We start from the raw sequence: 71461 nt of genomic DNA on the forward strand, positions 1-71461 counted from the left end.
TTTTAAGAACAATCACAATGGCACCCTAACCTAGTCAAAACCTGTATGTACTACTTTTAATCTTGATGTTTTTATGACTGCCTGGTGGCCAGGGCTTATTACTAGGGACCTACTTAATTCATGGAGGCTGCCTCTGTATTTCATGGTCTTGGCATGGCATCAGGTGCCATTTTCACAGCCGTGTATGACAGGCCCTGCCACACCTTCAATCAAGGGATCCCAGAAGTCCTGCCTCTTCTCCAAAACTGACAGATGGCTACCTGTCAATCTCCAGGGAGAGGTGGGACTTCCAGGGGAGCCCTCTGTCAATATTCCCCTCTCTCCCTTGTTCCCTCCCTACCCTGCCACCAACGCTGTGCTCCAAAACACCAGGGTTTCCTGCCCTTTTCTGTTTGCAGCCTGGGCACAGGCATGGGGAGCAGAACAGCAAGGGCTGGCGCTGCTTAGAGCCACGAAGCAGTAGGTGGGACAGCTGCAGCTGGACTCACGTCTTGGTGCTGGTACAGAGCTGCTGCCAGAAATGGAGCTAGTGGAGGCCGGCAGGGGCTGTGGTTTGGGAGTGAGGGGTAGGGGCAGGGAACTGGCATATCAGCGCTGCTCAGTGTCCCACATCCTGGTGAGCAAAGGGGGCAGGGGCAGCTCTAACTTTTCTATGACAAAAAAAACTAAAAGCAGATGCCAAAGTGTGTAGATACTTAGAATTTGTTTATTATAATGATAGAGGCACTGGGTAGGCTTCTGAATTCCTTTAAAATTGTAAATATATCAATAAAACATTGCCCAACTGATCTCTCTATATATAGTGGTATTTAATTTTAATCGTGGAGGAACATGGATTTTCGGTATTTTAATGAGAGAATTTGAGGGTTTTTTATCAGAGAATTTGCGATTTTTAGACGAGGAACACCAGGATCTCTATTGGTGAAGCAAGGGGCAGGAACTGGGCAGAGGAGCCTGCCCAGGGACAGCACTGAGGACCCAGCTGGAGGGCAGATGAGTTGGCTGACTTCCTGGCCATTTGGGGCCAGGAAGGGAAACGTTGACAGTAGGGCCACTGCAAGGACCACATCTTCTAGGTGATAGCTGTCCAAATGGCAGAGCCAGGGCACCAGAAAACATGAAAGCAGTACTGCCTAAAGGCCATATCCATGGCCCACTGGCAGCTGGCCCAGAGGTGAAGGTGGCTTTGCTGCAGTGCCCATACCATAGCCCCGGTGGCCATGCAGCTTCCGTCTAGGTCTAGCAGATGTGCCGCCATGGGGCTGCAGGTCCAAGAGGGTGGATGCTGTCGCAGGTGGCAGCAGGTCACAGCCAGGCACCAGCCCCCACTGCCAGACTGCTGCAGTGGGTAGAGGGTGCAGGGGCCACTAGGTTAGGGCTGCTTCATCACAAGGGGCTAGTGTCCTCAGGTACCAACTGGCCCCAGCCTCAGAAGCTCCTGTCTTATTTGTATCTTCCATATTAACATGGGCCTTAAGGCCCACCCAGCTAACTAATAGCCTTTGTGGAGCCAAAGGGTGAAAGATGCAACTAATTTCTTGGATAGAAATGATGTGGGGGTCAAAGGATCAAAATGTGAAAATAAGTTCTCTAGAGGGGGACCTCAGAAGCCCCTGAGGGCATGTAGCCATGAGCTGCTAGCCAGGGCCACTGCAAGCACTTGGCCTACAAGAGATGAAATGCAAAAATCTAGACCTCTTGGTTTCAAAACGATACCTTTCATTAGACCAACTGGGGACTCGCAAAAAAATATCCTTTTCTCCAACCTTTGGGCTCAAAGGCCGTTCATCAGGCTCTGGAAAAAGTATAGATCGTACATTTTGAACACTTCTACTACACATTGTACAAAAGTTGACATTATCCGAGAAATACGGTAATTATCCTACATAAGGTAACACAGCACCCCTCCCAGCCCCGCTCTGCGCATGCGCCACAGCTAACTGCGCGCCTCAAGCCTAGCCCCTACAAGCCGGCGGCCGCACACCAAGCCCCTCCCCTCCCCTCCCCTCCCCTCCCGCCCGCAGTGGTGGAACAGAAGCCCCGCCTCCTCTGGGTGGGATGCCCTGTCAGGTTGGCTATTAACGGCTCTGGAAGGGGCGTGGCTGGGCGTGATGTGAGAGCAGTGCGCGGCGCAGAGAGTGACGGCGGAAGCCCCGGCGAGTTTGGAGGCAAGCGGGTCGGAGCGCGCGCGCCCGCCCGCCCTTCCCCCGCTTATCCTAACTGCCCCCTCTGCCCACCATGTTCGCTGCTCCCCCCGCCTCTCCGCGCACACCGAGTGGCTCGGCCCGTCGGGCCCTGGGGGCCGCTGGGGGCTCCGTGTCCCGGCCGGGCGGCAGGAGAAGCCTGGCCCTGGGGACGCCGGTCGGCTCTCCCGCGCTCTTCTCCCCGGCGGGCAGGAGGAGCGGCTCCCTGTCAGCACGGTGAGTGCCCCACCCCACTCGCTGCGCGGAAACCCTTGCGCCGCCTGGGCCCCGCCCCCTGCTGCTGCCGCCGCCTCGCTTTGGCTTTGTTGCCCCTGACGCGCATGCGTGGGGTGGGCGCTTGGCTACCCGCACGTGCCGCGCCGCGAGGTCTAGAATGGCGTGAGGTAGGGGGCGTTGTGTGAGGGGAGACCTGAGAGGCCGGTCCTTGCCCGAGTCCGAAGTCAGTCAGGAGGTGGGTATCAGAGTGCCTTTGGAGAGCGACACAGGAGGGAGTGTGTTTTGTGTGTCAAGTCTTTTTTTGATGCATGTCTGTATCCCTGCCAGTGTGATAACTTTTGCTGATGCTTTAAGTGTGAAATCGGTGAAGTTTCTTTGTGGAGATACATTTTTTTTCCCCCTTATTAAAAGTGCCAAAAATGTACAACATGAGCTTGTGTGAGCCCCAGTTCCCTTCATCAGATGCTGGGAGAGGATGTGCAGAAGGCAGAGTCTTCGGGGGGAGGGGAGAAGAAACTGGGATGCAAAAGCTTTTCCTTTCTGTTCTTACACTCTGCCTCATGTGTATCCTTTCCCAGCATCTGTTGGAGGGATCTGGGGTTCACAAAACACGCACTCTCTCCCACACACCTCTCTCTGGATAGGTGTCTATATCTACCTGCATCTAGAGCAGCGTTTCTCAACCCAGGTCGCAACCCAAAAGTGGATCTCAAGAATATACAAAAGGGTTGCAAACAAACTTGAACAGTGGATCAACAAACTTTTAAAATGGATTCTTCTTTAAAAGGGAAAAACTTGGCAAACTGTGGCTTTTCCCTTGCAGGCTGGTAGAGCTCCAGCTTGCCAGGGGCTGCTTGGGCCCCCCCCCTTGCCCCACATACCCACCCCCTGACCTACACACTGTGGGGACAGGGCAGTGGGTCAGGAGTGAGAGGCACTGGGTTGGCACTGGCTATTGATGTTGACAAATGGGTCCTGGTACAAAAAAGGTTAAGAACCTCCAGAGGCCAGTTGGGAAGTGGGGGCAATCAAAGCGTGCAAAAGCAAAACCAGAAGTCTGTGGGAGCAGAAAGCCTAACTACTTTTAAGAAGTGAAGTCATTAATGTATGTATGTTGGCCTGTAAGAGTAAGGGAGTGGATTTGATGATCTAGGGCGATGGTGTTCAACTCATCTGGCCGTCTGAGTTAGGGCCTGTCTGCAGAGGCTGGATCCAGCATGTGGGACCATGTTATGGAGCTACCCATGGGCCCAGAAATTTACTGGCACGGGAGCTGCAACAGTGTTAATTGTCATGGCTCTGGGAGCTGTGGTAATTAATGCTGCTATACCACTCCCTTGTCAAATTTCCAGACCCATGAGTAGCCCCGTAGGCTGAATGACATGGCTCTGTGGGCCATATCTTGGTCACCCCTGACCTGGGGGATCCTTTTAGAGGAACAACAAATCTACTTCCCCTAATCAAAAAAAAGTTCAACTTTAATATTTATGGACTTGGGCATTGTTGATTTGTTTGCTACATAAAGGAACTAAGGTTGTATGAAAGAGGCCTATCCCTAAATTGGGGAATTTAAATAGGATAGCCTTGTTTTATATTTTCTTAAGCTTTTTAATGTTTTCTGGTGGGAGATATTTCAAGATTCTGGGGCAATAGTTTTTTAGTTGGTTCCTGAGTTTATAGCAAAGTGGGGGGAACTTTGATTCCCAGGCCAAATCTGGCCCACAGGATCTATCGCAGGGTGGGCAAAATATGGCCCACAGCCTGGATCAGGCCCGCCAGTTGATTGCATCTGGCCTGTGGCACTTGGATGGGAGACGGTGCCAAGGCATCCTGTGCCACACTCCTACTGTACTCCTGCCTGTCACATCCCCAGCCAGTGTGCACAGCTTCTTTTCAGGGCTGCTCTGGTTGTGGCTACAGCCGCCTGGGTACTGCTCAGCTCTCCCCACTTCCAGAAGCTCCTCCTCCAGCCCCTACTACACTGGTATGGGTGGCAGGCAGTCACGGGGAAGGAGTGGTGGCTGTGGGAACATGTTCCAGGCACCACACACCCAGCCAGGTAGGTGGGGAGGTGTGAGGAAGCTACAGCTGGACAACTTCTGCCTCAGCACGCAGGGCTCCAGCTCCTGGCCAGTGTTCCCTTTAAGGTGTAGCAGTCCATGAGCGCGCCGTTTCGATCCGTTCCCGAATTGGTCCCACCTCCCCCTTTCAGCACGCGCCACTTTGGTCTGCCTCAGTATAACAAAAAAAGATGATACTATAACCTTTATTTACCAAAGTGACTCCTGTCTACCTTTTTCTGTTTTCCAAACAGAATATACAGTGTCCAGGTTAACAGTCTTTCCTGATGCTAAATGAAGTTTACTTTGCATCAGCTTGTCCAGATTATCAGCTTCTAAACGATTTCTAGACTTTGTTTTTATTGTGTTCATGAGGCTAAACCCTCTCTCACAATCTGCACTAGATGCCTGGAAAGTGGCACAGATGTCAACAAGTAATGACAGTTCACTAAATTGTTCCTGTTGTAGTATGTAGGTGACCATGTCTTCAATGGTCTTTATTGCCCCAGTTTTCATCTTCTCACTAACAGTTAATTTAAAGTCCACATATTTTTTGCATAGTTTCTTCTTCAGAGTTTCTACAGATTTGTTTAGCAAGGTGCTATCTATGTCTTGTTGCCAATGCTTTCAGCACCTCGTGCCCAAAAGAGAAATCATTCCTGTTTGATGAAGAGGAAAAAGAATCCTTATAAAAAAATTGACCATTCTTTCAACTCGCCTTCTGGAAATCTGTTGTCTGTGTGGTCACATGTATGCTCAATGATTTGAATAACTGATGTAGTGTCAACAGGTGATTCAAATGATGACAGCAAGGTTTGAACGTTTTCAGAAAAATATACAGTCTCACCAAGATACTGAAAAGCAAAATTTGGCAATTCTAGCTTTAGCAAACTGAAATGCTTCTACTGTTGTTAGTGAACTTCGTTGAAGCATTCTGCACAGCTCAGCCACTTCACCTAAGACATCATTTAGTATGACCAGTGCAACATGATACTCTGGTTTCCGCAGTTTGTCCAAGCAATATTTGTGAATTGGGTCATCGTCTTCAGCCATTTGTTGTGTGCAGTAGTTCATCAAGGTGCTAACAGTAAAATGTCTAGAGAGCCATCTGGCCTTATTCAGTGGTCTAAATGATGTTTCACACTCAGCAGCCTTAGGTAGTTCTTCAAACTTAGATTTTTTTACAGAAGACCTACTAAAAAGTGTGTATATGGTCTGTAGTAGAGTTTCAGTGCACCCCATCATCAATGCATCATCAATCCCCAAGTTTTCCCAGTGTGCCACGCAGTGCTGCTTGAGCAGATGTGGAATAGACTGGCGAAGTACTGCAGCCACACCATTGCACTTTCCAAGCATTACTGAAACACCATCAGAGGTAAACACTATCTTTTGCATATCTAAGTTGCTGTCAACATAAAATTGCCTAATAGTGGAGCTATCACAAGCTGTCAGCTTTAAAATTCCAGCAAACCTGTTCAGATGTGTGAAACCATCCATAGTTCAGAATTTTACTTACAGTATTAACGTTTTGCTAATAGAGATACCTGTGCTCTCGTCAACTATCAAAGTGTGGAATGCGATGTACACATTTCATTCAGTACTCCCTGATGAATTACAGAATTTATGCAGTCAATAAATTGAAATGCATAATTCTTACTTCTCCAGCTTTCGGGAATTTTAACATATTTACCAACGTGACTCTGGATTTCCTGCACTGATAACATTGATAAGTTTAACTTCACTGTGAGGAGAACATTATCAATTAAGACTTTTACCTCATCGGCATTTGATCACTTCCTTTCAGACAGTTCTATCCTATTTTCCCGTGTCTCGCATGTTTCAGAAAATGAACTTTTCAGGATTCCTCTGCTTTGGTTGCATAGTTTCATCACAGAATCTGTGTGAATCTGTCAGTTTCGAACATCTCCTTCAACCAGTCTTCTTTGAATCTTGAGCAGCTCTTCTTCTTAGCTCGTCCACTGCATTCATCCTCTTCACACTTATGCTTGGACATTGTAAAATGAATATAAAGATGATCCTTGCTGCAGGGAAGATATTGGCCTTTCTAGAATGATAGAAAAAGCAGTTAACTTACCCAAAGCACCTTGTCTGCATATGCCCTTAGACCAACACAGCTGTAGCTAGCACTTTAATACTTTAAAATTTAAATGCATAAATTAATGACAATAAAGACAAACCACTAAATGGCTAAAAAACTGGTGCCAGCCCCCACCTCGCCTCCGGGAACACAGCTTGGAGGGAACCTTGGCCCTAAACACTGGCCTTTCTTTGATTTGAAATCTGCTTTTATTTCTGCAGTGATGCATTTTAGGGAGTAGAGGATTGGGTATTCATTTGGAATTCATTTATTTTTATTTTTCACTTATTAACATGACTGTTTTTGATGGTGGAAAGATAACAACCAAAGGTCAAATCTCACTTGGATACAGCTCCTCTTTATTTAAATAGGCATGTGAATTTCAATAGGAACTTGCTGTATTTTCCTAAACTTATTTTATAATCATTAACTTGTACCATTTTGAGCTTTTATGTGTCATATATTGGCAGTATAAAATAGCAAAGGCCCTCAAAGCCAGGAACCTCAGCCCCCGTTCCTGCATTGCCTGTAAGAGTGGAGCAGTTTCCTGGCCCTGGCCCTGGCCCCAGCCCCCACCTTGCCATGCCTCTGGGAGTAAGGAGGCACATGGCGCCAGGGCTGGGAAGCAGAGTAGTTCCCCGGCGCCAGCCCCCGCCTTGTCCCCGGGAGTGGAGCAGTTTCCTGGCCCCAGCCCCCACCTTGCCATGCCTCTGGGAGCAAGGAGGCACACGGCACCAGGGCTGGGAAGCGGAGCAGTTCCCCGTCGCCAGCCCTTGACCCCTGCCTCGCCAGCGGGGGCATGCCTGCACGCTCAGCCCCCCAAATGGGGCATGGGAGCTGTGAGTGGCTTGTCTGGAAGGTGCCCGGTACAAGGAGGGGATGATGGCTCCTACTGCTGCAGGTACCCTCGGAGGGCATGGGGGGCATGTGCCTCTGGATCTGTGTGGGGGGAGGTGGGCTGCAGCTGTGGGCTGGGGCTAAGCTTGGCTCTTCCCGGCAGGGTCTTTCCGGCAGGGGGGAGCTGGGCCAGGCTGCACTCAGGGCAAGCAGTGCTGAGAGGTGGGACTTGGGAGTGTTACAGCAAATTTTGGGATGGCTGCAGCCCCCCCGCCAGCTGCCCTATAGCGCCGCCCCCCCCCCCCCCCCCCAGTGCTGCCACCTGCCTCGAGCCCAGCCCAGCCCAGCCCAGCCCAGGCTCCTCCCTCTGAGAAGAGCCCAGCTTAGCCCTGGCCCCAGCCTGTAGCTGCAGCCTGCCTCCCTGAGCGCAGATGCAGGGGCACACGTCCCCCCCCCATGCATGACCTCTTGGGATAAGCACAGCAGCGAGAGCCGCCACTCCCTCCCCATGCTGGGTGCCCCCCAGATGAACCACTCACGGCTCCATCCCGCGCCCCGGCCCCACTCCTACTCACTTTCCAGCCCTGCTGCAGTGCCGGAAGCCCATGGCCAGGCTGCCGTGTGGCCCTACTGCTGCCCTGTGTTTGGGGGGGGCTAAGCCCCATTGGCCGCCCCCTTCCACTGCCTACGGCCTCTGGTATATATAAGAAAAAAAGCATCATGCAGAAAACCTTACAAATTAACTCTTCCCCACTGTACATTAATGAGAACTATTATAAATCCCAGAACAACCTTCAAAATTCATTCTCAAATGGAATCCTTTACACTTAAGATTGGTAAAGATTGTTCAGGTGGCATTTTTGCTTCTGAGGAATTGGTAGCTGGAACTTCTGATCTGTTTAATATGGCAGCCCACCCTTCCTTTCTGATTTAACTCCAGGTTTGGGTTTTAGAGGCATTATTTTTCCGTCTTCCTGGAAGATGCCACTATAATGTTTTGCTTGTAGGAAAGGTGTTATCTGTTAAATGGAGGTAAACTACATAAAAACTCAATTTGTAAATAAAGGAATCTGATAACAATCAAACAACTTTCCAGAGGAAGAACTAAGGTTATGACTTGCTGCCTGCAATGGCAGTTCTCAGAGATACGCACTACTGTCATTTTTTCAAAAGCCATTCTTTTACCAATTAGCAGTGAAATGTGTCTGATGTTTTAAAACAACTGTAGAAATAGTGGGAAAAATTACAGTTGTTTGTTTGTTTGTTTCTTTGTTTGTTTGTTTGTTAGAGCTACACCAACAAGAGTCATACAGCACCCTTCAGCAAGCGAGACCATCAACTATGATGTTAAGCCTTTTGGATCCTCTCTCCCTGTTAAGGTTATGGAGGCCCTAAGAAGGGCTGATGGTATGAACTTCATTTCTGTATTATCTTTGTGGGAAAAGGAGCAACTAAAAGAAAGATCTTACTTTCTGGATACCATTAATCAATTGATATAGGGTGAAGAAAAGGAAAGAATATAGCCCCACTTTAATTGTATACTGTAAGCAACTTGTTTGAGTATAAACCTCCCTTTAGTATTAAAAATGCAACTAATTCTGCATGACCAAGCTACTGAACTTTCTTTCAGTAGTCAGTCACTGCAGTCAGGAAATTCAGAAACAGACTTATGGTTTAAAACAAAATTATTTTACTGCACTTATGCCAGTTTTGTTTTGTTTGTAAGATTACAGTGTTATTCAGATCAAGCAAAACAAGTAATTTGATATAGTTGCTGCAATTATGTTTAAATATTACCACTCGTGCTTGAATAGGTTTGGAAGGCAATAGCCTGGGACAAAGTCGGCAGCAGGGGTCCGGGTTTTTAGTTTGCCGTGGAAAAACTTGGTAAAACCCAAATTTTTTCCTTTTAAGGAAAAAAAACCTTTTTTTTTCCTTCTAAGTTAGGAAACGGTGAGTTCCTCTTTGTAAACTGGCAGAGTTCCAGCCTGAAAGAGACTGGGGGAGCAGGAGGAGGGCAATCAGGCAGGGCATGCCATGTGCATGTGCATGTACGCACATGCACATGACCACCAGGCAGCCTGGAGAGCAGCTCCAGCAGGTAAGTCTGGTGATGGGGTGGGGAATTAAGGCCCCCATAGTGAGGAAGGGAGGGGGTTGGACAGGGCTGGGGCTGGTGCTGCTGCCCAGGTGGGGTGGTGCATAGAGCTTGGGGCCTGGGACCAGGATACACAGCTGCAGAGCCCGGGGTGGGAAGCGGGACAGAGCCACGGGCAGCTTGTCTTGGGCGGGGCAGGGTGAGCTCTGATTTTCCTTGATAAAAAACCCAAAATCAAACACCAACATTTATAGATATTTAGAATTTATTTTATTGTAGTGTTTGAAGCTCTGGTAGGCTTTAAATTTCAAATTGTAAATATTTCAATAAAATACTGTGTTCAACTGATACCTATAGATAGATAGATATAGCGGTGTTTCATTTTAACTGTGGAAAAACACGGATTTGGGGGTTTTAATTGGAGAATTTGGGATTTTTATCAGAGAATGTGCCATTTTTAAACAGAGAAAATCAGGATCCCTTGTCATCAGTTTAAAATGGAATGCCATTCTGAATATGTAGTTCCCTTTTTTTGTTCTTGTTGGCTAATGCTGTAAAGTAATTGCTGATTAAGTGCGTTTCATCAATGTACTCAGTGCTGTGTTCTCCATACGTTATTGGAATTGTTCAAATATCTTTCACTCAAAAATTACATATGTTAGTGGCTTCTAATATTCAAGGTATGGAACCACAGTGTTGGAAGGTGATTAGAATGAGCTAATATTCTGAGAGCATACAGCAATATTTTTATGTATAAAAGTCTTTTCTTCCTAACAGAGGTTGAACTCAATTAAAAGCAAACAAGCTATATAAACAGTTGAACTTTAGAATGGTGAAGAAGCAAGGCTGTTTATGGTTGAAATCTTGTGTCCCAATTTTGAATTTACCCCCTGGATACCATGATTAGAGGGGCATTAGAAAGGCTTACAACAATGACATGGGTTATTCTCAGGGGTTGAGTAAACAAATATATTTCTCTATTCTTTTGCATATGCTTTTCTCTTTCTCTTTTTCATCTAAAAGAATCTACTATGAACTGCTAATACTTTAATAATTCTTCAAGGACACATTGCCTAAGCTGTTAATGTAAATATAACATCTTGATATGTTCTCTATAAAATATAAAACTAGCAGATAATTGTAAGAGAGATATGATGTGTCCTTATCGTTTTCAAAAAGCCCATGAAAATAGGGTTTGCCTTGAAACCAAGAAGCTACCTGGTATGACAGGCTTAGTCTCAAAGATGATATTCTACCCCATCTTTTGCCTGATGTGAAACTAACATAGTTCACTATGTATCTTGTCTCTTCAAAGATTATATCCTATATTCAGCCTTGCCCTTCTTGATAATGGTTCCCATAGATTAGATTTTTTCATACAGCTGGAATAAATTTAGATTTTTTTCGGTTTGTTCTGCTCTTGTCTAATAAGATGTCAGTTTCATGGAACTGGTCATTTTTAAATTTCTAGCAGGGACTAATATTTTTCTCATACATGTTGAGTTGCATCAAATTTTAGACACTACTTGGTAAAAGGATGCCTTTAATTATCCGAAGAGATTGAATTTCTAACATGAAATAGCTTTAAAAAAATCATGTACCCTTTTCTTACCACATTGAAGACATGATAATTTAAAGGTTATTCTTCAGTGTCTTACAATTCTGTAATTTAAAGAAAAATTAAATGACTTTTTTTTATGTAGCTGATGACCAGTTAAGTGTCCAAGTGGATGAAAGTGGCTGGGCCTGGCTAGTCTACAAAGAGAGGCTGACTGTTTGGAAAATTGGTCAATCACCAGTTGCAAAGGTAAATGGATGGTTAAGATGAGGATTTGAAAAATAAATGTATTTATTTTATGCCAGTTGACCAAGTCTTTTACTTGACTCTAGAGTTAGTTGACAAACTGAGACTCAACTCCTAAAAAAAAGGTGTGTATTAGTATGAAATGTTGGTAGCATTTCCATGACTAAAGTTGAAGTTTGTAACTTTTGTAATTCCTCTTTGCAGTTGTAAATTTAAATCAACAATGTAGTGAGGGTTTGGGAGTTTTTGGGGGGGTGTTTTTGCATTTACTAGGTTTCATTTAAGGCAGAAATGCTTTAGGGATTTAATAATTTTTAGAAGCTAGCTGTATAAAAAATTTAATTTTAAATAGTCCAATAACTAATCTTTACACTGTCATGAAAATTGAAGCTTTGTATGCCACATGTGCATGGATGTTTTGAATACAGGCACTCCTCACTTAACGACCGAGTTCTGTTCCTGCCGTTAAGCGAATTGGTCGATAAGCGAGGAGCCGCCCCCTGATACTGCGTGCCTTGGCTTGAGATGCCGCGCTGCCGTTTCCACAATATGTTTCATACAATACCGACTGCTCGGAGAGCTGGTCGTAAGTCCGCGCGGTCGTTAAACAGGTAGGTCGTTAAGTGAGGAGTACCTGTAGTTTTATCATGCCAATAAAATATTTGTGTTAGGGCACCGATTAATAAAAAAATGAACGTAACAGTTTTTCAGTATGAGTTAGTTAATGTCATTAGGAGCCGGAGCTCTTATGAAATTAAGAATCTGCTTTTCTGAGCTCTTAATGGGGGTGGAGGCAGGAAATGTCTCCTCAAATATCTCTCCCAACTATTAGTCTAATAAAAGAGATTTCCCCCCAAAAAACCCTTGCTCCTCAAACAAATGCAACATGTTTTTCTTATGTACTTTCCACGTTGTAGCTTCCCTAATACTTAAGTGACAAATGCACATGTTCTGATAAAAGATATCAAATTCATCCAAGGAACCTTGTCTACCCATGTTCTGACTATACATTTATTAAACAAGCTAACTTACTCCCCCTCAGCCACGCTATTTCAGCTAGGGGTGTGTTCATGATTGTTCTCAAGTACTTCTAGTTGGATAGTTTGGCCATCTGGTTAATTGAGTAGAATTGAGAACGGGCAACTGATTCTATTTCTGAAAGGAAAACACTTCAAAGAAACTTTTTTTCTCTTGTAGTATGAGTGGAAACTTTTTTCCATGCATGCTTTCCTTATGGTTGTAGCAGTTTTACTGAAAGTGATGGTTTGTGACTCTTCTTGGGGACCTACTGTTAGAGCATGAGCTAGTTCAGGGCTGTTCAGTTAGTGGCCCATGGGCTGTATTTGGCTGACGGGGGTTAACATGGGCTTCCACCTGGCTGCCACTTCCCTCATGGGTCCTGCTGCTGTGGTGGCAGCACGGGTCGCCGGGACAGGGAAATGCAACTAGAAGGTGCCAGGTAAGCTCACTGCTCATATGGCATAGGAGGGCTTGTGCTGCCTGTGCAGCGGGGGCTTGGGTGATCACACAGAGGTGGGTGCACACTACTGGGGGGGGCTTGCCTGTGTGGTAGTGGCAGGAAGCTGGGAGCCTGTTTGCTGGGGGCCAGCCAGGGAATTCATACAACAGGTGTCCTGGGAGCTTTTAGGGCATGTGGCATCCATGGCATGTGGAGGGTGGCCTGGGGCCTGTGACTAGTGCAGCCCCCACCCACTGTGAAGTTGGAAAGCCCTGAGCAGTTTAAAAGTACAGGTTTAAAATTTAGAGCATAAGAATTTCAAAGGAAGTATCTGATACTTAAATAATGCGGTTTTCATTGTTAAACTGTTAATAAAACAAGGGGAAACTGTGTTAATTACTAATACCTTTTTTTGCAATAATACGAAATGGCCCTGGTCTGGTTGGAGGCTTTATTTTTGCTGGGTCTTGCTCAAATATGGATGATGATGGCCTAGAGCAATGGTTCTCAGCCTCTTTAGGCTCCAAAGCTCCCCTCTGAAAATGCCAGCTCTTAGCTTTTATTCACTATTTGCCTATGGAAAAATAATAGAACAGTTTTCTGTTGGAAAGAACTCAGAAACACCACCACAATGTTTTTGATTATATGGATTCCTATTGGAAGTTTCTGGGTTTGTTTTGTGAACCATACATATGTGTTTACACACCTTGGCATACAACAAAATTGGCAAACTGACACCTATGCAGTACTTCACAGCACCCTGGTTGAGAATCTGTGCTCTAGAGAGCTTTCAGTCTGAAAGGATCAAGAACAGATGAAGGGCTGGGCACAGACTAGTAATCTATAGGCAAATAAATGCATGGATGACGGGCATAGTTTTGTTCTTTGTTTGGTTTTTCCTTTTAATCAGTGGTAGAAGTAGGATGGACTTATGTTCTTTAACAATGTGATTATTAGGGAGATGGCTCACTTCAGTTATTAAACTTGCAGTAGTAAAACCTTTTGAAAAAAAATTGCCAATTGTTTGGAAGCAGCATCTGAAAAATGATTATTTTGAGTCAAGTGTTGTAACCTATGGTTGAGACTTGTAAATGAAGGCCTAAGTTTGGTAAAATTAATTAGTGACATTTTCCTGAATATATCATTAAGATGAGCACAAGCCAGTTGCCTTTTACGTAAACGTGACTATCATTGGGAATCCTCTCTAAAACCCTGGTTTAATGTAATTTGAGTAATGTGATTATTTTCTTTTTACCATAGTATCTAGTGTCAGACCTAAAATTAGCATACCAATACAGATTTGTAAGCACCAAGGAGGAAAAGGGCTCCTAAAGCTAGAACTTTGTTAGTATATGAACAAATTGACAAACCAGCCATGAATATATTTATGGGAAATTAATAGGGGTTTCTAAGCATCAAAGTAATGAGGATCTGGAACTGCCTTCTGGTTAAGAAATAAATTTGGTATAAACTAGTTTTATGATTGAACTCAGTCCCTTTTATGAAAGGGCTTGTATGAGCCGGTTGCCTGCTGCAGCAGGGAACTTGATAATCAAGAAGGGACTGTTTCCAGTTGTGTCTACACTAGTGTGATGTAGTGGTTCTGTCTATAATAGTGCTTTTTTCCCTACAGTTATCTGTGTGCAAGGAACTTCAATTACCACCCAGTGACTACCAGTGCAGTTCTTGTTTGACAGCTATATCTTGTCTCAGTACCTCAGGTGAAACACCTTCTCTGCAGGTGAATAACTTAAATTAACCAGTTCAGGAATATTTTCTAATAACTTTAAATGACAAAATAAATGATATTCATTCTTTTGGAAAAGTTTCATACTGTATTGTAATATAGATCAACATTTCAAGCTTGCGAACTCTCACTGTTTGGAGTTTTCTGCAGTCATTAATATTAAAGATTCTGTATGTTTTGCTGTCTCCTGCATCAGTAAACATGATCTGGATTCCTGTAGCTATGTAGGCCCTACTGATTATCAGAAGTAAAAAGTAGCAAAAATTACTTTTGTTTTTATTGGTAAGATTGACAAATATGACTCAGTCTATGCATTATTATATCTGAATAAGAACTTGCTGCTTTTACATAGTCCTCCCTTTACCCTGAATGGGTGTGTATACTTACCAGTTTTTTCTATTAATTACTCAACTGTTGGGATCTTCAGAAGAGGTTTTTATTAAAAACAATGTTTTAAAGCTACATCCTGATTATAGTTAACCCATATACTCTGTTGACTGATCTTTTTTTTTGTAATGTAATTTCAAGTCTCTGTCGGTAATGGTTGCTACCAGTGAAGGATCCATACGTTACTGGCCCAGTCTTGGGCATGCAGGTTCCTATACGGAGACATCTACAGACTTTGGAGGCTCTTTGTGCAGTTTCCTAACAGCAGTAAAGGTACAGTACAAATTTGAGTAACGCTTGAAATATTTTTGAGCAGTAACTTAGAAATGCCTAACAGTAATATGGTGCATCTTTTAAAGGCCCAGAAACTTAGTATTAAATAGGTACAGAAGAAACTATGTATTATTATCAATAATTTTACTGACAGTGATAAAATTATCATGAATTATGAGCAGTGCTTTCTTCATAAGAGTTTCAAAATGGGACAGAAGGTCAGATTGTCTTGTGCATTAATTTGTTAGACAGGATATATTCAGAAAACAGTTAAGATAAGAGAGAGATGTATTTTGATTTTTCATAGTACTTAGGGTCAGAAGGGACCTAAACAGATCATCACTTCCGATGACTGGCAAAATCCTTAGAGTGTTTCTGCTTAGGAATTCATGGCATTCCTAATAGCATAAGATCATTTAGTCTCTGCTGTAGCACTGCTGAAATTGACTGCTTTATACCAGAGCTGAGCCTTTGTGTCATCTTTTTACTACCACTATCTACTTTGTTCTTTGGCTTAATAGTAGCACCACATTGTCTTTTATTACTAATCTGGCATCCTTTACCAGCTCTGAATTCACTAATGCTGGATTTTTTTCCAATATATTACAAGTTCCTCTTAACATAGTCTGGATTTTTCTTTGTGCAGGTAGTTTTGATAGAACAGGACATGTCAGTGAAAAAACATTGACTTGTTTGGCAAGATATGAGAATGCTCAAACACACAAAGAAATTTAATTTTCTTTTGTAGAGAGGTTATCTTATAAAGCTGAGCATTGAGTGTACACATAATGTTGAATAAAACATTCATTAGAGGTTGAGTACTACATAATATGTTAACTACATGATATGTTAAGCCTTGGAAGAAATATGTATAGCCGTTTTAAAAAAAAAAAAAAACCCTAAATTTGATAGACTACATCATTCTTTATGGAAAGCTTTATAACAGGGGCTGTCAACTGGGGGTACTTGGGAAGGCCCCAGGGGGTATGCGGTGGCAGCACAGAGAAGCGAGGGTACTTGGAAAGCATGCTACCACATGTCACTACATACCAGCGTGCTTCCCAAGTACCCCCGCTTCTCCTGCTGCCGCAGTGCGCCACTGCCTGCCACCTACTGCCGCTGTCTGCTGTTGCCTGCTGCCACCACCCAAGTACCAAACCCCTGCCCATTGACCGGCCTGCTGGGGTACCCTGGCCCACCCCCCCAACTCATCCAGGGAGTACAGTCCAGGAGGGGTACCCACCAGAAGGAGTATACTCCATAAAAAAGGTTGAAAACCCCTGCTTTATAATATACATGGAATATGCATGGCCTCTTGAGGGGCTGATATTTTTAACTAAGTAAAGTGTTTCCTAGTCTTTCAGAATCACCTGTATCTTAACTAATTTTATAATAAAATCTCTTATGGTGTGATTCTGCTAGCCTACAGGTAAACTGTGTGGAGGTATTGTTAGCTTCCCAGTCCTGTTCTTTGATTTTGACCTGGTACAGAAAATCCTTATTTCATGGTACTTGAATTGTTGCAGAAGTATGGCAGTGTGGCTTTCATATGACTAATACAGACATCTTATTTTTGTTGTTAGGGAGGAAGTTTTATTTTATCTTCTTCAAGGGGCCAGTTAGTTCGATTAGTTCCAGATAGTTCTGGGAAGATCAACCAGCATGTCCTGCCTCAGGGACAAGGCATGTTTTCTGGAATTGGCCGAAGGGTTTCTTCTCTGTTCGGTATTTTGTCTCCAAGTAACGATGCTGTGGTAAGTTCAGAAAATAAGTGTTTGTAATTATGCCCTTATACATAAAATTATAATTCTGTATTCTAATTACTTTCTTCAGTAAATCCTTTCCCCATTCTTAACTGCTGCTTATCAGCTTGCACTAGCAGGAAACTGAACATCTCAAACCAACATACCCCACTTGTATTCAGTAAATTTCAATCTGCTATTTAGATTTGTGCCAAAGGAAATTTAAAAAATGTCAGCATGTCCTGCAGAATGAAATTCAGAATCTTGACTTCTCCTAGTGACAGCCTTTATATTAGAGGAGAAACTAGTGGTAACCCAAAGATTTCCTCCTATATGATAGGACACCAAGAATTCTGGATCATCTTAGGTTTTCTGTAAATTCCACAAAAGCTGGAAGGGAGATTGACATATTTTTGTTATGGGTATTGTTTTATATTAATCCAAATAATAAGACTTTCATTTGGAATTATTTTGGTATCTAGACCTTTTTTTCATAGGTCAAGTAGATTCTTGTTTGAAGTAGGGTGCAGAAAGGCATGTGGTATCATAACAGTAAAGCTATAACTTGGGGTTGTTTGTTTGTTTGTTTTAATGAAGCTTTCTAGTGTTCTTTGGGACAAAGAGAGATCAAGTTTTTATACGCTGACCAATTCTAATCTGAACAAATGGGAGATTGATGATTCTGTGGAGCGTCATGTTCTCAGCTGGGATATCAGCAGGATTCTTAAAGAGCACATCACAGATGCAATTTGGGTAAGAGGCAGGAAACTTGAATAATAAAGAATGATAGTTGATATATTTGTGTAATTACAAATTAATTTTTTTTAGGGTTCTGAAAGTAACTATGAGGACATTAAGGGAGGAGTCAATATTCAGTATTTGGATTTGCAGCAAAATCGGTGAGTATATTTGCATCTAGCTGGTGATGGACCCATCTGTTATTCACGCAGTTGTTAAGAACAGTCCAAATACGGGATTTTGTTTTTTATATAGATTCACATTTTGGAAAAAGTTGTTACGGCAATGAGATCACTATTAAAACTATTAACACCACATATTGATTGTTACTTAAAACAGTGAATAGTTAAAGTTCCTATTAAATAAAAATGGATACCTTCCTAATGACATTGGATACCTGGAAAATATTATTTATGTATTGTCTTCCTTATGTTTATGGCTTTTGAATATTGAGGTTGGGTGGGTTTGTTAGGTAAATAGTTTACCAACTTCTTCTAAGTATTGTTTTTTCAATAAATAGTGAGGGTCTGGTGATTTTGGCTGCAGCATGGCATCTTGGAGACAGTCCGTGCCTCATCTACTACACTCTGATAACAGTAGAAGACAAAGGTTACCAGATGTCTGACGATGTTCTTGTGGAGGTCACCCAATATAATCCACCTTTTCAGGTATGAAATTGAACTTCTTAAGCAGCAGAGAAAATGTATTGTTTCAGAGCATTCTTGGAGCTAAATGGGCGAATCAAATTTTCCATAAAGAGAATTGGATTCTTATGGTTAAAATTGTCTTGAAAATAATGTTAAACAAACAATATTTTTGTATGGGCTTTAGTGTCATCAAATTAATACTGATACCTAATTGTGATCAATAAGAACTCCTACATGTAAAGTTCAACCTGAAGTGTTTACATGTAAAGTACAAGTGGAAAAAAAACCCTACACTTTGCAAAGGAGGAAGTCTAAAAAATGTGTGTTGGGATATTGAATACAATTAGTTTGTTCCTTATCTGCTACCCATCTGTCTCCATTAAGATTTTGCTAAGGAACCCTCTAATAAAATCCACTAGGTCTGTATGACTAAGGAAGTATTTGGTTCAGATTCGGCTGCTTCGGAGTACAGTGATTCAATTCACTGTCCTGAATTGACAGTGTGGAATTTGATTCACTGTCCTGAATCGATTCAGCTGAATCAGCTATGGAAGACTGGGTGCTGGTTCAGAGAGATTCGAGGATTTGGATCAGCCAGGGTGAGGCAGGCACAGCCGGGCGGCTTTTCCAGCTGTGTCTGCCTCTCCCTAGGGATGGGGGAAGCCGCAGGAGAAGCCCCCATGGCTGCCTTACCCAGCCCCCGCCCAGCCCCAGCCTACTTCTGGCACTTAAAGCCCCACACTCACCAGCTCTGGCAGTGGGAATCAGGGGCTCTGGGAGCTTGTGGCAGAGCCGTTCCTGCACAGCACAGGGCAGCTTTTCCCAGCCCCAATCCCTCCCTTCCCCACACCCCTTTCCTCCCCGCTCCCTCAATAGACTTACCAGCTGGAGGCAGCCGTCAGTTGCCTGTTTAGTCTGTGGCCAAATCTCCAAATCTGCTGAATCTTTTCTGAAGCTTTTCCAAATCGATTTGGATGCTTTGAATCGATTCAGACCTTTTACTTGGTCTCCCGATTTGAATTGGGCCGCATCTCCTCCAAATTGAATTGGCTACCAAAGCTTCATATAGCCCTAAAATCCACTGAGTAGATGAGAAGGGAGTGCATACTCATGGAGATCTGCACTCTGTTTCTGTCTCCCTTCTGGCCACCTGAGACACTTACCTTCTCTGAACCATCTGAATTGTCCCATCTGTTCTTGGAGTTTTTAACTTAACTGGCCCTATATGGCTGGCACTTTTTCTGTGGGCCAGTTTTTAGATGGGTTTGTAAAATGGGAGGACAGTACACAGCTGTTGGAATAATTGGTTGATTGGTTGTCTTCTACCTTTTCTTGTGAAAATACTAAGTTTTAATAGATGCCTAAAACAGATATTGAATATTCAGGGAAAATTGGAAATAAAATTTGTGCTTCCATTGATACACAAATGATATGCATGTTCAAAGTAAGAAAAAGGGAAAATTTAAGCTGTCTATATAGAAAATGTAATTTGATTTCTTATGGCATTATTCATCTGGGGCATTTTCAGTCTGAAGAACTGATGTGCTGTTTGGTGGTCCCAGACTACTTAAGCCATGCTGCCTACATGTATACTGAAGATGAAGTCTTTGCTTGCTCAACTGGAACTGGAAGAATTTCTTTTCCACATGAAAAAATCCTATTCAGTGCATCAGGTAATATTTTAATTGGAAGCCAGTATTGTATGTACTCAATAAATAAATGTTATTGACAGAACTTTGCTGTTTGTTTCCGCATCTGTGTTTTAGATTCAACTGTGTGTTTTAGCATTTAGTTTCTTCATTTGATCCAATTTCCTCAAAATTAAAGATTGAGACCAGCATGATCAGAAAGAATGAAAAAAGGTTAAGGGGCCCAGAAATCCTGAGTTCTAATCTCAGTTTTTGCCATTGATCTTTTTTTATGACCATCACCTACTTACTTTTATTATGTTGCAGTTTCCCCATCTGTAGAACTAACTAGCAGACATCGTAGGGATAAAGGTTAACTTGCAGGTATATTAAAAGGAGTAATTTTTGTCAGCAATCATGTATATGCAGGCATCTGTTCTTATTTGGTCCATAAAGAATAAGGGATTTGACTCTAAAAGTGGGATTGTAACTAATTTGACAGGAGAGAGCCTAAACATGAAAATTAGAGAGTATATTGTAATAGTCCTACAATACATATCTAATAAGACCTGGATAATAAATACAACATCGTATGATTATTAAATGTTTTGTTTTATCTCCCCTTAGGAGATAGCATTTTAGGAGCAGGCTCCTGTACTGGACTCCCCATCTTTTTCACGAGAAAAAGTGGGCTTGTGACTATCTTTTCTAGGGAAAATGCTTCCGTGCTTCCTGAAGACCTTGAGGATTCCCTATCGTCTTCTGTAGCGGGGCCAAACAATGAGGTATTTAGTCTGAAAATTCAAAGTCTCTTAGGGCAAAACAGAAAATTTGCGATCAGTTTACTCATTTTCACATTTTTATTCATGGGGAAATTTATTTTGGCAGAGATTTAACTGAAAACCAAACATTTTTTTTTAAAACAATTTCCAAGGAGAAGAAAATGTTCACAATGAGAAATATATATTCATTCATATATTAAATATTCTATTTAGATTTATAATATATTTATTTTAATACACAGTAATTAATGTGTGTATGTGTGCAATTAATATATAGTATATTAATTATGTAATATATTAACTCTGTGTGTGTGTGTGTGTGTGTGTGTGTACATACACAGTATAACCTCAAATCTGGCATGCTCAGGACCGCGCACTTACCAGAAATGTGGAAATTCACGATTTTTGAAACCAGCATGGTAGCTGGTCCCGAAGCCGAGGCGGGGGGCTGGAGCCAGGTGGCTGGTCCTGGAGTGGTGGACGGCAGCGGCAGCCCTTGCGTGCAAGCTTCTCCTTCTGCTGCTCTGGAACTGGCTGCCGCTACTCCCTGATGGAGCATAGTTTTAAAAAATGCCAGATTTTCAATAATTCCGTATTTTTTATATCCATACTTATGAGGTTATAAGGGGTGGGGTGTAGATACAATTTATTTTTATATATATAATTTCTTTTTAATTGTCAACTGGCTCCACTCATTTTAACAGCATGCTCTTTCTAGGATGTGGGGTCTCTTCCTAGCTTTTGCACTGTCCTGCTAAGTGACATTGCCCTTTTGAATATGTCTGTATGGAACAAGACAGCTGCATATATAGCAGGAGTCAGCGATTTATGACTCATGGGCCATGTGGGACTTCAGCTGCAGGAGCTTTCTCCCTACCACCACAGGGAGAAGCAGCAATGACGCCTGATCCTAGCACCTGCCAACCCATCCACTTCTGACCTGAGCTGGGTCATTTTGGTTTGCAAGCCAAAAAGATTGTCAAATGCTGATATAGTAATATTTGAGCTAGTTCTGCACATACTAGTTGAGGATAGCCACATCAGTGTGGCATTGTGCCTGGTCTCACTAGCTCTGCTGGCAATCAAGATTTCTCAGACTAGAATGTGCTACACAAATGTGGCTGTTGTGCATCAAGTTCCATAGTCATTGTGTGCAGAGCTGGCTTTGGTATCTGCATGGTCCTGGCTTGTTAACTTCCACTGTCTTCATGGGACTGCATTTTATGATGTCAGCATACTGCTTTTGTGTCTTGGCCCACTCATCTGGTAAATGGGAATAATGATTTTGACTTTATTTGTGAAGCTTTTTGAGATTCATGGATGAAAAATGCCACATAATAGCGGTGTACATTATTATCCACTTCTATCATAACAAGCTCCTGTCTAGAGAGAGACCATTTTTAGTATCTATATTTGACTTACACAGTGTATATTTCTAAGTCCTTATATATATATATTATCAGTATCAAAACAGAAGTTCATACAGTAAGTTTAGAATTTTTGTCCAAAATGCATTTAGAGGGAAAGCAGAGATTACACGAGAGTTGAATCAATTCCTTTGAAGGCTAATGCTGAAAGGCTTGGTTCTTATTATGTTTCCTTCATTCTGTCTGATTATTTGCTGCTAGCACTTAGAGGGTGAGTTGCATCCATCTTTGATTAGATCAATTTATACTTCTGCTAAACAGAATCAATTATTTTGTCCCCAGTCTTTGTGGGCAGAGAACATACTCCAGCATGCCATAGGAGTAAAGTTTTTGTTACTTCAAAATTCTGTTGATGCTGTTGCCTCCTAGTGCTAAACTGTACCCTATCTCATGTTGACACATTTTACACAAAAATGAAGCTGAGAATAAGTTTCTGGGCAAACTAAGTAAACTGTTAATTTCCTAACTGCATTGAAGTCAAAGCATTATGTTTCTTGTATGGTAATGTATGATTTGTGCTTTTTTTACTTTAGAAAACGTAACCATTTAGTGGTTGGCATTTCTCTTGGAATCTTAATTCCTAAATTATTACTTTAGAGATATTATTGTAATTTCACAATGAGTTTTTTCTTTTGTCTGTTTGTCACTCAGTGGAAATTTTTACTTTTATGTTTCAGAGTCCTGCATTTGATACAACTGCAAGAACAGAAATTATAGCACAAGAGGATAAGACTAAGTTACTGAAAGCTGCTTTTCTACAATACTGCAGGTACAAAACACATATAAGAGGTTACCCAGTGACTAATTCAGTGTAGATCTACCTTTTCTAGGAGGCATGCCACAAATTAAGCCTTTTGCCCTTCCAAAGTGCCACTCTGATCCTCTTCCCTTTCCTGATTCACCCCCGTGCTCCCTACTTGATCTTTGGTTCTGCTTTTTGCTCCATGCCCTACATGTCACTAGGCTGCCTGCTTCCACCATGATCTTGTGTGTGCCACACACACAGGCTGCCTCTGCCATTTGTGGCACCTGTACTACAGGTTGGTCACCCTGGGTCAGGCTATAAGTAGAGGACAAGTTTGTTTTTCATTAAGGGATTCTGTTATTAAAAATGGAATGAATTGAAATGTTCTGGGTCTGTCTTTTTCTTTTCTAAGAGTGCCATAAGTATACATAGCACTTCTTGAAACAGTGCCTGCCTTGATAAGTGTGTTATCTAAATTTAAGACAAAAACTGTTGGAGATAAAAGAAAAAGTGGTGTGAACCAAACATGAAGGTAGTAAAGTAGATTTGCTTGGTAATCAGTGCAAATATACTTAGAGCTGTAGATTTGAGTTTGTGTTTAAATGAGTATGTATATATGTAAAAAAAAATAGTCTCTTAGAGTAAGTCTCTTAGAATTATATAGAAAAAGGGCTTAAGGAAAATTGCATTTTAATTTTGAAAGTTTCAATAAAGATGAGTTATAGTTTGGAAATTAACATTAGAAACACTATATATATATATATATATATATATGAATCAGATTAATCTTTCTGGATCAGAAAGTTTGATCTGTTTACATTTTTAAAGTAGTAAATTAAAGTTGTGCCATTTATAGTCAATAGATTGCTTTTCATTGCAGCATTTCAAACAGATTTTTATCCTAGATAGCATATATGTTCTTGTGCTGCTTGATGCTTCCCCAGCTCACCAGAGAATTGATCAAAGGACTGTACAGAGTTCTAGAACAACTGCATATCTCTGCTGCTCTTGCATAATTGCTTTTTATCCTGTTGTTAGTTTTGTAAGTCATCTGCATGTAATCTAGTCAGGACTCCATATTGAATAGTAGGTTTCAAACTAAAAGGAAAACTAAAAGGAACATTCAGCTCATAAATGCTCATGTTAATGGGGGAAAGTATGTGCTGAATGCTACTTCTAGTTTGGCTACTAGAGAAGCGTTCAGCACACACGGCTAAACTTGAAGGTTTTTAAACGAAAGTGACTGTATCCATCTGCCGTTTCCTGCTTGGCCAGGGTAGTATGAAGCTTTTCAAATAATTAAATGAAAGATGGGCAGGTATAATGGTGGATACCTACAGAATTTCACAAAAAAGACTATAGAAAACTTTTAATTTTTTTTCTCTACTTTATGATTTCATTTAGTTCACATCCTGGATTCATTGTTTCTTTCAGAAAAGATATAATCAGTGCACAAAGCATGGTAGTTGAGCTTTTCCCACCCAATGCAGACCTGGATCCTGATGCTGAACTAGATAGAGCAGTGACTCAAATCAGTGTGGACTTGGTGGATGACTACCCTGCTTCTGACCCAAGATGGGCTGAATCTGTACCTGAAGGTGAGGATAAATTTTATTTGGGGTTTTGTGTAGCAAAGTCCAAGATAAAGCAAATCATCTTTACTTCGTGGAGTGCAGGCCTGTATGTTGCTTACATCTACGTAGTTCTGCTGAAAGTTGTTTGATATATCTTTCCCTACCAGTTATCCTCTTGATTCTCCTTCCTCATCCCTGCCTACGTCATCACCAGCACCCCCATGCTACTTATTCACTGCCTTCCGCTCTCTTCACTTCCACCCCTGCTTTCTGAAGTAGAATTTCAAGGGAATTAAAAAACTTTCCATTGACTACTTTATATTTTACCTGTCAGTCTCTACCCTGAATAACTTCGTCATCTCTTTTTAGTGCTGCTGTTTATCTCTGTATTGTTATACTAGCTGTTTTGGAAGAAGGAGCTTTATACAAAGGTCTTGCCTTCTCAGTTCTTACTAGAGGAATTTGGGTAACCTTCTCAACCAAATAATACTTCCTCAGAAACTACCAATCATTTCAAAGGAATTAGGAGTCCTCCCTAGACCTCTAAGCCTAGTGCTGAACAAGGACATGAATGGAAGTTTATAGGTAGCATATATGGACAAATTATGTAGTTTTGGGGCTATCTTTTCTGTCTGGTAGCCTGTTAGCCATTGTGAAATCCCTAATGCAAATATTTATTTATAATGTATTCTGAATCTTCATTCATTTTATCGTGAAGTGTATTCTGCACTACTTTTCTGTTAGTGCAAAGACTGATCGATAGATTAAAAATATATTAAAATAATAAGAAAAACGTTAGAAGTAAAAGTACAAATTTGCTCATTTCACCAAAAAGGGAAACTGCAAATACAGCTGTTCTGGAGATTCACATCTTGGTAGTCTATTATTGAGTGCAGTCAGAAGTTGTGACAGTTATGAGGAAGTTTGCAGGCATATGGTAGGGCCTCAGTGGGTTGTCAAACACACAGATATTCCTGAGAACCTCTACTGCATTCACTGATTCCATAGAGGACCTGACTTCTTTGTGTAGAAAGGTTATCAAGCCCCTGAGACTCAATCCCATGCAGCAGAAGTGAGGATGCACAAGTGTGTAAGATTTAAAACAGCATTACGTAGCCACCTCTGGGGCCAGATTTCTCCTTCAGGGGAAGGACCAATTTCTTTCTACTTTACTAAACCAGGATGTTCACAATGTTTGTAGTTTGTACAGTATGATGGAGGTAGATTAGGTTTTAATAAGTGTGTTAAACAAGTTTCTAATAAATACTCACCTTCACTGCAAATTCACTATTGTAAAAAGTGAAAAGATTTTAAAAGTTCCAAACTTCATAAGGAACTCTTTCTTTTAAAAGAGTTATGTTATGGTAGTGTTCAAAGGTCACAATAAAAGTAAGGGGTCCATTGTGTTAGGCACTCTACAGATTAAAGGGAAGATTCTGTTGTAAAGAGCTTTCAGGTTCAAAAGACAGTGATCAGGAGGCTGGCAGATATTTGAATTCTGTATTTTTCATGGGTTTTTTTGTTTATATTAAAAATAGCTTATTTTTTTCATTCTTAAGACAATCAAAATAGTCTGAAGTGTCCAAAAAATGTTATGTCCTATGTATTAGTTTGGATGATACGTAATACGTTATTTGTTAAAGGGACGTTCTTGTCTGTAATAATTGGAGAGAGAGAGAAGCTGCAAAACTTAAGATTTAAAATTCAGAACAAGATCTTTAAAAGAGAGCTTTTATCTAATGATTTTGTCTTAACCTGTACCCTTTCAGAAGCAGCTGGTTTCAGCAACACGTCCCTTATTCTCCTTCATCAGCTGGAGGATAAAACAAAAGCCCATTCCTTCTTCATTGACTTCCTTCATCAGGTAAAAGTCTTAAAATGCTATTGACACAAATATTGCTGTTTGTTCAAAAATGTTACAGACATAATACATTCTGTAAACTGTTTTTTCTCTCTCCCTCCCTCAAAGGTTGGCTTATTTGAACAGCTGGGGAGTTTTCCAGTGAGAGGGAAGCCAACAGCAACTCGACTGTTGCTCTGTGAACATGCAGAAAAGTTAGCAGCAGCCATTGTTCTCAAGAACCATCACTCCAGGCTGCCAGATCTTGTGAATGCTGCCATATTGATTGCTCTAAATAAAAGAGATTGTGACGTTCCACAGAGTCTTACTCCTGCTGATGTTTTCTTCAGAGAGGTAAGACAAAGTACACTTAATTAACTGGGACCCATTTTTTTCCTCATGAATCCCTGTATCGTAAAGATTTTTTCTCTTTCAGAAATAAATTTTAACCTTCCACATTTCCTCTTTCAAGAGAAGATTTTTATGGTGTTTTTTTCTTAATTTTGCAACTAAAATGTGAAATCTTGACTGACATTGTACAGTTAAATTAGAATTATGATCTTGAATAGATCAGCTGCAGAAAGGTTGAAAAGACCAGCATATTTTCCCACTTACCAAACAATTGTTTGCTGGGATTATCATGGTAATGGGTGACCTGAAGGACATTAATGATTTCTTGGTAATCAAAACAGACTAAATATATTCCTCTGCCACTTGTATTTTGATCTGAGTCAAAACCCAGGACAGTTGGGACTCCTCATGTAAGGCATTTGTTTGTAGTCCAGGTGATCAGTTACAGTTGTAAGGTAAACATTTTGGATTATCAGTTACAATTTGAGGCAAACATTCTGGCTGTAAACAGATGCCTCATCCGAAGTGGTTTTTATTGTCCCAGCTTTTGACTCGCATGCAGACAGCAGCCGCAAAGCCCATTACATGTGTAATGCTTCCAAGCTGCCTTGTTCCTCTGCCAGTAGATGGCTAAGGAGAATGCACAGCCTAACAGGCTTGTTCCTGGAATGAACAGAAATTAAGGCTGCATATACACATTCAAATAGCCTAGGAGAATTCTCCCAGGTTTGTTTTCCTGGTAGAAAAGCTTAGCCAGAACCATATATACAGACATTTGAATGCCGAATCCCTAAAGAGTGGAAAGTTTGCAATGCTGACACTGTGCAGCCAAGGGCTAACGTTTCAGCTTGCTCTGTAGGGCCCCTTAGTTTGCTTGGCAACAGATGACAGTAATGCGTAGGGCAGCCCTGGCGGGTAGACCCCGATTGCCAATGGTCAGCTTGTGTTTCCCTGCAGCACAATGTGGGAAAATGAGAGGGGGGGCGTGTTGTGCTCTCTGCTGGAGCAGTGGAGCGAGCAACACACTGCCTCCCTTGGGAGGTGGGGGATGCTAGAGAACTGAATTCTCTTCTGAGAAGAGCTACGTCATGTTACAGACATTAACTCTGCCCTGGGAGTGACTTGAAGGCTGGTTGTTACCAGGTTATTTTTCTCCTAGAGTGGTCATTTTTACTCTGAGAGGAAAAAGCCTGAACATCCTTAGATTTGTGGTTTCTCCTGGGATAGCAGCAGTTCTCCCAGGAGAAACTGAATGCCTGTATGAGGGCTAAACTAGATGAGCCTAAGCTAGATGAGCCGTAACTTAACTTAGAAGTTCACAGAGGACAGAGGAGGAAATGTTAGCACATTTTATCTAACATGCTTGTATACCTCATAGGTACTTGAAGCAGGATAACCTCTGTAGGATCCCAGCACAAAAGGCTTTCTTTTGGGTGAAATACAACATCTGCTTACAGCCTCAGTTGTGGTACATTTCAGTTACAAAGTTCAATGTCATTTTGCATTGATCTTTCATCATATCAGTGTACAAGAAAAACTATAGATTTGTTTGAGATAAATTATATACAGAGTATGAAAAGCTAGTGACTGACGCATCTAGGGAGGTCAATATAACATTATCAGTGGGGAGGAGGTGAGGGAGGTGAAGTAAAAATTGAGCTACCTGAATACAACAGTGGTCTGCATAATCCAGTATTGCCTCCCTGATGGAGTTCACTACCAGAAGTTTTAGAAGAAGGTTGAAGAAGTCCAACAGTTGGACAGTCCTGAAGTCAACAGTACATAGTGTTCTTCTTTAACTCAGATTAGTGTATGTCCAGATGTGAGATTGTGTTTTTCTTCTGAAAAAATTGTCCGAAATTACAGATAATGAAAATATCCAGTTTAAATGTTTTGTATATTCTATGCTAGTGGGCTATTAATTAAGACCCTAATAATATTTTCATTTATAGTAATCATGTGGCTGCTATTTGTTGATTGATAGATTTGTGCTTAGTGCAGGTTTTTTTTTTTCTTTTTAGGTATCCCAAATAAACACAGTCTTTGAATGCTTACTAGAACAGGAAGAACAAATCTTGAAGGCTACACCAATTGAATCAGTTGAGTGGGCCCAGATAGTTGTCAACGTGAACAGCATAATAAAGGTATCATATCTGTATTAAATAAAATATTGGGCTTAGTAGGTGGGAATCAAGACAAGAATGCAACAAATTGAGGTCAGCAACCAGAAGATATGGGAAAGTGTGGGTCCCTTACTGAATGGTGGAAACAACTTAGTGACAGATGATGTGGAAAAGGCTGAAGTACTTGATGCCTTTTTTTACCTCGATCTTCACAGGCAAGGTCAGCTCCCAGACTACTGCACCTGGCTGCACAGTTTTGGGAGAAGGTGAGCAGCCAACAGTGGTGTAAGAACAGGTTAGGGACTATTTAGAAAAGCTGTACGTGTACAAGTCTGTGGGCCTGGATGCAATGCAAGTAAGAGTGCTGAGGGAGTTGGCAGATGTGATTGCAGAGCCACTGGCCATTATCTTTGAAAACTTATGGCAATTGGAAAAGGTCCTAGACAACTGGAAAAGGGCAAATATAGTACCCATCTTTAACAAAGGGAAGAAGGAGGGTCCGGAGAACTGCAGACCAGTCAGGCTCATCTCAGTCCCTAGAAAAATCATGGAGCAGGTCCTCAAGGAATCCATTTCTAAACACTTGGAGTAGAAGGTGATTAGGAACAGTCAGCATGGATTCAGCAAGGGTGAGTTATGCCTGACCAACCTGATTGCCTTCTATGTCTAGATGACTGGCTCTGTGGATGCTGGGACAGTGTTGGATGTTGATATACCTTGACTTTAGCAAGGTTTTTGATGTGGTCTCCCACAACATTCATGCAAGCAAGCAGAGGAAGTCTGGGTTGGATGAATGGACTACACGGTGGATAGAAAACTGGCTGGATCATTGGGTTCAAAAGGCAGTAATCAATGGCTTGATGTCTAGTTAGCAGCCAGTATCAAGGGGAGTGCCCTGGGGTCGGTCCTGGGGCCGGTTTTGTTCAGTATCTTCATCAGCAATCTAAAAGATGGAATGGAGTGTACCCTAAATAAGTTTGTGGGTACCAAGTTGCGAGGACTAGTAGACACACTGGAGGGTAGGGCTAGGATTCGGAGAGACCTAGACAAATTGGAGGATTGGACCAAAAGGAATCTCATGAAGTTCAATAAGGACAAGTGTAAAGTCCTGCACTTAGGATGGAACAATCCCATGCACCGGTGCAGGCTTGGGACTGACTGGCTAAGCAGCAACTCCTGCAAAAAAGTTGAATATGAGCTAACAGCATACCCTTGTTGTGAAGAAGGCTACTGGCATACTGGGCTGCATGAGTAGGACCATTACTAGCAGATCAAAGGAAGTGACTATTCCTCTCTACTTGGCACTGGTGAGGCCACATCTGAAGTACCGTGGCCGGTTTTGGGCTCCCCACTATAGAAAGGATGTGGATAAATTGGAGCGAGTCCAGCAGAGGGCATCAAAAATGGTGAGGGGGCTGGAGCATATGACTTCTGAAGAGGCTGAGGGAACTGGGCTTATTTAGTCTGGAGAAGAGAGGACTGAGGGGATTTAATAACAGCCTTCCACTACGTGAAGGGTGGTCAGAAAGAGGGATGGAGTTAGTCTGTTCTTAGTGGTGACAAATAACAGAACAAGAAGCAACGGTCTCAGGTTGCAGCAAGGGAAACTTAGGTTGCATATTAAGAAAAACTTTCCCACCAGGGAATTAGTAAAGCATTAGAACAGGTTACCCAGAGAGATGATGAAAACTCCATCCTTGGAAATTTTTAAGAACTGGCTAGACAAAGGCTTGGCTGGGATGATATGGTTAGGATGGTTCTGCTTTGAACAAGGGTTTGGACTAGATGACCTCCTGAGGTCCCTTCCAACCCTAATTTTCTAGGATACCAAGTTTATTAGTAAGTGGAAAGAATTGTTTCATGAAGAATGTAGAAGTGACAGAACTCCATAATTTCTAAATGTTAATTTTTTCAGGGTTAACTCCACCTCATTGCTAAGAAAGAACCTTTAAGCTGTACATTAAGGTGTAGTAGTTAAGAAAGCCAAACGAAGTCCTATAAATAGGACTGCTTTAGCAGTGCTTTTCACTTCAGCTGTGCCAAATATTGGAAAGGTGAGTTCCATGCCTTGGGTTCAGCCAAGAAATATCATAGCTCTTAATTGTTAATTGAATACAGCTACTACTAAAATAACTGGACAGTTTCATGTAATTACAACACAAGAATATTTTGCATTTCCTCCAAGCCCTAAAGACGTGTTAGTGGCTTTGAACTCCATTGGATATATGGTTGGCTGTGGCTTTATTTGGTAATCGGTTCTCAGAGACACGCTAGCTAGTTTCTCTCTTTGGCTGGTAATTAATATGAAACAATATACAAGACTGAGCAAGAATCAGTCAAGTGCCTGCTCATTCTTTTAGAATCCAAGCACAGCAAGGTTCGTAAACTACGGGGGGAAATGCAACAATCTTTTGCATTTCTACTTTTCTGCTCCATATGTAGTAGTTAATAATCTCTCTTCTCTTGAGGGATAATATATTTTTTGAACTTGACCTTGTGGCAAAACAGGGAAAACACCCGAAACAGCTTTGTTCATTTTTGATCCAGCCCATGCTATTGTAATATCAGTATCAGGCCTTGACTGTGTTGCATGAAGTTAATCATAGAAACAGAACCAGAAGGGACCAGTCAGATCATCAAGTCCAGTCCCTTGCCGTAGGCAGGAAGTTATTGGGCTCACATGAGCTTGACAAGGTGCCTGTCCAGTCTCCAGTCTTGTACACCTCCAAGGAGGGTGACTGCACCACCTCTGCTGGGAGTATGTTCCAGATTCTAGTGACCTTTATAGAGAAGAATGTTTCCTTGTATCCAACCTGAATTTACCCTCTATTAGCTTATGCCCATTGGTCGTCATCCTTCCTTACAGTGCCCTCCTGAATAGTTACTCTCCTAGTACTGTTCAACATCTTCATCAGTGACTTGGACAAGGGGGTAAAAAGCACCCTATTCAAATTTGCTGACGACACTAAGATGGGGATGTGGGCACACTAAAAGGGAGGAATAGGCTGCCATTGGACGTAGACAGGTTACAGGGGTGGGCAGCTGAGAACAGGATGGGTTTCAACACTGACAAGTGCAAGGTGCTGTACCTGGGGAGGAAGAACCAGCAGCATACCTACAGGCTGGGGAACTCCCTTCTCGTCAGTGCAGAGGCAGAAAAGGATCTTGGAATCCTTATTGATGCCAAAATGAACATGGGCCAACAGTGTGGGGATGCGGTCAGGAAGGCCAACCACACCTTGTCATGCATCCACAGATGCATCTGGAGCACGTCCAAGGAGGTGATCCTCCCACTCTATGCGGCACTGGTCAGGCCGCAGTTGGAGTACTGCGTCCGGTTTTGGGCGCCGCACTTCAGGAGGGGTGTGGACAGCATTGAGAGGGTCCAGAGGAGAGCCACTTGCATGATCAGAGGTCAGCAGGGCAGGCCCTATGAGGAGCGGCTGAGGGACCTGAACCTGTTCAGTCTCCACAAGAGAAGGCTGAGGGGGGATCTAGTGGCCATCTACAAACTAGTCAGAGGGGACCAGCAGGCATTGGGGGAGTCCCTGTTCCCCCGAGCGCTACCAGGAGTGACTAGAAATAACGGTCACAAGCTGGCAGAGGATAGATTCAGACTAGACATCAGTAGGCACTACTTCACAGTCAGGGTGGCTAGGATCTGGAACCAGCTTCCAAGAGAAGTGGTGCTGGCTCCTACCCTGGGGGTCTTTAAGAGGAGGTTAGACGAACACCTTGCTGGGGTCATTTGACCCCAGTACTTTTTCCTGCTATGGCAGGGGATCGAACTTGATGATCTGCTCAGGTCCCTTCCGACCATACTAACTATGTAACTACTCCTGACATACTTATAGGCAGGCAGCTATCGAGACACCTCTCAGCCTTCTCTGGGAACTGGGCTTGTTCAGCCTGAGGAAGAATCTCTCCTCATAGGGCCTACCCTCCATGCCCTTAACCAAACAGGTGGCCCTTCTCTGTACACTCTCGAGCTTATCCACATCCTTTTTGAAGTGCGGTGCCCAGAACTGGACACAGTACTCCAGCTGAATACTTGCCAATGCTGAATAGAGGGAGGAGTACCTCTCTGGATCTATTGGCCACACAGGGGCTGATGCATGCCAGAGTTTTGTTTGCCCTTTTGGCAGCCTCGTCACACTGGCTCATATTCCTCTTACAGTTGATTGTGACCCCCAGGTCTTGTTCAGATGTTGTGTCAGCCAGTGGCCCACCGCCCAGTGTATATTCGTAGTGGGGTTCTTCCTACCCAGGTGAAGGACCGTGCACTTCTTGTTAAACCTCATCTGATTTCATTCCATCCATAAGTCGTCTTTCAAAGTCATCCTGGATCTTTGCCCTATCCTCTGGTGTGCCCGCGTTTCCACACAGCTTAGTATCGTCTGTGAACTTAATCATTGCGCTTTCCGCCCCGTCATGCAAGTTGTTAATGAATATATTGAATAGCATGGGCCAAAGCACTGATCCCTGGGAGACACTACTGGAGACAACTCTCCAGGATGAGGCCATCCTATCAATCACCGCTCTCTGGGAGCAGCTTCTAAGCCAGTTGTCCAGCCCAGCACTCTCCAGTTTGTTAGAATCCAATGGGAGACCAAATCAAAGGCTTTAGTGAAGTCTAAATAGATCACGTCAACCTTGTGTCCCTTGTCCAGATGGCTAGTTACCTGGTCATAGAAGGACACGAGTTTTGTCAGGCATGATCTACCTTCAACAGAGCTGTGCTGATTGCTTTTTAGCACACAATCCGTTACCAGATTGTTTTTGATGGCCTCCTTAACCAACTTTTCAAAGATTCTACCCAGGACCGAGGTCAGACTGACCAGTCTGTAGTTTGCAAGGTCATCCCTCTTCCCTTTCTTAAAGATGGGCACCACATTGGCCCTCTTCCAGTCATCCGGGACCACTCCTGAGTTCCACAACCCTTCAAACAGCTTGGCCAGTGGTGCTGCTATAAGTTTGGCGAGCTCTTTCAGGACTCTCAGGTGCAGGTCATCAGGCCCAGCAGAAAACGTCCAAGTGTTATAGAAGATCCCTCACTTGTTCTGGGCTGGTTTCATGTAGGCTATTTCGTTCCCCTTGTTCTGTGGGCCTCTGGTCAGGGAATATCATCCTCTGTTTGACATTATCAGACAGTTTTAGTATCGGCTTTAATATCATCCTCTGTTTGACATGATCATTTTCTTTCTCCGTTCTTGGAAATTTAATGCTAGATAAAAGCTTTTTTAACATTTTCTAACTGGCATGGGTATATAGCAGATGCATAGAAGCAGATTCTTAGGTACAAAAGGCTGGTCCAATTTTGGGAGCACGTGATGACTTTTCTGAGTCACTGTAAAGGAATTGGGCAAGTAGTAGCATGGCAAGGAAACTATTGATAGCAAGTGTGCATAGAAAGCTTAGTCCTCCAGCACTTGCACATTTATGTACCTTGCTAGGCCTGAGTGTTCTTTCCCACCTCCAGATTGGGTTGCGCATAGAAGTGAGGATGGGAAGAAATTAAAACTCAGAGAAATTCTTGAAGAATTACTTTGTCACTTAAGCAGTTTCTAAAATTGACAAGATTTTAAGGTGTGTTCCTTTAACATTACACAGGATATGCTACAAGCTGCCAGCCAGTATCGCCATTCTCGAGCCTCTTTATATAAAACAGGAGCACTCCCAGAAGGAGAACCTGAATATGTTCCATGGACAGGTGAGAATTCAAAAATAGTAATGTTCATGTGTTTCAAAGTGCTTGACCATTATCCTCTAAAGTCTTTAAGTTCTAACCGCAAATATTACACTGGAAGATGCTTACAAGCTTACAAAGTTATATTAGCATAAATAGTAGTTTGTTGCTGCTTTAGTTTGTTGAGGAAGATTTGATCTCTACACTACCGATAATAGTTCTTTAAACCTCTTACAATGGAGACTGAGAATCTGGCTACAAAACAAGTTGTAAAATTTGGGAGGTAGAACTAGTTTTGGTATGAATAAGTCAGGCTTCTAGTTGAAAAAGGTTTGGTTTTCTGTATGTAACTTGCATGTAAAATTTGGTTGTCTTCATGTAACTATATGCAAAGACACACAAAATGTTACTCTTAAAATAAGTATGTGAACCTCTGGCACTGAGTAAAACTGACAGTCTTCTTCCCCCTTTCCCCTTACTTTTTATGATAAGAATGTGTACTTTGCTGTTTGAGGGAACACTACTGTAGAAACTTGTCAGAACAAGCTTTCCTTTACAGCAGGAGTATCAAACTCATCTGGCCCCCCAGGCCAGAGCAGTCCCATGGACTCCCTACCTGCATGCCTGGTGTGGGGCATGCAGCACCTGCCCAGGACAGTCTGGAACTCGAGCCTGAGCAAGCGTTACGGTGGCATAGCTCAGGACCCGGTCCCAGTAGGCAGCACAGGGCTGGTCCAGCGTAGCATGTGGGTCAGCAAGACAGCACCAGGAGCTGGACCCAGTCTGTAGACTGTATGTTTGATCCCCTTGCTTTACAGTATATGTATGCCATCACTCTTAGCTTCTAAATTCTTAACCTCTTTATATTGGAAGGTTTATAATTAATGGTAAAAATTAAGTATAAGGGAAAGAGTGGAAACACTTGAAAGAAATAACTAATTTCATTAGTTTTCTTGCCAGGCACTGACACATTGAGCTTTTATGTTTGTGACATTTGTATCCAGAGTACTTCTGTAGCTTGTTATAATTTTGCTTTCCTTCTGTATTTTCTCTGTCATTCTCCCTCACTGTGTGCATGTATATCATGCTGGTGTGACGCACGCATCAACCACAGCTTCAAATAAACTTTCCACCTCCAGATCCCTCTTGCCTGACCAAGTTCTTGCTTTTTCCAACACCAGCTTCTGCACCCCCTTTCCCATCTGTACTAGACTTCCAGTGCAGTCCTGCTTTATAGAGGTGTTTGGAAGAGCAAAGACTCTTCATTCCTTTTTTTCCAGTTCTGAAAGGATCTTGAGCTAATGAGTAAACCAAAGGGTCCTACAGCCTTTGCTTCTCCCCTGGAGTAGTCTGGAAAATCCTCCAGTCCTGACTCTCCTGCTGTTTCTCCAACCCAATGGATGGCTCTGGAGTTGAAGGTGTGCCACCCCTACATTTATTATTTTCCCTAACTCCAAAGAAGGGTTCTAGGGAGACACTCCCTTACTGTCTCTTAACAAGTGAATACTTCTGCCTCCTTTTCCCCACTGCCCCCTCTGTTTCTGTGCAGGGATCCTAGGAAAGAGGAATACCCTTCCATTTACTTCTCTTACATCTTTGTTTTGTTTGGGATCTGGAAGTTCTTAACATTATTATAGGAGTTCATACGTTTAGTCATGTAGTACACTGAATGAAAAAGAGTGAAAAATAGCAGCCAGGTGAAGTCTTGCTATGTTCCTGTCAGCCTGTTTCTGCAAGACCTGGAGAAATGTGTATTTGTGCATTCCCAGAACAAAATCTGTTTTTTATTTTTATTTTTCCTCTGGGCAGTACTTCTCATTGGCTGAGGGCACTCCATTTTAGCTCTTACCAGTTGCAAGAATTTCTTCTATTGTTTTCTCTGAGTTTCAGACTAATATGGAAGCAGAACACCATAGAGAAAGGCACACAAGTCCCTTTTTCACAATTTATAGTCTTTCCCAAATACACACAAGCTGTCCCTAATATTAAACAGTTCATCTGTACAGCCATCCCACACATCGTTATGATGACCAGTACTTTAATTTTTGGATGTTTTCATGGAGTACAATTAGTAATGCTAGTAGTATTTAAGAAAAGAACAGATGTAGTTCTTCAGCAGCAGCATTTCAATCTTGAAATTAATAAAACATTTCTAAGTTAAAATTTTATTTTTTATACAAGTTTCTGGTTTCTTAATAAAAGAGATCTGTTTTTAAAAGTGTATTGTTTTTTGTTTCTTCCAAGCTTCTAGTGGTCCTGCTGGCACACGAACAGCTATAATACGTCAGCATGGAATAATTCTAAAGGTGGTGTATCCTCAGGTGGACAGTAACCTCCGTAGCATTGTGGCTGAACAGTTGGTGGCACTGTTAGATTGCTTTCTTGATGGCTATGTCTCTCAGCTTAAATCTGTGGATCGACCTGCTGATCAAGAGAGGTACAGCAGTCTGGAAATGGAATATGTACAGAAAAGATCAGAACTCTTGTCTCCTCTTCGTAAGTGCTGCTCTCTCTTCTTTTTAATGTTAAGGCTTCACCATTCAGCTAGGAAGTGATGCAGAGAAATTTTAAGTACAAACAATTAGATAAAGAGGAAAAATTAGTATACAGCATTAAAGATGCAACTGCAGTTCTATACTTTGTTTACTATTTTTCTATGTGCATTTCTGTTGTTGGATTGTATTTTCACAATTAATGGGGATTTGGCAGTATAAATAGACTGCAGCATGCATTCCCCATTTCTTTAATGATCTAAGAATATGTACCAGGCAAAATCCTGCTTTCTAAATTCAGCATGTTTATTCTAAGTCAACACAACTCAGTTCCAAGATAAAATTCAATTAAGACAAATGTAAAATGCTACACCTGGGGGAAAAAAACAAGTGCTCATATTATAGGATGGTGGATAATTAGATAGCAGTAGCACTGCTGAGAAGTTTCTGGGGTTATTGGTGGATCACCAGTGCAACCAGAGTAGAGTCAGCAATATCATGCAGTCTCAAAAAAGACGCGTGCAATTTTGAGCTATAGTAGTGATAATAATAATAATAATGTATTCAGTGTATCAGGGGTGACATTCCTGCTCTGCTCAGTACTAATTAGACCTTAATTGAAGTATCGTGTACAGTACTGAGCTCTGCACTTCCAGAGGTGAGTGACAAAATTGATAAAGGTGTTGGAATACAAGTTGTATACAGATAGGCTGAATGAATAATTGGGTATGTGTAGTCTGGAGAAAAGGAGTTTAAGGGGGATGTGATTGCACTTCTCAGATATTTGAAAAATTATTGAGAAGAATAGGAGAGGACAGCTGTTCTCATTTGCTGCACTGGGCAGGACTCAAAGCCAGTGGGTTTAAGATGCAGCAGATTTAGATTAGATCTAGCTCCTACCCCCAGAATGTTTCTAAGTGTTAGAAAGTAGGACTGTGAAACAAGCTGGTCCAGCAGGTTGTAAAGTCTTCATGGGAAGTTTCTGAGAAAAGACTAGATGGGTGAGGAATCCTGTATCTGGGCAGTGAGTTGGACTAGATGATCTTAGGTCTTTTTTAATTCCAAGATTCTGTGGACTTAGAATGTGGCTGCATAGATTGGAAAACAATTTTCAAATGTCTTTCTACGTTGGTCTTTGCCACCTTGTATAAATCTGTTTATCTGAATGTCTGTATAGTTGTGTATTGTTTATCTAGCCACAGAAATATAAAATATACAGTGTTAATTGTATGCGATTTAAAAAAAATTTTTAAACTTTATTTATTTATTTATCTGTTTAGTTAAAATCAAAGGTAAGACTTGTTTTGATGTGGCCAAAGTGTCCTGGATTGAGTAATCCTAATATAATTGCTCTTGTATAAAAGATAAGAGGGAAGTGCAACACTTGGTAAATCTTATAAATCTGAATGTTTTGAGGCTTAAACAAATATAATCAAAGACTTTTATTATTAAAATTTTTTTTTTTTAATTTAAATTAAGGAAGTCTTTGAAAAGCTTTAAGTACATAAAATTGTTTTATAAGTCTTGTTTGTTTTATGCTAAAATACATATGTTTTGGTAGCTGGTAAAGTTACAAGTTCTGTAACTATATTCAGTTTAATGTTTTAATTTACTGGCAGTATCTGAAGGTGTTTGAATCGCTTGCATATTTTTGTTGTTTTAACTGAATCAAAATGGAAATAATTAAGCTAAGAGTATGGTTAATAGATCTTGAATATGCCTATTATAATCCTTATAACTTTTTGCTCATTAACATGTCTTAGCCTCCAGCTTTCTCATTTATGGTGCTTGACTATGAATTGTATTTATTAAGGCAACACCCCACCCACTCCCCGCCATCCCCCCCAAAGGCACAAATAGGAATTGTGCGCTGGTTCTAAAAGGGAGCTGAATGACTTTCTTTGAAAACATTTGTGAATTTATTATGTGATGTATTGTAGTCATATAAGTAATTGCTTAGAAGCAGACAGATGTCTCTCTTATATACCAATGTGATTTTTGTTTTTTTAAATTTGAATAGCCTGTCACTTTTATGATCTATAGCATTACTCATCCTTTTGCAGGAAAAAAAATAAGCGTGTTTGATTTTTTTTTTTAAACTTATTTCTTGCCTATGTTCCCTAGTTTCCCTGGGACAGTACCAGTTGGCAGCTGCTTTAGCAGAGAAATACTGTGACTTTGATATCTTGGTACAAATGTGTGAGCAGACTGATAACCAAGCCAGACTACAACGTTATATGACCCAATTTGCTGATCAGGTAAAGTTTATTTGGACAGTCTTATATTAAGTTGCATTAAAAATATTGCTAGTAAAACATGGAGGTTGTTTTTCAGGATCCAGTTAATAGGCATAGATATTTTAGATTGTTTTGTCCTCTCTTCTCTATTCTAAGAATACAGTGTTAAAGTATATGTAGAAGACCAGAAACATTTATATTAAAATGTAGTTTAACTTATTTTATTAGGCAATATCTCTGTTCAGTTTCCTTTTGGTTTCCAGGATATGACCAGTTTTAACTGATCACTAAAATTCCCTTTGAGTTACTACCTGCAGTTGTGTTCTTATGTGTCTTATTTTCTTTCTTCTGGGTACTTCCAAAAGACTATAAATGTTTGACACACCTGTACAGCATAATGCACACTCAATTCTCATCTTTTTTAACTGTTGCATGAATGAAGCAAGTTGTTTCTAAAGCCTTCTGTCTTCAGGAATTTTACTTAATGCCTGGTAGAAAAGTGATTCTTTAATCTGGTTGTATATTACAAAGGAAAACATGCTTTAGCCTAGAATCCTTTTAATTGTAGTGAGTTAGGTGGACTGTTCAAAGTGTAGTAAAACCTAGTAACATACACAATTTGAGTTAAGATTTCATCATTAAATCAAGTTTTTGAACGCACAATCTTCTATTTTCTGGTCAGTGATTGTACATGATATTAATTCGTAATGGAGGGCCAAAGGCTTCCACCTAGACCCTTGTGGCAAGCCTCCAAACTAAATATTCTGGTTTCACTGCCCATGCAGCATGCTTATGCATACCAACAGCTGCTTCATGCAAGAGGAAAATACTTATTATTTGGCATCAAGTTTAACACTACACAGTTGCATGGCAGATTTGTTCGGACAAGGTGGTTGTTCTTTAGATCTTTGCAGTAGCTCCAGATGCACACCATTTTACTCCTTTTTTACTTTTAGGCTCTTGTTACAGTTGTCATGCTTCCAGCAGTTAGTGACTGATTCTGAAGTCCTAAAACAGGCAGGGCTACCCTTGTACTTGAATTCAGCATTAGATAATTAACATACGTTGCTCCAATCCTTCTGTCCCTTACCTCTTCTACACTCAGCAGATTCTGGATCCTGCCATACCAAAGAGAACAAGGTTAAGAGGGTGAAATAGAGACCTGAAAGTGTACATGATACTAGTTTTCTCCCTGAGCAATGAAGGACATCTAATGCTGCTTTGCAGTTATTGATTAAATATTTTCATGCCGCTTACCAGCAGGATTTTATTAAATAGGTTAAATTTAGAACATTTTCCCTTCTTGAACTGTTGATTCTTGATGATCACAACTGAAAAGCCCATGGTTAACATGGAAGTCAATCAGATATGAACATAAAAGTGAAATAAATGTCTTGCAGTTCACTTCTAAAGAAGCATTTTAGCAGAAATGCAGGTCAGGCAAATTATCATGGACTTTAAGTAACACTGAACTACTGTAACATTCTTTATCAAACACAAAGTAACACTAAAATGAGATCCCCCCCCCTCCCCCCCATTGAAAACAGCAAAGAATTCACTTCTGTCTTCAAAAATATTTGCTAAGTAAGCTATAGTTTAGTAGATTTATAGGGCATCTTACAGAAAGGTAGGTTTGGTCAGACCAATACAGGCAGACTATGTCCAGTTCTGGTGACAGCATTTTAAAAAAAAAGCTGTTGGAAAAACTGGAAGGTTCAGGAAAACCACAAAAATTTGAGCGTTAGAGAAAAATGCCTTTCAGCGAGTAACTTCACGAATTGAATGTTTAACTCATCACAAAGATGATGAGGGGCTGGCTTGATTAAATTGGAAATAATTTGATTCATAGAGAGAAAATATTGTTGACAAAAGCAATACGCTTTCGAGGGTTTTATTTTTTTCTGGAGGAAGTACAAGACAAGCCAAAGCAGGCTCCTCCAAACTATACACTTGTTTATTGGGATAGTAATCAGACAAAATTACTAATAGCTGCTATATACAGTAGAGAATACACGGATATACTGACCACTGGGTGGCGAAGTCTCAGGGGCCTCTATAATCTGTCCTCATAGTTGAGGCAAGTTCCAGAGTCTGACGCATGCATTTGTGTGCAGTCTTATACCATTCATATTCAAATTTCTGTATTCCTACCCATTTCTTGGAGAACACTGTCTTAGCCAATGGAGTAGGGAAGCCCTGAGTCCTGACCTGTGGCCATTGTTCTTACCTGGGGTCATTAACTAGTGTCATCACTGGCATGTACATCTCAGCTCACTTACTAGAGACTGTACTTCATATCACTGATTCAAGTTGGACTGCTTCTGGGATGAGTCTGTCTGGAGGAAGAAAATGGTGATATACTCAGCACTAAGCAGTTTGGGGGTCTTGGGACTCTCCAACAAAAGGATTCCTTAATTTAACAAAGAAAGACATAAGAATCAGTGCTTAGAAGCTAAAGCCAGACAAATGGGTACACATTTTTAATAGTGGGGTTGATTAACTGCTGAAATTTACCATGGGATGTAGTAGTTTTTCCATTTTCTGATGTCTTTACATCACAACTCAGTGCCTTTCTTAAAGGTATGCTTTAGCCAGCTACAAGGTAATGACGCTGGGTTCTAAACTAGCTGTTACAACTCAGAAAAGAGACCTTGGAGTCATTGTAGTTAGTTCCTTAAAAATGCCAACTCAGTGTGCAGCAGTGACCAAAAGAGCCAATAAAATGTTGGGCATTATTAAGAATGGAATTGAGAGCAAAACGGAAAACATCGTGCCATTATATAAATCCATGGTGCAACTGCATCTTGAATACCGTATGCAGTTCTGGTCCCTGTGTCCCAAAAAGGATGTAGTAAAATTAGAAAAGGTACAGAGTAGGGCAATCAAAATGATCAGGGGCTTGTCTAATCTCCTTCCCCTGCTCAGTCTGCTGCTCTTCTGTGCTGCCTGCCTGCTCTGTTGCTCTTCTTTTTTATTCCTTTTTGTGCACCCTGCCTGATTTGCTGCTTGGCTTCTGCTTCCTGCTCTGTCTCCTGCTGTGCTGCCTTTCCCCTCCTTCATCTGTCACATGCCACACAGAGGCTGCCTGCGCCATTCATGGCACCTGTGCTATAGATGGCCACCCATCCCTGTGCTACTGTCCCTTGTTTAGTCCTTTGTGTATTTGTGGGTATTACTAAGTCTATTAGAATAGGATCTGGTAAATGAATGCGCTTATTTTAGTTGCCCATAAAAATGTAGATAGTTTTTATATAATGAAAGTTACTTTTAAAAGAATCAAAAGTGTAACTGTTGTAGCAAGTACGTTTATGCTGAGTATGTTCCTCTTGAAGCAAAAATGATGAGTAAGATATAGCTTAAAATATAAAGAGAAGAGTTTACACCTCTTGTATATATTTTTATCAGAACAGGAGCTTTTTCATCAATATTTTAATACTTAATTTCATTTGGTTTTGTTTAGCAGGTATTTTGTGTTCTAGCCCACTTTGAATCCTACATCATTTCTCCTTTGAAACAAAGCAGGGTGGTTGAAAACTGACAACAATTTTTAAAATGTGCTCATACCCCTGTCGTCTTCAGAATTTTTCAGACTTCCTTTTCCGGTGGTACTTAGAAAAAGGAAAGCGAGGAAAGCTGTTATCTCAGCCTGTTGCTCAGCATGGACAACTGGCCAGTTTCTTGCAAGCTCATGAACATCTTAGCTGGTTACATGAAATCAATAGCCAGGATTTGGAAAAGGTAGGATTTCCTAGTACAAAATGAACTGATATATTTGTTAGGAAACTTTTAATTTGACTATTTTGTTGTATACACGTGCACAAAGGTAAAAAATACCAGTCTTGGCTCTTTATCATCATTGATCGATTATTTGGATCAAGGAACTTTTTATTAAATTCACCATGCAAGTTAAGATAGGAGCTTACAGTAAGCATCTCTGATTTCCTCAAGTCCTTCAATAAAACCAAAGAAACCTCACCATTTTTTTACATTACAAAAAGCAAATAGCTGGTTCAATTTCAAGTTATCTTTTAAATGTGAGTACAAGCAGTGTGTATATAGGTGTTGAAATTGGGATCTGTTATAAATCATTTGGTATCTCTGGTGGGGATCTCTGAAATTTTTCCCTTGTCACCATAGTGGCTGCCTAATTATCCTCCCCTTGCTTCTACTGTTCTCATTTTTATCTGCCTCTTCTCTTGGATTTCACAGACCTACTTTCCTCCATCCAGTGTCTGAGAAGAATTCCCTGTGGTGTTAGTGATTTCCCAGCTATTAAAAACTATTAATTTCAGTTCAAATGCATAAATGTGAAATAGCAAGAAGCCTGTTTGGTAGGATATGTTATTTCAGTGACCATACAAATTGAATAACTTGAAAATCTTGTCTATTTGCATACAAGATGTAAGTTGGTAAAGGTTGGTAGCAGTTTAAATTTCAGCCACTCTTGTTTTCTCAAGTGATCCTCTATTCACAGAGACTGGGGTTTTGTTTTTCAAAGTATGATGAAAAGAACTGGGAACTCAGAATAGAAGTGAATCTCTTGAGAATATATATTAATTACAAAAATTAATTTAGCTGTTTGCCATATCTGGCATGCCAGATAAATAGGCATTTCACTCATTAGCTCAGGATTGTACATATAGTTCAGTTCCTTACAAAGTATGCATTCTGTAGGTAATAAGTGCCCCAGTCTAGATATAAAAAAAACTAGAACCCTTGGTTCCAAAATGATACCTTTTATCAGACCAACTGGGAAACCACAAGAAAATTGTCCTTTTCTGCAAGCTTTCAGGATCAAAGTCCCTTCATCAGGCTCTGGGATCAAACTCTTCCTTAAAATTGTTCTTCTTGGTACGTGTTGATAATGAAGCTTTAGAAAACAAAAAGTCAGTAGTTTATTGGATACAGTAGTGGTTCATCATTGCTCATGAGATGCTCTTTTTTGACCAGCACTGGAGCACACATGAAATTGCTAGGTATCACATATCCTTATGTAGGAATAGACATGTGATTTTATTCAATCCAAAGCAAAACTGTAATTCCAAGCCTTACAATAGGAGTATTATAACCTATAAAATATAATTAAAAAATAAATAACCATGAGGATTTAGTTTGTTATTTTAATGTTTTCTGTGTCTTCACTTCAGGCTCACAGAACTCTACAGACTTTGGCAAATATGGAGACCCGGTATTTTGCAAAGAAGAAAACACTTCTTGGCTTGAGTAAACTAGCTGCATTGGCATCTGACTTTTCAGAAGATATACTGCAAGAAAAAATAGAAGGTAATAAGAGCAAAGTGGGGAAAAATAGCTCATTAATTTCTTTAATTTGAATCCCATTAGCGTTACACATGATAGCAAATTCTGTAATGGTGAGGGCTTGGAAATAACTATAGAAGTGGTCATAGTGCATTGGACTGAAGGCACTAGTTAAGGACTTTACGTAGCAAGCTACATTATATAGTTGCAGAAGGAACAAAAAAAGACTTGTACTCAAGTTTTGGAAGTTAAAGCCTTTTCCTTCTTCAGTTACAATTGTATATGTGTTGCTGTTTGTAATGTAAATTTGGGATCTTAATTATTCCATTTCTATTATTTTACTCTATTTTTTAACATTGGGACTGGGGTTTTAGAACAGTCTGATTCACTGTTTAATACTTTAAGCATGAAAGAGAATAACTTCCGTGACTCATTACCAAGTACTACATGTATCCTATAATCATGCCCCAATTTTTAAAGCTGTAGGGGTTGCTGCTAGGTTATGTCAAAGCAAAGAAAATCTCCTTCACTTGAGTAGTTTCTGAATCTTTAACCACTAGGGGGAACTTTATCATCCCTGAATTCACCTAATCCTTAAATCAAGAAGAGCTATGAATAGATTATGCATTTCTTGTTAGTAATTATCTGTTACTATTTGAATAGTAGTTCACTGTTTATTGGTACTGTTGTCATTTTAACTTTACATTAAATAAAATGCTCAGTCTGGAAGCATTTAATACTTCTTAATTTATATAGGAAAGTGAAAATTCCCTTCTACAACCCCAAACAAAAAATAACATATGCTTAGTTGTCATTTACAGTCGACTTCAAAGCTATGAGTTTTTAAATTTTTAATAATCTTTAATGGCTGCCACTTTACCTTTAGGGGGCGTAAAATTTGAAGCAAAAGTTTTAAAGTTATACATTGGTATATGAACAACTAGACCAAAGGATAGCCATACTCATGTGATGGAATACCTTTTAAATGTACTTAAATGAGCCTTAGAGGGAGAGAATGACCTTGTGGTGAAGAATCAGGGACTCGGGATATCTTGGTGGCGTTACCTGTCTTTGCCACATGCTTCTTGGCTGATAATGGGCATAACCTCTTTCTGCATCAATTCTCCATTTGTAAAATGGAAATAATACTTCCTTCTCCCACTCTGTCTTGCCTTTTTTTAGACTGTAGGTTCCTCAGAACTGTGTGTGTGTGTACATTGTCTAGCATTTTGGGGCTGCAATCTCAGAGCTTCTGTGTTCATCTGTAACAGTGAAAACCACTATTTAAAGCTATCTTAGATGGTATTTTATAACCAGAATAACTTTGTGCTTGTCAGAATTTTTATTCCATATTTAATAATGATAGAATAAACCATATGAAACCTTCTTTTCCTTATCTGAACACAAGAAATATCTGAACAGGAGCGTTTCCTATTGCATCAGGAGACCTTGCCTGAACAGCTGCTTGCTGAGAAGCAGTTGAACCTCAATGACATGCCTGTATTGACTGCACCCCAGCTCATTGATGTAGGTATCTCATATTTTCTCTGCTTAACTTTACCTATGGGCTAATCCGCTAATGTTTCCTAGCTTCAGGTTGAAAAGTAGGTGAGAAGATGAAAACTGACCTGCCTTTCTGTCATATAAAGGGTAATTGCCCCCAGTTCTAAATAAGAATTGCTTGTCTGTACTGAAGTCTCCACTGTGGTGTATAATTGAAATTAAAACTTCAGCATATTGTTTTCAGTCTCTGGTTTATCTTCCTAGTTGAACATATGATTCTGGGCATTGCTGTGATTGTATGAAATCTTACTAGCAGAAAAACTGATGTGCTGCATTTGGGGCACCTTTTTGTGTTTACCCTCTCTCTTTCCTTCATTGAAGTCCAGCTTGAAGGCTAGAAGTGACACAATTGTTAATTCCTGTAAGACAAAGAACACTACAAGGGAAAAAAGGAGAGGAGAGCTGCTAGCTGCATTGATTGCCCAGAGAGGGTCTTTGCTACCCATAGAAAATCCCAGCCCTGGGTTCACTGCTAGGGCTAAAGTTTTTTTCATTTGTCCTTTGTGTCTTTCTTGAAGTGGTAGCTGCAACCGCTTGCTGTCTTACCAGCTCCTGGCCTTGTCAGCCTGTTTTTTTTCCACAATCTTGTGATTTGAGCAGGCAGTATTAGAAGAATGAGTGGTGGCAGTATATTGCTGTAATTATCATCAGAAGAAGCTAGATCCTTTTGGAACCCTGCTCTGGTGGCGTGAACACTGGGGCGAGTGACTGTAAGCCCAGACGTCAAGAGTTCAAGGCCACAGCAGAAGTGCACATGGCAATCTAATGAATCTGCTAATACTGCTAAGTACAAGGTATTTAGCAAGGAAGGACATGAGAATAAAATACAAGGTATACACAAGACACAAGCAAGGACATAAGAAAAGAAGATCCTGTTGGTGTCTGTGCTGAGATTCACTGTTCTGTGTTCAAATTGTACAAAAGCAGGAGCCAAGTACACTAATGGTATGTTCAGAGCTCTCTGCTCACACTGCAAAGTAGGCTATAGGGGAGGGAGAGGAGGAAATGTCACTTACCTCTTTCTGAACTGTTGGCACGCTGTCAGCCATCTGGTTTTCCTTTAAATTCCAGCTACTATCAGATGAACCTCCATTGTCACTGTTTACAACCAGGAAGTAAAACTTGGGAACTGAAAGCAACATGATGTTTGTTTTGATTTTAAACCCTTTTTGGGGTCTGCTTTATTGTAACTTCATGTAAGTTGGCAAAAAAAGTACTCAACGCTTTAAAAGATTGACTTTTGAATTTTGATAGCAAGCGTAGCTGTTTTCAAGAGATGAAAATGTATTCATGTATATATTGCTGCTGCAAGTTTATTTACTGAAATAATTGTGGGAGCCTATCTTATTTGTGGAGTGGGACTCTTGTTACAATAGGCTAGGAATGTTACAGCTTTAAATGGTATTTAAATTTGAAACCTATATTATCACAGCCTTACATTCAATAGTCTTTCCACAGTCCGTTGTCATGTAGGTGGAATGCTGTATTAAACCTTGGAGTATATGTCTTACTATAAAAATACTTGCAGTTGAATCGAGACATATTTCAATGAAAAGGTCACCATAAGTGGAAAATACAGGGTGGTCTTCTCATGATGAGTTGTTTGCAATATCAATTTACATCTGTTTGCAAGCTAAAAATAATTCTGTACTTTATTCTTTCATACTTTAGCTGTACATATGTGATGAGAACAGAAGGGCTAATGAGTATGACTTCAAGAAAGCACTTGATCTGCTGGAATATATTGATGAGGTAGGAAAAGGGATTTGGATGCTCTCAAATCATAAGTTTTTCTTAATTTGTATGAGCCAGGGTTGTGTTACTGTAATTACTACTTGAGAATTGCATACTAGACCTTGGAGTACACTAATGGAGGGTAACCTTTTTCAGCCATCAGAGATTTGAGGCCAAATCTGATTTGGACCATATATAAAATGGCATTCATCCTCATAAAGTTTAACTAGATAAACAATATCTGTTTGTACAGAGAAACTTGTCCATCAATAGTCACTCTAAACAAAGAAAAATGGAGGTACATTCAGTTTTTAGGAGGACAACACCTGCCCTGCTCCATTACTAGCAGTCTGGCTGCCAAAAGGTGATCGAAAAGAATCTGCTAAATCACCTCAAAATGATTTGATTCCTTTTGGGCTACATTAGTTTGTTTTAAATCTGTCATGGTATAGTTATAAGCACACGGTTTGCAGTCTGACTTGCAGCTTTGATGGGTCACCGTTTCTCTTTATACATTCTTCTAATTTCCCTGTTTATTGGCTATTAAGATACAGGATCTCTCTCTGGGAGCAGCACTGGGATTAGCAGCTGTCTTCAGATAGAAACAAGAGCTATGCCATCTCAAACATTGTTATTTCAAAATCATCCTGTAAAGGCTGCTGTCAAAGTGCTGGAAAGCATTCCATTGCTTCTTGGAATGGAGAGAATCATCTCTGATATTTCCTGCTCTTTCTAGTCTAAACTTGCATCTGCTTGTAAATGGTGCTTTGTGTGTGCTTTCTATATGAAAAATGTTTGTTTTTATGCTTTATATTAGATTTTACCATATGTAATGAGGGAGGAGAAACATGTTAATGTTTGGGACAGCGTGTTACATTGCTTGGCCCTGAATATTTTCTTTAGCTTGAAAGGATGAGTGCTCTTTAACAGATGCCCTACTTTAACTTTTACATGGTAGAGAAGTGTAAATAAAAATGGTTTTGGGTAAGAAGTGTAATATACAGATTAGTTGCATCTGTTTTATTTATTCCTGTTCCTTGTTTCATGTCTTGCTGTCTCTTACTATAACTGACTTTTAGAGGCTTAGGTCTGAGTAAGAATATATACCCATGAACGATGCATGCCTCCAGCGGCTGTGGGGGCAAGGCTGCGCTGGCGGCGATGGTAAGCGCAGAGCTCCCACAGACGACAATGGCGCTGTTGGCGGCGGGAGGGAGTGGCAAGTGCCGACCAGGGGTCAGCAACCACCTGCAGGTGCCGCCGGCAGCATCGGCAGCGGCCAGCGGTGGTCATGGACCGCCTGCCGACGCCATTGTTGGCAGTAGCTTTTTGTAGGGGGTACACTGCCACACTCAGGGGTTGTATGTGCCCCTGCATGCACCCCCTATGCATTGCCCCTGTATACACCATGACTTGAAGGGCATGAATTAGATTAAAATTTCTGAGTGGACAAGGTCATTCCAGCTTGGGGTTACATATTCATCACCCTTGAACAAGTGTAGGTGGCCACTGGAATTACAGAATAGGCATGGATATCTAATTGTTCTTCTCAGCTTTCCTTGCCCCGCTTCAGCAAAAGGTAGGCAGCAAAAAGCCTTGGCTCGCACCCTTGCTTCCAGAATTCCCCGTCTTGGATTTTACCATTTTTCTTTAGAAAGGTATTTAAAGTAGCTGTGAAGCTCAAGAAGGCTGAGAGGAAAACACGTGTCCCTTGTAGTGACAACAAAACTGATGGGGCTGAGGGAGGCTTCATGCCAAACCCCTTAGACCTTGTCTGCATTTAGAGGGCTGTCCATGCTAAGATAAATACATATTTTAAATGCATGTCAGCAAACACATTATAAAACCCTTGTGTAGATGGACTGTATTGTAACACATGGTAATAAAACTTGTCATACCTAGAATGGAATGTAGAGTTTGCATTAACCAGGTAATACATTAAAAATACAATTGTTGTAGGTATAATAAGCTTTAAAATCCATGTTGGGCAGCAAGTTTTAAAATAGACATCTTTAGCTTAATGTGGGTAGGGCTTTATTCATTGTGCATGGGCTCCAGAAAAGCTGGGCTTTGGCTGAAGATAGAGAGAAACAGCTTCTGGTGTTTGAAGAGCCTGAGTCAGATCAGCTCATGTTCCCTTAAAATAGGGATTGCACTCAGATAAATAATTTCCCTCCCCTGCTTCCCCATCAATGCTCCTCATAGATTTACTCTTCTGTGTCAGTAGGTAACTGCTACTCTCCCCTTGCCAAATCTAGGAGTACTGTTTTCTTAAACTTATTGGCTGAGCAAGTGAAAACTAAAATTGCTCTTCATTTCCTGTCTTGTCAGATATATTTAAACATCAAAGGGCATTATGCCGAAGCAGTACTTTAGAGCAGTGGTTCCCAACCTTTTTTTACTGCAACCCGCTGCTGGGAGTGGAGTGCAGCGGTGGGGGAGCTCCTGGCATGTGGCGCGGCTTGTCATTTGCGTGTGGCACGGCCAGCATTGCCCCTGTGACCCTCATTTGGGTTGCAACCTGAGGTTGGGAACCACTGCTTTAGAGGTTGAATTCTTTTAAAACTATTTTCTTCACTCTCTCCCATCCTCTTTTCTGTAATGTATGTTTAGATTTAATGGAGTCCAATAGGGCTATGCAAAGCTTCAGTCCCTGATTCAGTTTGGAGGAGATTCGGCCCAATTCGGTGGCCGAAGCTCTGAATCCGAATCGAATCAAAGCACCCTTTAATCTCTATATCAAATTGGAACCCTCCAAATCAATTCAGAGAGATTTGGAAAGATTCAGGATTTGGACATAGAGACAGCTTTAAATGTTTTTTCTACATACCTCTAGGTAGTAGGCAGCTTGTGAATGCTACGATGCTGGGGCGCATGCAGTGTCCCACAGAAGGGCGGGGGGCTTCCCAGCACGCTTGGCAGCAGACCCGGAAGTGGACCAGAAGCATTTCCGGTCCACTTCCAGGTCTGATGGGAAGCATACTGCCCCCCCCCCCCCAAAAAAAAAAACAACCAAACAAACAAAAAACAAAAAAACCCTTCTGGCTTGGTGACTAGTGCCTCCTGGGTCAGGGGGGAGGGGAACCTAGGGTCCCCCTGCGGCTGATTACAGAGCTAGGGGGGAATGGGGGGGGCCCCCAGCACAGTCCTTGGCATACCTGGAAGTGTCTTCCGGTTCACTTCTGGGTTCACCTCTGAGCACGTGGAGGGCCCCCCTGCACTCCTGTGGGGCACTCCATCCACCCCAGCATCGCAGCGATCACAAGCCGCGACTGCTACCTGAAGGTACATAGAAAAAACTTTTAAAGCCGTGTCTATGTCCGAATCTCTAATTCTCCAAATCGGCATCCAATCTTCAGATGCGGAGTCGGACGAATCGAATTGGGCAGTGACCCAAATCAATTAATTGAATCACTCTCCCTGATTCGGGCCAAATCTGAATCAAATAGGGCCCACTTCGCACACCCCTAGAGTCCAACTTCTCTGAGAACCTGCTCCAAGAAAAAACTTCTTATTGGTTTTTATTTCTCCTGTTTAATGCCCGTTTTTCAGTGTTTCTCTACGTCAGGGGTGTCCAACCTTTTTGAATGTGGGGCCGGATCATGAACTTTTTATTACCCAGTGGGCCGGCGAGCCATATTCAAAGATGTCACAGGAAGTGGTATCATCAGGAAGTGATGTCACGTGACCTTTGACACCAATGAAGTTGCAGAGGTTGACATGGTCCTGGTTGACATGGCATGCATGCCCAGGTTGACATGGTGCTGCAGGAGCCACTTGGCTACAACTGGGTTGACCTGGCGCTGAGAAGCTACGGGGCCAGGTCAGGGTTAACCTGGGGCCTGCCCGGCCTGCCAGTGCCATTCCCGGATTGACATCGTGCTGCAGGACCCGCCTGGGCAGAACCAGGTCGGCACTGGCCAGGAAAAGCAGCATGCAGCCGAAGTCGGCTTCCTGTGTGCCGCTGGGGATGGGACGAGGCCGGCCAGGTCTGCACTGGCCAGCAGAAGCGGCAGCGGAGCCATGTGCCGCTCGGAACCGACCGGTGCAGGCTCGTCCCATCCCAAGTGGCACACAGCTCCGCTGCTGCCGCTTCTGCTGGCCGGTGCAGACCCAGCTGGGCTCTTCCTCCCATCCCCAGCAGCACATGAGAAGCGGCCCCCTCAGGGCCTCGTGACCAGGCCCAGAGAGCCTCAGCGCCTGGGGGGAGACTGGCCAGGGGAGCAGGCACTGCCTTGCTGTGAGGCTGGGCAGGGCAGGGCAGCGAAACTGGCTTGAAGCAGGCAGGTGATGAGGCAGGCGCGGGCCGGCAGTGCCAGCGGCTGCTGCTTGCCCTCCCGCGGGGGTAAGCAGCTCCCCTCCCCTCCCTGCTGGCTGGGGCCTGCGGCCCCGCCCTGCCTGCCTCACCGCAGCTCTGTGCACTGCTGCCGCTCTTTGGTGGCAGATCCACACTCTGTGCCGCCGCAGCTCTGTGCCACCTCTGCAGCCCTGCCACCACCACAGCTCTGCCGCGGCAGCGGCGGCGGCTCCGCACTCTGCACCGCCACCCTGTGGTGGCAGCCCTGCGCTCCGCTGCTGCTGCGGCTCCATGCTCCGTGGTGGCGGGATTGCCACCGCCGCCGGCCAGATAAAATGGCTTGGCGGGCCACATGGCAACCCGTGGGCTGTATGTTGGACAAACCTCTGCTCTAGGTGCATATATTTGCTTCTACCAAGAAAAATCCAAACTTTTAAAACATTTTAACTAAAAGTAGGACTTACAAATTTTATTTAGGAACTTTAGATCCCGAAAGATACAAAGTCCCTAAGTAGACTTTTGAAAATCTTTCTTGGGTGATTTTCAGAATTTTACTCTCCAATCTAATTGGTTAAACCTTCCATTCCTTTTTCTTTCCTGTCCTAGGACAGCATATACTGTTACTAATCTCTTTGCTCTTTGGCTTGATTCCAAGACATGGTTTTTTCCAGAGCCAGCAGGCTCTCTTCCAGCTCCAGCCTGGCCCTGTAGTAGCAGAAAAGTGGGTGCAGGGGGCAGGAGAAGAGAATGGCAGGGGGTTGAGGCAGTGGAGGTAGAGACAAGCTGCCTAACTTCTACTGCTCCTTCCACTACCTGTCCCCCTTACTCTCTTACCCCTACCACATGATATCCCCCCTACCGCCTGCCCCTACTACTCTTTCCCCTCTGCAGTGGTATGGAGGGGATGAATTTAAGATGATCCTCCAATAATTAGATTCTATACATAGAAAATGATTACAAATGTATACGTTTTCCATGTATGGAATCGAATTATTGGAAGATTGTCTTAAATTCAGGGTTGTCTTGATTTGGGGTAAATACAATATTCTTTTAAAATATACTTGGTTAATGCTGACATGACTGGACATGAATGTAAGTCTTTTAAAAATTGAAAAAAAATCAGGATTCAGATATCCTCTTGTAATTTTTTCCCATCATTCTGATAGACACCATCTGCCACTGTTGGTCTCAACACTGCTGTTTACAGGAGTAAACGTCACACACTTACTCTGTTTCCACATTCATGGACTGTGTGGACCTTTTTGTAAGGTGCCCTATAAATCAACCGCACTGTCTTGCTTAGTCAGTGTTCTAGATGAAGGATCACATTAGAAGTGAATTATTTGCTGTTTTCAACGATGGGAAAGAATTTATCACTTCAGCGTTACTTTGTGATTTGAGAAATAATGCTACAGCCTGTTGGAGTGTTAATTAAAGCCAATAATAATTTGCCTTCTCTAGTCATCACATGGCTATGTTCATCAGCTTTTTAAACAGATTAAGCAAAACTTGACAACCCAGCTCTTGACGACACAATAAGTTTAAGAAGTCTTGTCTCTGCTCCAGCATTCATGAGTTTAAATAAACCATCTTAGTTAAACCAATATAAATGCTTTGTGGGCATGCTTGTATCAGTTCAGAACTAGTCTAGCACCAGTATTGAGACTTACCAATATAAGCTAAGTTTAATTGCTCTGAGTATCAGTATTGCTCTCAGTTACACCAATTTAACTAAAATTTTCACACGTGTGTGTAGGCCAGCCCAGCCTAGCAAGACTTTATTTCATAGGTGTACTGAGGGCTTCACTGGAAGGTTTAGAATAATATAGACAATTGTCACTGAGATCAAAAAGACAGTGCCTACATTTATTTTCCCAGCTTCTTCCACTGCATATATTTACAGTTGCTTCTAAGTCATTAATGAAGATTTAAATAAGATGGTACTGAAAGCTGATTGCTATACCACAACTCTGGGCTTCATCTGTCCAGTTTGATATGTTGCTGTTAACTGTTGCCTTACTTCATGCTTCAGCAGAGTTATCTGTACAGACTTTGGGGAGCCAGGTCAAACTAGTGCACTTCCTCTTCTGGTAAAGCGCTGTTGTTTTCTTTTTTTTTTTTTTTTTTTTTTTCACATCTGTCGGCACCCTTACTGAACTTTTGGGTCCTATTTCTGTTCATGTCAAATTCTTTTACTGTTAGAGGACATGGGGACCCATTTGTTTTTAGTTTAATTTTTTGCACTGTTTTTGCCAACTTTCCAATAATTTTTGTTCGCTGTAATGGATGACAAGTCTAGGGGAAAAACACAGTAAAAGAAACAGGATTTCTGTCCTAAACTTTCATTACATCTGTAATGAAAGCATCTGCTATGATGTATGTGTAGGCAGGGGTGAGTGCATTTTACTGAGCTCATGCTGCTTTGCCCTCTATAATTTTTTTTGGTGAGCATGTGTGCATTACAACTCTTTAAAGCAAATCCCAAAACTCCCATGAAATAGATTGAGGCATGGAATGGTTATTGTTCTCCTAATGTCAGCAAAGCTAAATGTAGAGCCAGGAACAGAATCCAAGGGCTTTGTGAAATCTGCCACCCCTGCATTCCTTGTGCAAATGAATCTATATGCTGAACACAAAATTTAGGCAAAAAGTGAGTTCTTAGTTTGTTACAGCCATGTGAAATGACTGTTGTTCATTTCCCTCTGGCAATAACTTGTTGTTTCACAAACCTGCCCAAGCTTTTGACTTTGTAACAAAGATAAGCAGTTTTGTCTGGTTTAGGCTTTTGTTAGATTAGGTGTTACAACCTACTTTCTTACTTGGACTGGTGATTCATCATTCCTTTCTGCCAACCAAGTGGACAAACAGGAGGCTGTTAATGGCATCAGTTATTCTTTTGCTAACAAGTGTATCCAGTAACTAAAAAATTCATCCCAGATCTAAATTTGATTAGAAGTTGCTTCCTTTCTGAAAAATGTAATTTCCTTTTTTTTTTTCATTTTCAATTGAAGGAAGAGGAAGTGGATGTAAACGATCTTAAACTTAAAATTCTGTGCAAGGCTCTTCGAAGAGATGGGTACGTAAAAATTAAACATAAATTTAGTGTAAAATGTTTTATATTCGTTACATTGACTTGTTTTTTTCCCCCCAGAATTGTAAAGTCTTTACAACTAATATCAGGTTGAGTGTTCTAAACATATGATCAGTAAATCGCGAAAAGTTTGCTCAGGGTAAAGTGGTCTGGATATCACCTTACAAAGATACTTCCGTAACAGTTCATCCACTTATTCCTACAGCAATAATACAGGTATTTTGAGCAAGGAATAGAAACTAAACCATGTAGCTATTATTTATTTTTGCCCTTTAATGGCCAGTGATCTTGTTAAACTTCCCAGCTTGATAACCATATGTGGCTGTTGGTTTCTTTGGTACATAATTTGAGATTCACTGAGCATGCTTAGCAACATCCTAACATGGTGCCATTTTTTTTTTTTCTTATTACCACTCTATCCCCAGGGTAAGGAGAGAGTAAGACTCTCTCTCCTCTTCCCCCCCTCCACAGTAAAACTATGAGTGAAATCTGGACGCTATTGAAGCCACATAGACTTCGCTGTTGATTTAACTGAAGCCAAGATTTCACTGTGGCTGTGATGAGGTTTTTTTGGTTTTGTAGGTGATTGAAGGCCAGCCTCAAAGTGGCCAAAAAGCACGTTTTCCATTGGCTTGATGAATACTTTAACCCAATCTTTGACAACTACAGGGGTTTTTTTAATGAAAATTCTGATACTTGACATCAGCACCAGGACGTAGCAATAATTGAAATATCCAGTACAACAGCAAGGGAGGTTATTTTAAATCAGAATTTTTGTTTTCTGGAGCACTTGTTAAAATAACTCTTAAAGGGGCTTCAGCAAGAACCTGACCTTTCCCTGGGATAACTTAGCATTCTTTGACTACATTCTGGGACTTACACAGCTCAGATGACTGGTTGTATGCTGACTTGTTGTCTTGTACTTTTAAACTTTTCACTCAATCATTGTTTGCTACTTATTTTCTAAAAGAATATCTAATAAGTTCTGTTTGCTGCTTTGTTCTATTAAAGAGCATGCCCTTTTTTACATAGAATGCTTACTAGAATGATTATTGGAGGGTGATAACTGAAATAATAGCTGTAATTAGTCGGTTCTGGGTTTTCTAATTAAATCGGGCAGTTTTCTGCTCAGATACTTCAGTAATTGAGGAGGCATTTCTATTATCTTCTTTACTTTATTGTCCTCAGATATTCTGCAAATGTTATTAAGATTATTCTTGAAATATAGAAAAATAGTAGCACTTGCTTTCAGGTGTAGAAATTCACACAACACAGATTTACTCCAGGAAAATTTATTAAACAGTTTTAATACTGAATATGGTCTCTTACTTGGTAACATTTTTCAGGATCCTGACATTCTCGTATTGAATTCACTCTTCAAAATGCCATTTTTTTTTCTTTGTGACTTGTAGTTGGTCCAGTTCAGAAGGTAAAGATGATCCAATTGAAGCATCCAAAGACAGTATATTTGTGAAAATATTACAGAAATTATTAAAAGAAGGTAATTTTTGTCACCTGTTGTACATTTCTTGAAGTTGCGAGTCTTATTTTAAAATTTACTTAAAATAAACAGCTATCATCTAGGAACAAAAATAACACAACCACGTTTTCAAAAAAGGAAAATAGCATCAATAATCTTCTTGTTTGAGTGTATATCCTAAATCACTATTCAAAATCTCCATATTGAGGGTGAGAGGGCAAAGCATATACAATTTCCTTCTGGTTTGTAATTTTTGTACTTCTAAACAATCTTTAACAAGAAGACCACTGCAGTTTTGTGGTGGGGAGGGTCATTTCAGTAGGTGATTACCTCCTCCTCAGGCAAAAAATCAATTCAGAGATGGGAGGAATTAGGACTCCAGGACTGTAACTGGTTTAAGTGGCATAGCTCAAACTTTTTCACTTTGAAAACTAATGCCTTGAGTTGACACCTGCTAAATAAAGTTACAGCTCAGAAGGAATTTTCTGAGGAAAAAAATACAGACAACTGAAAGGGTTAGAATGGACAGAGTGTTTAAAAAAATAACAATTTTATAAAGCTATTGGTGAATATGAGAAGCTTGCATAGTATGTGAGCTCTTCAGAACATTTGTATCTTTTGTTTTCATGCCTTTCCATTTCTGAGCTTTGAGTGTGTCCTGCAACCCACGCTGAAACATTGGTTTTCTTGACATACATCAAGCAAAAATATATTGCAGCTGACTGAATTATCTAGTTAGATTAAAGTTGGCCCAAATAACTGATTAAACGAGAGATTTAGATTTAATAGAGGCACTTTGTGGGGATTTTTACAATTTCAGAATAATTTCTTTATTGATATGACATTCAAATGTATAAGAGGCTAGATTGGTTATAGAGGGCAGGGTGGTGGGTATTAGAAGAAAAAATGGAAAATGGCCAAGTTAGGGGAGGACATGTCTTAATCTTTATCTTAAGAGTCATAGTGTTACAGAACACTTCAGGGTTTTTTGAAATTCATGATGCCAGTGCAGTAGAATTAGGATAGGTTTCCTCACTTCAAAATGTAACTTAACAGTAATGCATCATGACACTGAGCATTCTTTCTAAATATTTTACAGTTTCTATAACAAGGTTTTGTGTTGTAGGAGTTCAGCTCAGTGAATATTTACCAGAGGTGAAGGACTTGCTACAAGCAGATGAACTTGGCAACTTGAAATCCAATCCTTACTTTGAATTTGTGCTGAAAGCGAACTATGAACTCTATGTTCAGGGACTAGCATGATTTTTTTTTAACATTTTTGAAAGTACATTTTTCTAAAGAATTATTAAAACAATGTATACTTTTTTACATTCTGTTCGTACTTTGCTAAATCTTTATAATAAAATTTATATAGTAAGTCATGTGTTTTGTCTTGGAAATTCATAATTATTAAGCTACTAATAAGTATTTGCCTCTACTATTGGAATGTACTCTCTCTCCTCATTGGTTTCTCTTTTCTGAACCTTTCAGTATCAGGGTTGTGCATTTTTGTCCAGCTTACAGGATGACTTGATTCTAAAGATGTACCAACATCATGGGTGAAATCTCAGCCCTGTTGAAGGCAACAGTTTTGCCTTTAACTTCATTGGGGCCAGGATTTCAGCCCACAGGTATGTGCTGTGAAAAACAGAATGAATATTAGATGATGGCTGTGTAGCTTTTTACAAAGAAACAAAAGTCCAAGTCTCTAAAATGACACTGTTAAAAAAATAAATAAATAAATGGTCTCTAGTAAACTTTACACGGATACAATAGCACCTTTGATCTCAAAATATCTATGCCATACAAAGGTAGATGGATTAACCTCCCTTTTACAGAAGAGGAAACTAGCCCAAAGTCAGCCAGCTGTCAGTAGCAGATGAAAATAGAAGGCAAGTCTCCTAACTCCAAGCCCCCATGTTTAGCAAATGTACAACATGTAGGTGCATTAATTTTACAGATAAAATTTCAACAAATTCTGACTAGTAACTTTTAGGTGAAAGCTACAAATGTAGGAATTATCTACAGATGTTAACAGTACATCTAAAACCATAAGAATTTTAGAGCTCACTATTCAGTCGTTTCCAATGCGTGCCTAAGCCTAGACTCCCTGGAAACCTAGAAAGCAGTTATCAAAGTGGGAGTCCAGCAAAGACCTTCCTTTACTCGACGGCTCATTCTTTACAAGTTCACATCAACTTACCAGGGTTTGCTTATCTCTGGCACGATGAGAAAAATATCCATGTAACACTTAGGTTCTCCTGATGGTCTTGATACTCAAATGGTAGCAAGATTAATCTAAAATCAGATGAAGATTGCTTTAATTTGACAAGTTGCGGGAGAACCATACTTTTTACGAATAGTTTAACATCCAGAGAATGAATGCAGAGCAAGTTGTATACCCTTATGCCTTACTTTCCTTGGCCATCTGCCTGCTGAAACAACTTGATCCAACAGCTGAGAAGGTCATAAGTTAAATTAGTTGAAGAGAATCCAGTCTCTGGTTTAAAAAGTACAGCTACCATTCCACTGCTTCCCCCTCCTCTCTGTGCGAATGGAGTGCTCTGAGCTGAAAGGCTGAACATGTTTGGAAGAATAGACATCTAGAAATGTTCTAACTAATATGGGAAAGAAGAGCATTAGCAACCTTGGAAAGTCACTGCTGAATTAAACTTTTATCTGTTTTCACAGCACTGCATAGCTGTGAGACTAGTGGGTGTAACTAGTAGCTGTATCTTTAAACAAGTGTGTAATTCAGAGTATTAGGATTTTACTGGTAAATGATTTTTAAATTGAATATGGTCTGAAATAATAAAAAAAACCCCAAAACTCCTCTCCATAAAGTCTCTTTATATCAAAACACGGTCAACAGTGTGAGCCAAAGGGAACCTCTGCATAGGCTGCTGTATAGGCATATTGGCTGCTGTACATGATCAAGGTGATAATCTGCTAAAATCATGCATCAATCTAGATATTTGGTGATCATTAAACTATATTAAGGGCTGTTTTCTTACCTTTTCTCATTTCAGAAAGCCAATATTTAAGCGGTAATGGACAGACCGTGTTTCTCCTGAATAGTATGAAGCCTACCTTAGGGTCTCAAGTCACAGGCCATGTCATTTTCACAATTAAGATTTTGCATTAGTACTGGTATAGAAGGTACCTGGCATTAATGCAGCACCTTTCATCTGAGGAACTCCAGAGTGCCAGGCCACAGACAGTAAATTTCAGGGGGGGAAAGCATTTTAAATAGCTTTTCTGTATTTCAAGTTACTTAAAGTTAAATAGTTTAGTATTAGGACTGGTATATTTGTTGCCCGTTCAGTGTGAAGTTTAAAAGGTCAGGATTATTGGATGTTCTCCTTTTCCGTATGCTAGCAGTCATTCCACTTGATTCCATTTGGATTTCTGCCTCCATTTGGCAGATGAGGCCCTAAGAGCACAGGAGTTGCACATTTTTACAGCTTGTTATACATTTGCTCCCAATTCCAAGCTTTACTGGTAACTGTGAGGGGGGGCACCCCTTTGTAGCCCTTTTCTTGTAGACTGGCCTTATGTCAAATAGTTTATAAAGAAGAAGCTTTCAGTTAGCACTGGATTGGAATTCCACAGATATCAATTTTGTTTTGCTGCTTACTGGATCCAAAAACAATTACAGTACAATGTAACAGTGGCATTAATGAAAGTGTTGTTCCTACCACAATGTTTGCTGCCTGGCTAACCCTTTTTTACATGAGTGACTGTTTCAAATACATTTATGCTTCATGTTTTATGGATTAAATTATGCATGACTTAAATGTCAATCCTTCAACTGTTGCATCTAGAAATTACAAAAGTGAGTAATGGGAAATGTTGTGAGACTTAGGTTGGTTTTGATACAAAAATCAGAAATTAGACAAAGCAAAGTTTTCCTCTTTGCTGTAATGTGGTCTGACTTAGCTGTCTTGTGCCTGAGTTTGTGCACACATGCACACAAACCCCAGCAAACTAGGCATAAAAGGCTAAACAGATCTGTTTGAATCCTAGGGAAGGTATCTGGGAAATGGCCTTTTAGTTGGAGCAATAAAGAATATTGCTACCAGGCATTTTTCTGTATTAAGCTGAATTGCTATTATTCATATTACAGTATTGAGGAGATACCATGACAACTGTAGAAAAAAGAAAAATGGTGTATGTCCATGACTCGTCAGATTACATTAAAGATCACTGATAATGCATACCTATCTGTGGCAGAGCTCATACAATTAAGTTTCATTCAGGTGTTGAATTTCGACTTGACTTCTATGTTTATCTGTAGTTTAGAGTCTACAGCTGCCCATCACAGTTACTAAAAGATTTGATTATTGCTGTGATTCCTTGAAATCCCCAAAAAGGTGATTTTTCACTTTGGACTAGCATATTTTCAATTGTAGACAAGAATTGGAAAAGGAATGGAAAGAAGTGGGGGAAAGGCAACACTTTTTTTTTCCCCAACAGGTTAGCATGGCAGGAAGCGGAAATGGGAGAGTGGAATAAAACGCCATAGGGTGCAGCCAGAGGTGAATGGAAGAGCTGCCAAACTAGGAGATGCAGAGATTAAATGTTAAAGAAGTCAAGTCTCCTGCCCCTAGATAAGCTTAGCTGCCTCTGAAATACAACATCAGAAAATGTGCCTCTGCTTCCATAGGGTTCCTGATAGCAGAGACACCCCCTAGTAGTGCTTCCACCAACTTGGCAAAGGATTTGTCTTTGGCTAGTCCTACCCTCATTTCCCTATGGTAAATTCAGCCAACTACACTGACCTTTGGGGGTTAGACTGTACATTATTAGGTTTGCTTGCATCTCTTTTATCTGATCCTCACTTCCCTAAGTAACAAACTATTCTAAATAAAGGCTTTCAGCTCTATCAAATGGAATCTGCTTAAATATTCAGACCTGGGGTGAATGAATATCGTTCCCTTTTATTTAATGTTGTGGTAGGTTCATCTAGTCAAGCAGCTGATCTCTTGAGACTCATCTACCTCTTATAAGGGTTGAGCTGTTCTGATTCACACATCAGACTGCACTGTAACCACGCAGAGCCCAGCAGGGCAATGTCACAACTGTCAAATGCACCAATCCCCCCAACTGCAAGCAATTAAACAGATCTGTGTCAGGCTGCTGGTATTAGCCATGGTACCAGGAAAGAAATATTTTCCCAGGATCATTATCTCAAACAGGCATCCACCATTATCTGCTTACATGTATTCACAGGCATCTTTACATGAGAATGAGTAAAACAATGCTTTTAAATATGTTAAATATGAAGTCTGATGTGATCTACTGCAAACTACAAGCACGACAAGCAAACCAAAATCTACCTTTCCAACTTCGGCGCCTCTTCTGTGTTAAGTCCTCACCTTCCCCAGGCTAGTGAGGGAACTCGGTTCTTACTCTTACATTGAGAAAATAGCCGCAAGTGTTGCTGCCTTTCTGAAGGCTTGTCTCTGCTGGGAGGAAGGCAATTCCTACTAGTAGAGATCAAAGACTTCCCTGGGTTCCTGGAGCATTGCAAAAGATGGGCAGCTGTTTAGGCAATGCTTCTGGGAGCCCTGCCTTACTGTTGCAGGGTACTGGGAGGGAGGGGGAGGTAACTGAAAGTTACTGATCTGTCCTTTCACTAAGTTACTGGATGGACCTAGAGAAGCCTCTGATACTGTAATTGGTGTGATCTATTGGCCGGCTAATTCTTGACTTGAAACGCGGCAGCCCTGAATTGACGAAGGAAAGGCCCCTGGAAAAGACTGTTTTAGGCTGGGTTACAAGCAAGGGCCTTTTCCATTTTAAACTTCTCCATGGGGAAAAACCTGCTGCTGGTCTGCTGGCACATATGTAAGGATGAAGTCTTGTAGGACCCTTTACGCATTACAGGTATTGCACAATTAAATGGGTAATGGCGCAATTCCTTGGGACCAGCAACAGGTGCCAAGTTGTGATATCCCACCTTGCCACAAGCGGCTATAATGTCAGAGCTCGAAAATGTGGTCTAAGTTCATTGCTGGTGGCTCTCCAGCTTCCCTTGCATGTGCAGCAAAAGGGAGAGTAAAGGTGCCTCTCTCTCCCTTGCTGGCTGTTGGCACCGGGGCTGGCCTTAGCCGCCCCGGGAGCCCTCTGTGTGCTCCAGCCCTCTCCCCTGCCCCTGCCCCGCTAGCCTAGCAGCACTGGGACAGCTGCCAACTGTACTTCCCCCCCCCCTCGGCCCAATGCCCCAGTAAAGCCTGGCATGCCCATAAGTAGATTGGAATCCCTGCAGAAATGAAAAAGAAAAAAACAGAAGCGCACCTGGGTATATCAGTGTTATAAATAGCCGTAAAGGCCCGCAGGCCCGGCACGGACGAGAAGTGGCCGACCTGGCACCCCGCCTCACCGGGGAACCGCGATCATCCTCTATATATAAAACGGGCTTGGCAGGGGCTTTTTCCATGAGGAAAAGAGTTGGTGTGGGGCAGCGCTGAAGCCCCCACGCGCGCCTTCCCCACATACCCAAGTGACCCAAGCAGCCCGGGGGCAAGGGGATGGCGCTGGGGTGGAGCTTGCTCCTCGGAAACACCGGCCGGTGGGGTGGGGTGGGGGGTGTCCCGGCCTCGCACCTCGCCGCGAGGCAGACGGCTGGCAGCGGGCCGCCGAGGCGCTGCCCCGGGGCAGGGCAGGGCAGGGCCGGACCGGACCGGACACACGCCGCGTGTGGGGGCCACACGTGCTCGCGGGGGCGTGAGCGGCGGGCGCAGCCCCACGCCGCCCGGCTTCTTGCTCCTTTATGGGCATGGCGGGCCGAGGCTTATTTCGGACGCGGCCCCCGGCGGGCGGGCCCGGCAGACACTCCTTATACGGGCCGGGCCGGGGCGCCGGGCGCTGGGCGCGGGCCAGCACCGCCTTCTTTGGGCAGCGGCGCCGGGGGCCGGGGGCTCCGGCCGGGCCGCGCCAGGGCCGGGGCCAGGGCCCGCCGCGCCGTGGGCCGCGCCCAAATATGGAGACGGCCGGGCAGGAATCCGGGGGGCCGGGCCGCGCCGCGCGATAAAAGCCGCCGGGCCCCGGCACCCACCGAGCGCCACAGCTGAGAGCAGCGTCTCTGCCCAGCCTGAGCCGGAGCGACACACACCCCCCAGGTGAGCCCGGCCCGGGGCAGGGAGCGGGGGGGCCGAGGGAGGGACTGAGGAGGCAGGGCTGCAGCCGGCGTCGGGCCTCCCGCACCCGGCCGGCTGCCACCGGCACCGCGGGCACTGCACCAGCGGGACCATGAGCAGGGCTGCCGTCACCACTAGTAGCATCGGCAGGATCAGTGGGAGCTGTAGTAGTAGTAGTAGCATTATTATTATTAACGGTATTAGCATTATCACGCTGGTCCTGCTTGGAGCCGGGGTTGGACTAGATGAGTTCCTGAGGTCTCTTCCAGCCCTCGTGGTCTAGGGCTCTGGGCTGGAAGTAACAGAACTAGCTTCATCAGAACGGTTCTAGTGTCTACTACAACTATGACAGGGTAGTCTATCGTATACATTATAGTATAGTGTCTACTGCAACTAGTATAGTATATCATATATATTATAGTATAGTATAGTAATCTACTAGAACTATTATAGTGTAGTATATCATATATATTATAGTACCTAATATATTATAGTATAGTATCTACTAGAACTATTATAGTGTCTACTACAACTATTATACGGTAGTATATCGTATATATTATAGTAGCTAATATATATTATAGTATATACTAGAAATGTTATAGTTGCAGCAGTAGCAATAGCAGCATTATTAGTATTCATATTAGCATTATTACTATCAGTAGTAGTGATATTAACTCTATTATCAGGAGTGTTCGCATTATTAGTATCAGTAGTAGCATTATCAGTGATAGCACCGTTATTACTAGTGATAGCGGTAGTAGCATTATTAATAGTATTACTTTATTATTCTCAGTAAGTAGTAGTGTTAGCAGTAGTATTAGCATTATTATTAGTGTCAGTAGCAGTGACATTATTAGCAATAGTAGTAGCACTAACAGTAGTAGTAGTAGTAGCTACCACTAATTCATGCTACTACAAATAACAATGTCAGTTCTATTACTAACGCGAATGCCAACCTATGAGCCTTAGTAGTAGACTGACATTAGTGCTAACGGATATTATTAATGCTGATGTATTAGCTCTAGTAGAATGGACATTGGTGCTAACTGACATGATTAATGCTAATGTATTAACATTAGTGTAATCGAGATTAGTGCTAATTGACTTTAATGCTAATGTATTAGCATTAGGAATACCATTGACATTATTAGTAGTAGCATTAATTAATATTAGCATTATTATCACTGTCATTATCATTACTCGGAGCATTATTGTTACCACTATGATTGCTATCAGTCCTATTACTATTCTTTACTACTTTATGCCAACTACATAGTTGGTTCCATACAAGATCTCGCCCTATAAGATCCTTGCCTCTGGCATCCTTTCTGGCCATGAAGGCTACAGCCTGGCCCTTCCCCTCCCAGGATGACTGCTAGCATTATTGGCAATATCAAATAATCCAAACGGCGGCGATAATGACCATGACGATGATAATCCCAAGGGGGATCTCAACTCCTGAGTGGTGGGGGGGCTTTCTTTTTCCCTCGCACCTTCTAAATCCGCTACAACTGAACCAGGCTCTTTACTGGCTCCATCCAAGCTTCAGTGACCCTTGGCAGAGCCATTAGTAAAGCTGGCTGCTGTGTCCCATCCGTGCAAAGGGCTTTTATGTGCCAGCATGGCTGGAGACTTGCCAAAGGATCCCTCCCTAACCACCGCCCAGGAGAGCGGCCCCCGAGGGTCAGCAGGCTGAGCCCACCAGGGTTGTCCCGGGAGGACGGGCTGTGGCGGGGCTGGGGGCCTGGGGCGGGTGTTTGTCGGACACGACTCCCCAGGGCCACAGGGGGATGTGTGTGCACGGGGGGGCAGGTCCCGTGAGCCCTGCAGAGGTGCTGAGCGTTGTCTTCCTTCCTCCTCAGAAAGCCGCCACCATGTGTGATGAGGATGAGACCACCGCGCTCGTGTGCGACAACGGCTCCGGCCTGGTGAAGGCTGGCTTCGCCGGGGATGATGCCCCCAGGGCTGTCTTCCCCTCCATCGTGGGCCGCCCCCGCCACCAGGTGCCTGCCCGGGCCCCGCCCCCTACTCTTAGCCACACCCCTTCCCAGAGCAGGCCCTGCCCCACTGTTGGCCACGCCCCCATTCCCTAACCACGCCCTTCCAGACTGACCCCGCCATTTGTCCACGCCCCTTCTCCTGCTAGCCCCGCCCCCGCTCCCCTATAAACCTCGCCCCTGCTCTATTGGCCACGCCTCCACCTACCTTGACCACACCCCTTCCACATTGACCCATCGAGCCATTTAACCAGGTCTTTTCATCATGGCCATGCCCGCTTCTATTAGCCCCGCCCCTTTCCCCCTCAATCCCGCCCCATGTTCTATTGGCCATAGCTCCACCCTCCCTAACCACACCGCTTGTTACATAGACCGTTCTAATACCGCCCCTTTCGATGTGACCACGCCCCCTTCTGCTTAGCCCCACGCAGTTCTATTGGCCACGCTCCCACCCCTTAGCCTCTTCCCTTTCCCTGTCAACCCCGCCCATGTTCTAGTGACCATGCCTCCACCCTCCCTAACCAGCCCCTTGCACTTAACCACCCTTTGCAGTGTGGCCACGCCCCTTCTGTGATCGGCCCCACCCAGTGTTCTGCTGGCCATGCCTGCAACCCCTTAGCCCCGCCCCCTTTCTCTCTCAACCCTCTCAACCCCACCCATGTTCTATTGGTCACGCCCCCACGGGTGTGCTGTAGTGTGAAGCTCTGCTTTCCCGCGCTGCCTCTCTTGGCAGGTGCCCCTGCCGCAGGTGCACTGTGGGTCGGGACTGGAGCAGCACTAACCCCGGGTTTTCCCCCCCTCCCCGCAGGGTGTCATGGTGGGTATGGGTCAGAAGGACTCGTACGTAGGGGATGAGGCGCAGAGCAAGAGAGGCATCCTGACTCTGAAGTACCCCATCGAGCACGGCATCATCACCAACTGGGACGACATGGAGAAGATCTGGCACCACACCTTCTACAATGAGCTGCGCGTGGCCCCCGAGGAGCACCCCACCCTGCTCACCGAGGCCCCCCTCAACCCCAAGGCCAACCGTGAGAAGATGACCCAGATCATGTTTGAGACCTTCAACGTGCCTGCCATGTACGTGGCCATCCAGGCGGTGCTGTCCCTCTATGCCTCCGGCCGTACCACCGGTGAGTGCCCCCACCCCACCCCTGGCCGCCGCCTGTCTGCCCCGACCCCGACCCGCCCTCACGCCCGCTCGGCCCGCAGGCATCGTGCTGGACTCTGGCGACGGCGTGACCCACAACGTGCCCATCTATGAGGGCTACGCCCTGCCCCACGCCATCATGCGCCTGGACCTGGCTGGCCGGGACCTCACCGACTACCTGATGAAGATCCTCACTGAGCGCGGCTACTCCTTCGTCACCACCGGTGAGTGCGAGCTCCGGCCCCCCCGCCCCGGGCGGGGGGCGTGGTCAAGAGGAAAGGGGCTACGGGGGGGTGGAGGCGTGACTAATAGAACGGCGGGGGTTACCCGGGGAAAGGGGCGGGGCTAATGGGAGAAGGCGAAAAGGGCAGGAGCAGTATGGAAGGGGTGTGAGTAGGGAGGATAGGGGTGTGGCCAACAGTATACTGGGCGGGGCTAATGGGGAAGGGCGTGGTCACCAAAAGCTGCAGGGTTAAATGGCTGGGTGAATGGAGAAGGGGCGTGGTTAGGGAGATCGGAGGTGCGGCCAGTGGAACCCTGAGCGGGGTTGACAGGGGGGAAGGGGGCGGGGCTAATGGAAGAAGGGGCGTGATCCAAAGGAAAGGGACAGGGTTCGTGTGCTTAGGGAGGATGGGGGCGTGGCCAATAGAACGCCGAGCAAGGCTGACAGGGAAGAGGCGTGGCTCAGAACTAAGGGGCTGGACCGCAGTTCCTGTGTGATCTTTGCTGCCACGTGCGGCGCCTGCCCCGGAGGCTCCTCGGACCTCTGTGTGCCCGCTCCCTCCGCGCCCCTGTGCCGCTCCCTCCCCATCCCCGCCTGTTCTGACCCCTGTCCTTCCACCCCCCGGGCAGCCGAGCGTGAGATCGTGCGCGACATCAAGGAAAAGCTCTGCTATGTGGCCCTGGACTTCGAGAACGAGATGGCCACGGCCGCCTCCTCCTCTTCCCTGGAGAAGAGCTACGAGCTGCCTGATGGGCAGGTCATCACCATCGGCAACGAGCGCTTCCGCTGCCCAGAGACCCTCTTCCAGCCTTCCTTCATCGGTATGTGGCCCGTCTCCTAATGAGCGGGGGAGCTGGAGGTGCAGCCTCTGAACCAGGACTTCCTAATCTTTAACTGCTGAAGACTGCAAATGGGAGCGGGACAGAGTGGGTGTGGGTGGGGGACCCTGACCAGACCCTGTTCACCTTCCCTTTCACCCTGCCCCTGGGTGCTACAGGCTGGGCGAGACGATCCAGGAGGGGGCAGTTCTTCCGTGCCTCCTTTCTGGGGAGACAAGGTTCTTTGGGAAGATCTGCTATTTTTTATTAGACCAGCTCAAATAGTTGGAAACATTCTTCTTAGAGGAGGGTATAAATACCCTTCGTCAGGCTGAGGAAGCAACTCCAGTTGGTGCATGCTCTTCCTTTTCGGGGAAAAACCCTGTCCCTGTCCTTTCACTCTCCACGGTGCCTTTCACCCGGCCCCTTGCCCCCAGGTATGGAGTCTGCTGGGATTCATGAGACCACCTACAACAGCATCATGAAGTGCGACATCGACATCAGGAAGGACCTGTACGCCAACAATGTCATGTCCGGTGGCACCACCATGTACCCCGGTATCGCTGACCGTATGCAGAAGGAGATCACTGCCCTGGCTCCCAGCACCATGAAGATCAAGGTGAGCTCTGCTGCCCGGGCGGGGGCGGGGAGTAGCGCAGTGCCTCGCTTTGCCAGCAAGGGCAGCTCCGCCTGCCTCCACGTCCAGCCGGGGATGTGGTCCTGCCTTGTCCTGCTCTGCTCCTGCCTCACTCCTTTCACTGATCCGATGTCTCTTTCTCTCCCTCCCCCAGATCATCGCTCCCCCCGAGCGCAAGTACTCTGTCTGGATCGGTGGCTCCATCCTGGCTTCCCTGTCCACCTTCCAGCAGATGTGGATCACGAAACAGGAGTACGACGAAGCCGGCCCCTCCATTGTCCACCGCAAATGCTTCTAAGCAGGCTGACACGATGCCGCCGGGACCCGCTCTCAGGACGACGATGCTGCCGGGCTGCCGGAGCCCGTCTAACTCCCCCTTTACTTTTGTAACACCCCCTGCGACGGGCGCCGCCACCTCCCCGTGACGCGGTGTCTGTAAAGTGTACATACGTTAATTTATTTTACCTCGTTTTGTTTATTTTTCAAACCATGCCCTGCGGAAGGAAACTCGAAACACTTCAAGAAGCATTAAATCATCAGTCATTCTGGCACGCCCCACGCCTGCGGCTCCTGTGCTCACTCAAGCGCTCCCGCCCCGCCTGCACTGCCCGGGGCTGGAGGTGGGGGGAGGAGGGGGTGAGGGGGGGACGGCTGGGCTTGGAGGAAATCACCACAGGGACAGTGCAGCCCTGCTCCGGGAAGTGGGCCAGGACGCCCGGGGTTTTCTAGCGCTTCCTCACATGCAGTTCCCGACGCACGTGGAAAAGGGGCGGGCGCCTGAGCCTGAGCTGGGGAACAACCAGACAGCAAAGAGTCAGCCAATAACAGACAGTAGCAATCGGACAGTAACAGTAGCAGTCAGCCAATAGCGGTCAGACCGTAACAATCAGCAACACGCAGACCATAACAATCACAGCAACACCCAGGCAATAACAGCCGCAACCAAACACCACTCGGCCACAATCAGCAACAACCGGATAAAAGCAGACAGCAATGATCAGACAGACAGCAAGAGGCAGAGCAGCGAGGTGCTGGAGCAGCTTTGGCGGGGTGGGATGTGCCTGGCCCCTAGGCTGAGCGCCCCTGCTTCCCCATGGGTTCATTCCCTTCCCCCCCATCGCCTGTGAGTCCCCCCCGCTCCCCCCAGCGCTGGCAGCCCCTCGCCTTGCTCTCGCGGTTAGACTACGAGGCAGTCCGGCATCGTGATGGGGCTGCGCGGGCTGCCCCCCCTCCCCCCGCCCGACGTGCTGCGCCGTCCCGCTCCAGCGGCCCTGTCTGCCCGGCGGGAGCCCACGATGCCCCGGGGAGAGGGGGAGCGGGAGAAGTGCGGCGCTCGGCCCTGCCGAGGAGCCGGGACTTCCTGAGCAGCAGTGGGTCCCTCGGATTCAGCTGGCTCCGGGCAGTGGCTCTCCTGCCTCTAAGCCCCTGCCTTGCCCTGGCAGCCACCAGCCTTCCTGTGCACTCCCCCCTCAGAGCCGCCGGCTCAGCAGCCTGCAGAGCAGGGGCAGTTGTGCACATACTTGTCCGCCTGCCCATTCATAGGATTCCCAGTGACCAGCCATTCTGGGCCTACTGGGCTCTGACATGCCTGAGGGCTCGGGGAGGTCTTCCTGGCCACAGCCGCCACCTTTCTGAGGCTCCTCTGGGCAATTTTGGCTTTCTGGAGTTGGCATCATTGCCCCTTGCAAGAACCCTGAAGGAGGGGGCTGTGGGGACTCCACCAAAGGGCCCTGAAGGAGCACACACCCTCCTAGGCTGCTGGCCACTCAGATCAGTACTCTTGGTTAGTGGTTCTCAACCTTTTTTTGTACCAGGGCCCAGTTGTAAAAATCGATGGCCAGTCATGACCCACTGCCCCTCACTCCTGACCCCCAGTCCCCAACCCCCCCAGCGTGTGGGGCAGGGGGTGGGTGTGTGGGGCCATGGGGGCCCCAAGAAGCCCCCAGCAAGCCCCTTGCAGGCTGTAACTCTGCCAGGCTACAAGGGAAAAGCCACAGTTTCCCATGTTCTTCTCCTTGAAAAGAGAATCTATTTTTAAAGTTGGTTTGTGATCCTTTCATATATTCTTCGACCCACTTTTGGGTCGCAACCCACGGGTTGAGAAACACTGCTTGAGAGAGCAGTGTGGTTGGGTAGAGTGAGTTGCCCTAGTAGAGGTGACATGGGACTTATGAGGAGCCTCCTCGTTTTGGAGTACCCTGCTCTCCCTGCCTCCCTGCCAGGAATGACTGACACAGGTTCCCTTGGACCACCGTGACATGACTCCCTGGGACTGAAACAAATCTCTTAAGAGCTCGGTATGACGTGACTGCCTTGGTTGTGATCCCTTTGAGGTATAATGATCTGTGCTGTAAGTTCAAAGTCATCACAAAGATCCCAACATGTTGCATTTGTTGTAGTTAAAGGTTTGTGTAGGGAAATATCCATCAGCCTTCTTTTTAAAAAAAATTGAAGTGGCTACCATTATTACATAGAGTCTATAGTGTTAGAAGAACAACAGACCTATAATGTGAAGCATGCTGGATCACTCAGCTCATGGTATTTTGCATAAAGTATAGAATAAATTGGAGGGATTAAAAATGTCTCATTTAGTGGTCCAGTGTTTGGAAAGGGTTCACACTTGTTCTTAATGTGTTGTTTGAAAAACCTTGCTAAGATAACAGGTCACCCTGTTAACCCTTTGCTGAAATTAAGGTGACTCCTACATTTTAGTTGTTCTAGTTTTCCCTGCCTTAAAAGTGAGATCAACACCTTTCTCTCTCATGTATTGGTAGGAGACACTGACCATTCTGGTAAGTCTAGAGAAATGTAATAGAAGGGACACAATTCTGGATGTCCACTGCACAGAGCTCCCACTAAATTGCAGGGGCTT

The 71461-nt window shown here is 43.2% G+C and overlaps 2 protein-coding genes across 3 annotated transcripts; both read left to right on the forward strand.

The window, feature by feature from the left end:
* The first annotated feature begins 2127 nt into the window (after positions 1–2127).
* On the forward strand, positions 2128–58001 carry NUP133 (nucleoporin 133). 2 transcript variants are annotated; one of them, XM_014596718.3, is made up of 26 exons: positions 2128–2420; positions 8704–8822; positions 11217–11320; positions 14410–14517; positions 15052–15183; positions 16767–16937; positions 17523–17678; positions 17754–17824; positions 18184–18331; positions 19839–19983; positions 20566–20723; positions 22825–22916; positions 24327–24490; positions 26236–26330; positions 26436–26660; positions 28679–28801; positions 34391–34490; positions 36711–36962; positions 39083–39216; positions 42775–42933; positions 44343–44478; positions 45863–45981; positions 47689–47769; positions 55060–55124; positions 56552–56640; positions 57746–58001. In XM_014596718.3, the coding sequence occupies exons 1-26, from the start codon at positions 2239–2241 to the stop codon at positions 57880–57882; spliced, it is 3465 nt and encodes a 1154-aa protein (XP_014452204.1). In that variant the 5' UTR covers positions 2128–2238; the 3' UTR covers positions 57883–58001. The 2 variants fall into 2 exon arrangements, with proteins under 2 accessions (XP_014452204.1, XP_059571358.1); XM_059715375.1 differs by lacking the exon at positions 2128–2420 and adding an exon at positions 2576–2655.
* A 5584-nt stretch (positions 58002–63585) lies between these two features.
* On the forward strand, positions 63586–69149 carry ACTA1 (actin alpha 1, skeletal muscle). The gene is made up of 7 exons (XM_006269852.3): positions 63586–63743; positions 65627–65767; positions 66570–66894; positions 66974–67135; positions 67764–67955; positions 68390–68571; positions 68744–69149. The coding sequence occupies exons 2-7, from the start codon at positions 65639–65641 to the stop codon at positions 68885–68887; spliced, it is 1134 nt and encodes a 377-aa protein (XP_006269914.1). The 5' UTR covers positions 63586–63743; positions 65627–65638; the 3' UTR covers positions 68888–69149.
* The last annotated feature ends 2312 nt before the right edge of the window (positions 69150–71461 follow it).

This window comes from Alligator mississippiensis, chromosome 1 (genome assembly GCF_030867095.1).
Source record: "Alligator mississippiensis isolate rAllMis1 chromosome 1, rAllMis1, whole genome shotgun sequence".
Lineage (NCBI taxonomy): Eukaryota > Metazoa > Chordata > Crocodylia > Alligatoridae > Alligator > Alligator mississippiensis.

Coding starts and splice junctions, on each gene's coding strand:
- NUP133 (XM_014596718.3), top strand. CDS start 2,239: ATGTTCGCTGCTCCCCCCGCCTCTCCGCGCACACCGAGTGGCTCGGCC. Junction 42,934..44,342: donor ATAGCCAGGATTTGGAAAAG/GTAGGATTTCCT, acceptor TCTTCACTTCAG/GCTCACAGAACTCTACAGAC. Junction 47,770..55,059: donor TGCTGGAATATATTGATGAG/GTAGGAAAAGGG, acceptor TTTCAATTGAAG/GAAGAGGAAGTGGATGTAAA.
- ACTA1 (XM_006269852.3), top strand. CDS start 65,639: ATGTGTGATGAGGATGAGACCACCGCGCTCGTGTGCGACAACGGCTCC. Junction 66,895..66,973: donor TGCCTCCGGCCGTACCACCG/GTGAGTGCCCCC, acceptor CTCGGCCCGCAG/GCATCGTGCTGGACTCTGGC. Junction 67,956..68,389: donor CTTCCAGCCTTCCTTCATCG/GTATGTGGCCCG, acceptor CCTTGCCCCCAG/GTATGGAGTCTGCTGGGATT.